Source organism: Raphanus sativus, chromosome 9, assembly GCF_000801105.2.
Source record: "Raphanus sativus cultivar WK10039 chromosome 9, ASM80110v3, whole genome shotgun sequence".
NCBI classification, from domain to species: Eukaryota; Viridiplantae; Streptophyta; class Magnoliopsida; order Brassicales; family Brassicaceae; genus Raphanus; species Raphanus sativus.
The window spans coordinates 25773376-25836086 of NC_079519.1; the positions used below are offsets into that span (position 1 = coordinate 25773376).

A 62711-nucleotide genomic window follows, 5' to 3' on the forward strand; every position below is an offset into this window, starting at 1 on the left:
GGGATTATAAAACTATTTATAAAGTTTGTAAACTGATATATACAGGTTTATAGACTAATTTATTAAGGTTTATAAACTAATTTATAAATTATAGATACTTATAGCACTTCATGATGATTTTATAAACATTTATTAATGATTTTACACTTATAAGCCATTTTATAAATATTTATAAATGATTTAGAAACACTTATAAAATAATTTTAAACTATTATACGTAATTTATAAATCTTTATAAATAACTTATTAATCCTTAATAGTCTTGCACATAATTATGTACTCTTATAAATGAGTTTGTATAAATAAATTCAAACTCCAGATTATTTAAAAAGTTTTATAAAATTATTTATAAGCACTTACAAAATTATTTATAAGCACTTATACATTTTATAAACTCTTACATTTACAAGCTTTTATAAAATGATGTATCAAAAGGGAGTTGATGCTGAAGCCGAAAAAAGCCCGAGCAAAAGGTAATTAGCTCAATTTATAACGACTTATAATATGATTTAACTGTTATTTTAAGTGACATAATACACCTATAAACTCTGTAAAGCATTATAAAAGAATGAAATGATGCAAGAAATAATAAAAGGTTCAAAAGCTATGAGATTGTAACTGTTATAACATCATATAAAATGATCAAAATCAAAGACAAGTTTTTATATGGCTCTTTGTAGCTGATATCTTCATGAATCATACTAAGAAAAGATCCCAGTTGAATATCAAATATGAAATCCCACTGAAGGGTTCCATTCTCCACATACAGAACAAACTTCAATCATCATAACCTGAGTATAAGAAATATAGGGATCAAGGAAGGGATAAAAAAAATTCAACACAGGAAAAACTCAAAACAAGAAGGATCACCAAAAGACATATCAAAAAACGATAATACATAAGCACTACGTTCTTCACTGATAAAAATTTACAAGGTTTTATAAATCTGAGATTCGAAACTTCATCGAGAAAAACTACGTCTCCTTCCCCAGAAACTTATCGATTTTGAGAAACAAAGCTAAGAGACGAAAAACTATCCGTTATACCTTTGTTTATGCGTTCGTGGGGAGGGATCTTCTTCTTCTGTTCGTTTGAGCTTGTACTTTTCATCAAATCTCGTCGGACGTCAGCGTCTTCAATCTAGCCGGAGAAATCATCGAATCTAACCGGAGAAATCGCCGGAGCCGTCGAATCTCGCCGGAGAAATCGTCAGGATCGTTGATTCGCCAGAGAGAATCGTCGGAATCTCAAAATCTCAAGTTTAATGTTTATGTTCTCCAAATCTCAAGGCTAAGGGTATAATGGTATTTTGACCATTAAAAAATTGGTGGTATAGTTGGTTAGTGTATAATTGAAAAGTGGTATAATAAAAATGGTATTAGTGGCAATTTCCCAAATATTATTTGCTAAATACTTTCATATGGAGCTTTTGGTAGAGTACTCGGAGTTAAAATATATAAAACTTAAAAATAATTATATATGATTAACTTATTTTTATTTAATAATATAAAAAAATATTTTTACAATCAAAAAATAAATATATATTTTTAAAAATAAAATTTGCTATTAAATATTTTAGTTTTTATAAAATAACAATATTTTACATTTAAAAGTATAATATATATATATATATATATATATATATATATATATATATATATAATTACACATATCATTCATTATTTTTAATGAAAAACATAACATAATACATATTATATTATAAAATAAACATATCTATACTATTTAGAAATAAATAAATTATATGTCATATATTAATTTTATGATAATATTTATATATGAATCATTTACTATTCTACCAATAAATAAATAATGATAATTTATAAATAAATTATATATAATCAATTTTTTATTTAATTATATCAAAAATTATTTTTATATCCAAAAATAAACTTTATATTTTTAAAATAAATTTTACATTTATTTTTTAAATAATAATATTTCAGATTTAAAATTTATTTAAATTTCTGTAATTTAATAAAATTCATTATTTTTAATAACAATTATATTATTAATATTATAATATAATATATATTATTTGAAAATAAATATATTATATACTAACTTTTATGATAATTTTTAAAATTGTATACTACTATTGTTCTACCAATAAAAATTTAATAAGATCATACAGCTTGCGCATCATACAATTTCTACAACATACCAATTGAAACAGTTAGCTACGTCGTTCAAATTTTCTATGCAAATAAATTGAACATTATATAGTATTAGTTCCTAACAAGAAGAAATCCAAAGCTCCATTAAACCATCCTAATAATTGAAGCTGTGAACAAAAAGAAAACAGTTGAATAGCAAAGCAGAGATTCTAACACCACTATTGCATCTTATTGCCAGAACTTCAAAGAAATTTTTTCTACATTACAACGAAAGCAATACAAAAAAAGAATTCAATAGTAGGATTCCTACTGCAGGAAGCATAATAAAACAACCATATTCAGAGTGAGAGAGAGCCAGAGAGGCCTGTGCCAAGTAATATTAGAACCTTAGACATCTCATTGCCGATTCCGGTTGAAGCTGGAATAATCAATTGTTATGTTCTGTGACGCTCCACCACCTTCGTCATTCCAGCAAACTAAGATCGTCGGTTAGTCTTTAATCTGTCTTGTCACGTGGACAACGGCGATAAGACTTTTGATTGTTTTTTTTTTTTCTTTTCTTTTGAACTTAGACTTTTGATTGTTATGGGTCAATTTTTTCCCGGAAGAGTATCCTACTACTTGGTGATGATGGGGCTTGGGTTATGCCCGACACTGTTTTGATATTCAAAGTTTGTTTATTAAACAGATGTGAGATGCCTATGCTTATGTGTTGATAACAAAACATATAGTATTAATAAAATGATTTGATTGGATATTGGAGTTTTTTCAGTTATTAACATGTCAGTTTCTCATGTCTCTATAAATCGGATGTGTCAACACTAAGAGAGCCACTTACTTTATTATCGTGTTGATTTAGATAGAGTAGTTGATACTCAGCTTGGCTAGACTAAGTGCTTGTCTGTACATGTCATATACTGATCAAGTATCGAATATAAGGAAGTAACAAGTAATTATGCCCATCCCAACTTATATGCGCAAGAGTCCCGTCTACATGGAATTATGGCCTAGTGGCCCAAATAATATGTACAATTTTTCTCAAGCCATGGATGGTCGACCGATTATGTATGTGGGTACCTTATACAGTTATACGAAGTCCAAACCTCCTCAGCGAAGCTCAGTATGTGGGCTTTGATCAAGTTTCTAAAGCTCTCTATGTATAACCCAATCATTCAATCAAAAGACTAATGACTCTACATTCATACCAGATGGTAACATACTGACATTTGTTTGTTTCGAACAGATGTTTGACCCATATATAGTTCTTGTAACACATGTGTGGTTTGACTTGTTAGAGTAAATCACCATTTTCAAACTAAACTACGTCTTTAGACATATCATTTTGACCTAATTACGTGTGGTTTGTATATTAATGATTCGAAACGCAAAGTGCCAGACTAAAAGAAATCATGTCATATGTACCAACAGTTCATAAATAACTAGTAAATTAAAATTGATTTCAGATTCAAATGATGGGATGGAAGAAATAAAGGCACTTGGGAGTGCGGAAACAAAGGATAAGAAGAAAAGCTAGTCCATTGAAAGTTGGAGAGCAAATGGACAAAAGAATATTATGATTATTCTTCTCACATAAACCTTTGAGAAAAATATATGCGTTTTGTGAAGAGAAATACTTGGGTTCACCCCTAGAGTGAACCCAACCAATAGGATTTCGTTATTTCATATTTAGTATCTTTAAAAAAAGGAAACAAAATATTGTCAAGTTTTATTATGTTTTTAAAATAAAAAATAAATAGAAAATAATAGTAGTTAAAAAATATTTTATATTTAAAATACCATCAGCAAAACACTAAACCCTAAACTCTAAACCGTAAATCATAACCTTAAATCCATGGTAAACCCTTGGATAAATCCTAAATCTTTGGATTTTTAAAAAATATATATTTTTAACACAATCAGCAAAACACTAAATCCTAAACCCTAAATACTAAACCCTAAACATTTGAATAAATCATAAACCGTAGGATTTAGAATTTATCCAAGCATTTTGGATTTACCAAGGGTTTAGGGTTTACCCAGGGGTTTAGGGTTTAGGATTTAGGGTTTAGGGTTTAGTGTTTGGATGACGGTATTAAAAATATATTTTTCTAAAATGTATTTTTGTTTGCAATTAATATTAATTTTTATTTTTTAGTTTAAAAATATTAATATAATTTGACAATATTTTGTTTCCTTTTTTAAAAGATACTGAATATAAAATAACAAAATTCTATTGGTTGGGTGAACCTAAAGGTTCACTCTAGGGGTGAACCCAAGAATTTCTCTTTTGTGAAATTGTCATCATGATAAAAAGAAATGATAATAAAATAATTTTTATTGTACAATAAAAAGAAAACTTGCCAATAATTTAGCAAAAGTTGAAAGCGAGAAGTGGGCACAAAAGTGTACATCTTTGGTTACAATCAAAGAATCCAACACAAAATCAAAGTTCTCAAGATGCTCTATATAGCATATATAAACCTCCCTTTCTGTAAGAGCCAATAGTTTATTACAAGATAAATCAAACATATTATTCCATTTGCTTTTGCGTACAATTTTTTCTCCTTTTGGGTCCATTGATACAATCTCTTTGAAGCTCCAACTTACAATGAGGCTAAGATCTACAGTAAATTATAAACTTTTCTAGCCGAGTCACTTCAATCTATTTCAATCTCAGAATCTTTGTTTTAAGCATCAAAATCAATGACTTCGATCATGATTTCTTTTTAAGAAATTCTAATACCATCTTCTTGTTTTTCTACAGGCTAATTTAGATGGTTGCTAAGCTTCCTAAGGACAGCTGTTACTTGTTACTTGTAAGAAAACATGATTATATAGGTCAATTAAACATACATTATTTGGAGTAATTTAGACGGCTTGATGACCAACTCAATCTTACGTTATAAACTGAGTTATCTGCAGAGGTTATTTGGAATCTGCAGTAGCCAATACTTATACAAGTTACGAAACACATGAAATTTAAATCAGCTAAATGTATCATATATTGCTCGTCAAATATATAAACAAACCTGTTTTCATTTTACATGCTTTTTTATGGAACTAGTATTAGTTTTGGGTAAAATATATAGTAGCTCGACAAATATATAATAGGTCGAACATTAATTTTTGCAAAACTATACTCCCTCAGTTTCCAATTGTAATTAGTTTTGTTTAAAAGCAAATATTTAGAAAGTTGTTACTTTTTAAAAAGATATTATTTAATCAATTAATTTAACCAATTATAAAAAACTTAACACTATTTTAATGGTCACACAATATTCAATAAATGAAAAAAAATATATTGAAATATGTAAACTATTTATATTATATTGTGAAACAGATTTTTTTGCCTAAAACTACCTACAATTGAAAACAGAGGAAGTATAATATAGTCTCCACAGACAATATGTCCCCTAGGCTTTACCGATGCAGGTTTAAGAGTTAGGATTGTATTGAATAAACTTTAAAAATTTATAGTTAACACAACCCACGTACGTTTGCCATATATCAATATGCTGAAGAAGCAAATCAAGAAAGAAAAAACTATTTAGAAAAAAGAAGACGGAAGTAGTCTTTACGTTCCTAGAATGCACTGAAAGCCATAAGGTTTGGCCGTTTGGCAACCGTTTCATTACTAACACTTTCGCAAATGTTTGCATATGTTATTTATGTATCACGAGACACGTCTAAAGGTTGATGAAGTTGACAAAGTCACCGAGCATTTTAGTTATATTTTACTGTATCATTGTCGTTTTCATGAGCTTTAACTGAAATTCGATGTTCTGAAGCATTTGGGTATTTTTGGACTGAACAACTTCTGAAGCTTGTATCTTTCAAAACTCAAACAATCCTAATACAAAAAAATATATCATGTGAATATGAGATTCGATTGAGAAGATCCACCAAAATGTATCTTCTTTTCTTTGATGTATAATTGGACAAGAAATAAGATTTTATGACTAACAAACATGGGCAAAATATACACTATTTTGACTACAAAGAGATGCGAGAAAGTGGTGGGTACATAAGCAGATGCACAGGCATGGCTAGTGGCCACCTAATATTTTAAGAAGATTACACATGCATCATATACCTCAACTGAATTACAATATATATGAACAAATTTATAAGAAGAATAAAATTAGGTTCTAGTGGTGCCATTCTGTATAACAATGATAGCTGTACATAATAACTTACACACCACCATGTGTTCATAAATCATGTTAGGTCCTGGTATATTTGCTTTGAATCACCCGAATCTTTCCTTACGCATGAATATTGAAGACCAGATGATCACATGTTTATAGAAAAGGTTTACCTGAAAGCTATAACAGTTTTAGTTAAGATGGGTTACTATTTTTATTCAAATACATTTTTCATTTATTCTTAGAGCAAGTCACTCGTTTTGAAAATCCTTTAGCAAAAAAATAAAAATAAAACAGTCACTCGTTTACTTGAAGTGCATAAAACCGAGGAAGCTGAAACTGAACTCCATAGCGACAACAGACAAACGATCATTTTACAGACATAGGATATGCACGTGATGAACCCAAAAACAGAACTTGAGAAGACCATAAACAACCATAGGTCGAACCAGCTACAGACGTAGAAAATAATTTAACATGTAGCATAATATATATAATATGTATTAAAATATTAAATATTACTCCCTACGTTTCATATTATATGTCGTTCTAACCTTATGCACACAGATTAAGAAAACATTTAATTTTACATATTTCCAAAATAAAAATATTATTACCAATACACCAAACCATGTATCAACCAATAGAAAAATAGAAAAAAGAATATTGTTAATAAATTTTGCATTGAAAACCAAAAACGACACTTATTTTGAATCAAAAAAATTCCTCTAGAACGACATATAATTTGAAACGGAGGGAGTATATTTTAAGTAATATTACAAAATTATATATAGCACATAATAGTTTTATTATAAAAACATTTATTCATTTTAGGTGTTATTTTGGAAAAGTAATATTAGAAAAAGTAAAGAAAAGAAAACAAGTATAGAAAGAAAAAGGAAATAATTATAGGTAGCAAAATAAATGAAAAATGTGATTAAAAGTTTCTCTTTGCATGCGTGTGGTTAGTCGTTATTATCTCTTCGGTGGCTTTGGTCTTGCAATTCTTTTTTGTCGTATCAGTTTGTGGTTCGGCCCAGGAGAGTGCCATATGCTATTTTTTTTGGGGCAACAGTGCCATATGCTATATAATATAAAGGGAAATTAGGCCATATGACCATGAAAAAAACGTAATTCGCGAACTAGTCATATTACCTAACAGTCATATACACTCCGTTAACTATACATAATAATACCGTAATGCCCCGCCAAACAACTGGCGCAACCTGCTCGAACAAAAATAAAACAAGAAATTATTAACCTCACAAAATTAACTCGTGGCTTGACCATCTTCACATATTCCTTTTTTGCCTTTTTGATAACTTTTTCGAAGACGAAAGGTCTCCATCACCGACCTCCTCCACAGCGTCTTCTTCCCCGGATTTCGATAGCTTTCCATCTCTGTCGTACTCCTATTCCATTCATTTGCATTTCTCCTACTATGCCATCATTGGACATCGGAGGGTGTTACGGTTTCAGAGGCGTTAAAGTGAAATCCGCTTTCTCTCCAACTTCTTCAAGTCGAATCTACTCAGATCTTCTTACCTATGGTAACTTCCCGGTGTTTTCCTTCCCTTCTGTCCACCTTCTTCACTCGTGTGGTTATTTTCTTTTGTTTTGCTGTCGCGGTGTTAGGATACTCCACTCGCCAAATCTCTACCATTTTTTCACTTGCATACCATCGTTTCCGGTACTAAATTAGGTCCATACGCTCGGATTTTGTCAATTTGATTTAGGGTTTTGCTTTTCTCACGTGCTCTGGGGGTTACTAAAATTTGAATTTTGTTTATAGCTTAGATCCATATGATGTAGTATAAGAATTGAGTGATTTCTATATGTAATATCTCTTACTATGCTTCCTTTATGTATGCCATAGTTTATATCTCTAATATCCATTACCTTCTAACTGGAATAGTTGTAAGTGTATTAGATCTATTCTATTTTAGATAGAATAGTAGAACATGATTTTCCCCTTCGTATTTGGTGCATATCATTTTCATCTTAGTTATTGGATTGTTAATTTGAGTAATGGTTATTGGCTTGCTCTTTGTGTTTAGACGGGCATGCATTTCAACTCTGCTTTTTGTGCGTGATCTCAATGTTTACACTTTCTGTTCGGATGGTAGTATAATTATTATTGTGCCACGGATGTAGTATACCATGGAATAGTTTAATTATTATGCATGCAATACTAATTCTCTGATAGTATATATGAATGCATGGCTTTACTATTATGTTCAGATTGGCATGGTACTTTTTAAGGTGATGAATCATTTTATTTTGTGGTTAGTCTGCTTACCTCACTTCCCTATTCTATCCTGAGTGGAATAGATTAATGGTGGTTTGTCTCGCGTACCCCATTATTCCATTCTAGTGACTGTGGAATAGATTATTTGGTTGTGTCGACTATTCTATCTGCGCTTCATATATTTCGATATGAAATAAAATTGCTTCTTCTTTGCTAACTGTGTTACTCTACTACCTTCTTGTTGCAGGTCTGACATGGACGATTTAGGCATTCCATGTAGAATGTTTGAGACCAGCTTTGAACCCACCGGAGGAAAAAGGTTAATAAATACTTCAACGTCCGTTGGATTGAGGTGATCAAAAGTGCATTAGAGGATGATAACTACTCCAACTTGACGCATTTAGAATGTATATTAATGGGTGATGTAATGTAGAGATAGTTGGGCTCAACATCACTGTATTGTTCACATATTATGTGCACTAACCTATGTTTGCGTAGTATATTATTCCTTATATATAGTAGTAATGTATCTGTACTCTCATATTTGGTTGCCTATTCTATATGGATCATGAATATTGTAAATACCTGTTGCCTGTTTCCGACTGGTGGGTTTATTTTTCTGGCATATGTGGGTTGCCAATGGATTAGGGTTTACATTCCCCAAACTTGGGTTTAGTGTTCACAATCAACTGCTATCTTACCCATCCCCACTAGATTTGTAAGTGCAACCCATAACGTGTAATCACTACAAGAAAACATCGGTATTCTGAGGGACATACCGAGGGAAAATGAGTTCCTCGGAATTTTCTGACGAAAAATCGAGGAAATACCGAGGAAACCAAGAAATGTGGTTTCCTCGGTATTTCCTCGAAAAATTTCGAGGAAATTGCGAGGAAGACACATTTCCTCGAAAAATTTCGAGGAAATTGCGAGGAAGACAGATTTCCTCGGTATTTTTCGAGGGAATACCGAGGGACAATAGGGTTTCCTCGAAATTTCCTCGGAATGTCCCTTCACGGTTGAGGGGTTTGATTTAAAACCCCTTGTTCGTCGAAATACCCTCGAAATATTTCGAGGAAATTTCGACGAAACAAATGATTTTCGGTATTTCCTCGAAATTCCCTCACAATATTCCGAGGGAATTTCGAGGAATAAGGGGTTTTAAACCGAAAACAACGTTTTGCGGATTGAATAACACGTATATAACCTTTATTAAGTGTCTTAGGCAGATTATGAAGTCAAACTTTAGGGTTTTAAACCGAAAATAATGTTTTGCGGATTGAACGGAAACCACAAAACATAAGAGAAACACTTATACATTTTAATAAACGTTAAAAGGAATACTTACAATTATTTTTGTAATTGTGTTATTTCATTGTTTATGATCATCTATACAAAGAAATCTCATTAGTATGAATTACATTTGTATAAGAAATGACATAGAAAAAAAAATCGATGTTTTCAAAACCCCAAACCCTGTTTCCTCGAAATTTCCTCACAATATTGTGAGGAAATTTCGAGGAACCAGCTTTCAAACTCTATTTCCTCGAAATTCCCTCACAATATTCCGAGGGAATTTCGAGGAATAAGGGGTTTTAAACCGAAAACAACGTTTTGCGGATTGAATAACACGTATATAACCTTCATTAAGTGTCTTAGGCAAATTATGAAGTCAAACTTTAGGGTTTTAAACTGAAAATAATGTTTTGCGGATTGAACGGAAACCACACAACATAAGAGAAACACTTATACATTTTAATAAACGTTAAAAGGAATACTTACAATTATTTTTGTAATTGTGTTATTTCATTGTTTATGATCATCTATACAAAGAAATCTCATTAGTATGAATTACATTTGTATAAGAAATGACATAGAAGAAAAAAATCGATATTTTCAAAACCCCAAACCCTGTTTCCTCGAAATTTCCTTACAATATTGTGAGGAAATTTCGAGGAACCTGCTTTCCTCGGAATATTTTTCATTAACCGGCAACCCTAGCCGCCAAACATTTCGCGAAAATTAGATTAGAAAATTTCGAGGAAATTTCGAGGAACCTTATTAAATTTTGTGAGGAAATTCCGACGGACAGTGTCCGTCGGACGTCTCATAAATTAGGTTTTACGTTCTTCTCTTCCCCATTTCTCTCTGCCTCTCCTCTCTTCCTCTCCTCTCTTGTGCGGCCTCCTTCCTCTCCTCTCTTCCTCTGCGCGGCAAATCCCCTCTCTTCCTCTCCTCTCCTCTCTTCCTATTATGTAAGTTCATCTCTCTTCTCTTCCTCTCTTCATAGATCGATTCTTTGGATGTTAGATCTCGAAATTTAGGTTGTTAGGAAGGAAATTCTAGGATTGAATGGATAGCTTAGGATTTTCAAGTTTGGATTGTTGTTTGGATTGTTTTTATATATTTTTTTAGTTCTTTTGTGTTTTGGGTAAAATTCAAAACGTTTTTCATGTTTTAAAACGTTTTTGATTTTTTAAAACGTTTTTTGATTTTTAAAAATGTGTATATGATTTTTTAAAACGTTTTTTGTTTTTTTTTAAAACGTTTTTTTTATTTTTAAAATGTGTATATGATTTTTAAAACGTTTTTGAATTTTTAAAACGTTTTTCTTATTTTTAAAACTTTTTTTTATATATTAAAACTATTTTTGTACTTATTAAACTATTTTTTATATATTAAAACTATTTTTGTAATTATTAAACTATTTTATATATATTAAAACTTTTTTGTAATTATGAAATTGTTGTTTTATTTTTTTTTCGATTTATTTTGCGTTTTGGTTAAAATTCAAAACGTTTTTGTGTTTTAAAACGTTTTTTGATTTTTTAAAACGTTTTTTGATTTTTAAAATGTGTATATGATTTTTTAAAACGTTTTTTGTAATTACTAAACTATTGTTTATATATTTAAACTCTTTTTATATATTTAAATTATTTTTGTAATTATTAAACTATTTTTATATATATTAAAACGTTTTTTAAAGTTTACAGTAATAATAAAACGTTTTTTATAAATTTTAAAAATATTTAAAAACCTTTTTCTATATTTATAAACGATTTGTATTTTTTTATAAATATAAACATATATATATATATATATATATATATATATATATATATATATATATATATATATATATATATGTATAAATCATGTATACTAAAAACTATATATAGTAATTATTAAACTATTTTTTTATATATTTATATATTTTGATTAAAAACTATTTTGGATTTTTAAAATTTTTATTTATTAAAACTAATTTTTAATATATTTTAATTTGTACAATTTTGAATAATATTATCTAATATATTTTCAATTTCAATTTTTATTTTATATTTTATATTTTCGAATTTCATTAAAAAAATTAATATTTTTTTTTATTTATTTTTTTGAAAATTCCGAGGAAAGGGTTCCCTCAGAATATTTCGACGACCACATCCGTAGGAAAATTTTGAGGACTTTTGTGACGAACCCTCGTCCTCACAATTTCCTCGGAATTAATGTTCCTCGAAATTCCGTCAGAAAATTTTGAGGAAATTTCGAGGGAAAATGAAATTTCGAGGAGTTTTTTTCGAGGACCTTTTTCCTCGGTATATCGTCGGAATACGGTTATTCCGACGACATACTGAGGAAAAAGTCCCTCAATATCTGCGTGTTTTCTTGTAGTGAATCTTCATACTCTATCAAATGGAATAGTATTGTATTTATACTCTCGTATCTGGTTTCATATTCTATATGGCTCATGAGTATTGTAAATATTTGTTACCCGTTTCCGGCCGGTGGGTTTATTTTCCGCCGGATGTGGGTTGCCAATGGATTAGAGTTTACAATCCCTGAATTTGAGTTTAGTGTTCACAATCAACTGCTCTCTTATCCATCCCCACTAGATTTGTATTCCATTTTGATTCATTCTTGGCCATACTATATTCTTACAATAGTACTAGAAATGACAACAAGAAAAAGTTTTACAATAACATTAAAATACACCAACAATGCAGCATGAAGATGGAAAGGTTTCTGAATAACTATGTAAGTGTCGGATTCTTTATACGGTTAAGGTGTTACTTTCGTTTGGTCAATTTCTCTTTGGTGAAATAGGTCAACAACCCGCATTACTATACTATTCTATATGTTTAGAAGGCTATTCCATATGTATGATGATGTGTGTTATTACCTCACTCATGTATTTTCGAAAGTGGGTTAGATTTCTAAATGATTTAGGTTGCAATGGGTGAGGGTTTATAATTCCATGACTTAGGTATAGTGTAACTGTCTACTGTTATATTACAATCTCCATGAGCATACCCTGATTTTTGGCTCCTATATGCTATGTAAATCAAATGTTCTGCATAGTATGAAATATCCCCAAGTAACATAGTATGAATTCTTATATACAGATACAAAGGTTTAATTTATGAATGATATTGGTTGCCATGGATGAGGGTTTATATTTCCAACTTGGGTTTAGTGTTCTCCAACTTCTTCAAGTTGAATTCACGAATGTAGCTATTGTTTCTATTTGGAAGCAGGGTTTAATGATCAAATGCACGAGTTTATTTCTGGAATATTTGGTTTGCATTTGGGTAGAGTATTATGTAATATACTATTATATTGAAACTATTCTATGTGTTTTATGTTGCATGGAAACCTAGACAATCAATATAGAATATAAATATCAGTACCGAGAATGGATCGTCAAGGCGCCGTTATGTTACCATATTTTCTCATACACTTACAACTGTTATCCACTCATGTCGATGCATACACTTATATCATATGTAGTGAAAGCGTTGTGACACGCGTTCCTTAAATTAGTTAACTAATTTCTATGTCACACAAAACCACCACGTCATTGATTTATAAGTTTGGTACCAGCAACCTTTTTCGTTAAGGGACAGAACCGGGTGAAAGGAGGTGAAAATGTCAACGAATGAATTATGTCAACATCATAGTTAGTTAGTTAATTTCACTATCAAAAATGGCTATCTCGCCAATAAACCCATATATAAATCTCTTGTGACGTGAACAAGGATATACAGTTGTGTAACTCTAATTGTTCAAAAGATTAAGTTGTGCCATGTCATCTCCATATAGTACCGCGAAAATCCTGAATGAAAATCACAATCAAAAATATATAAACGAAAATATAAAGACTGAAAATGTTTAAAAAATCATAAAAATAGACGAATTCACGGAATTGAGATTTGATCTCTTTCTTTAACTCAATAAATTGCATATAATGTGTGCCAGTTTTTTATACGATTTTTGAATCCAAAAATACAAACACGATGAAACCGTTTTGCAACACCCGAAACAGAATCTACGAACCAACTACTACGATATATACTTTCGACACACTTACTTTAAAGAAGATCTAAAGAGTATTTTTTCTAGTGAGAAAGATGATTCAATGTGTGAGTTATGAGATTATACCTTTTTGTGAAGAAGTGAAAGTTGTATTTTCGAGTTAGTTTAATTTGGTAATCAAGTAAACTTGGTCACCAAATTGGCTAATCTTGGTCATAAAGATGGCTTAGCTTGGTTGTCAAGTTTGCTAACTTGGTTAGCAAGTTTTCCCCTAATGTTTAAGTCTTTTTTCGTCATGAGTCCAAAACCAATAAGTGAATCAATTTACTAACCCCATCAGGCTTATAAAATGACTCCAAAATCTTCATATCTTTTGACATAAAATTAAAATTTTACTCACCCCATTAGACTTATAAATTTTTTCTATTCACAAATCCGATTTCATACTCCACCCATGGAACTTATATTAATTGGTTCCAACACTCGGAGTTCCTTACCTCGAGAGAGTAAGGGCAGAAGATCGAATCTTGAAACAAAAACACAAAAGACCAACATCTCCAACATATGGACATTCTTGTACCCAAACTGTAACATCTACAAACAAGAGAATGGACCTCATCTCAAGAGAAGATTGGGAGATCAAAACCACTGCTTCGTCTTGAAACCTCATTCCACACCACATAGACAAGGAGAAGGAAAGTAGATACCTCCACATCACTTACTATCCAATAGATAAACCCCACACCTTGACGAACACGAACCACCTACGGGTCAAGATAATGAGAAGAAGCATGAGCACCCAAGTTCAATAACTACGACAAATGAGTAGAAATTAGGAGTAAGTAAAGAACCATGCCTGGAATACATAGCCCTGTCATATAATGACCTGTTGACATACACCGCAAGAATTATGAGGAAAACAAGAAAACATAGCCCACATAATCGGACTACAACTAGGTGCACCAAACACAAGACTGATGAGTGCCTTTTACTTTGATTTTTGATGCAGAACAAGTGTTTCGTTGTGCATTTTATTTTCTTGGGTCTTTTGTGTGTTTTAGTGTTTTGGGTCATTTGGAGGAAAATAAGTGATGAAACGAGATTAGCTTAAAAGAACCCCGACTGAAAGATGAAGGACATATTTATCGATCTGTGACAAAGATGATCAATCTGTAACACATTATTAAAAATTGCTCGATCCAAAAATTTATTTGCCATCAGATCGCCACCAAATCAACCAAGATCCTCGTTCTATTGATCAACCGATCTAAGGAAATAATGAAGAAGAGTCACCGAAAGCAACAAAATGATCGTTGGGTGACACCCATACAACTTATTGATATCCAAATTATATAATTTATATGAATAAATTATATAAAATTTTAATATATAAATTAAAGATATAATTTTTCTCTTTTAAAATCATGAATTAAAATCTAGTTAATAATAAAAAAATTGTTTATTTGGATCACTTCTACTTGCTTGTTTTTCACTTCGCAACGACTTGGGTTTTTGTTTATTCGGTGCGCTAATCAACTCTTTATAATCAAGTAGAAAGATTCATTGGAATGTAGCAGAAAGTCTGCAGAAGTTCCTTTCAAAAAAGAAAAAAAAAGTCTGCAGAAGTTTATATTATCTACTTCAATATGTTTTATTGTTATAATCTCTTGGTTTTATATGTACTATATTTCCATTTGCTATGAAACTAGACACCTTAGTCATCTTTCTGGTTGACTTGGAAATAAAGAACACGGAAGAGCATTCTATCATGAGTCGATTACATCGTAGGACACAATATGTCTTTCTCTTTCATTCAAAGACACATATCACATGTGAGGCACTTTTTTTTGGCAGTATCTGTGTGCTTTGACATTGATACCCTTAAAGAGAGTCTCGGTTAATTTACGAAATAAAAAAGAAAACCGGTTGAGTTTTATATTTGTTTCATAGGATACTCTGATTAGTTAGGTTTATTGATTCACGAGCTTTAGTGTTGACTCTTGACCATTGGATGTGGATTTTCTACTCTCAATCCAAAGGCCGAAATTAAACTTGAGAATTAAGTCTGTTTGATAAGTTCGTCCACAAATCTTTTTTATTTCTACTCTGTCGTCCACAATTCTTTTTTACTTCTATTCCATCCACAAATCACTCTTAGTCTATTCATCCACAAAACATTTTTGCATTTGTTCCATCCACATACACTTTTCCAAATCTGATGCATTTTGATAAGGACGTCCACAATTTTTTTTACTCCTACTCTGTTTATTAAATTGTGAAATGAACGCGACTGTAAATGAGAATGTGAGTCAAATTTGTGGAAGGTTTGAGACTTGAGATGAATATGTATTTTTTGTGGATGCTCTTTTTGTGGACAGGATCTTGGAAGCAAGATTACCAGTTCTATGCACACAAAAATGTGGACTGTTGGCGCATACTCATTAACAATTCTAGTAGTCAATTAGGCTTCACATACATAAGCCAAGATTTTAAAAATTGTGAAATAAAACTAAATATGACCGAAGAAGATGAAATTAAGGCACTGCCCAGAAACTAAGATGATTACCAGGTGTAGGAACAGCAAAGTACAACAATTGTGTACGGCTCCTAAAATAAGGAGGAACATAGGTGGTTCGGTATGCTCTCTCTGATTCAGAAACATCAGTGCTTGTCGAACTCATATTCACAACTGATCCTCCAGTGTCTTGTTCTTCGAGATAAAACCACTGAAGATGGTAATAAACTTGAGTTAGGACACTTTTCAGAAATAAATTGAGAGAAGCTCTGCAGGTAAGTAATAAGAAAGAGTCATCACATCCATAAATAGATCAGAAAACGAAGTAATTGCAAATCCATTGTAAAGAAACTGTCTTTAAAAAAAGCGATTTTAATATCAAGTAAGATCAGAAGAGCAGAGACGAGGATTGTGATGAATCAAAGAGAAAAAGAAGAAAAAACAGAGGATATGAGAGACCTGTAGAAGTAAGCATGCTTCGAATGGTCTGGAGAAAGCATGGCAGCTTCTTTATCGATGATGAACTCGAAATTCTCCATGCTTATCAACTTCACAGTTTCTCTCATCTTCGATTTAGTCAGGACTAGGGTTCGATTTCTTCATCCTCTGGGCAAGGAACGAGATGGATTTAGTCGCAATTAGGGATTAAGGAACTGGGAGAGTGATTTAATTGTATGGTAAAAAGTTTTAATTGTCTTGCACAGAGACAAGAAAAGAACGAAGTTCTTCATCGTCTTGGACAACGAGGAAAGATGAGGATGAATTAGGAGAGTTGACCACAATTGATTTGGTTTATTTTTGGTTAGAGGGTATGGATGACTTTTACAAACAAAAAAGTATGCTACAAGTGCATTGTGACCTTATGTGTAATTGAAAAGTGATAAAGTGTGTCTGGATGTAAATTTTTCTTCTATCATGTGTTTGATTACATTTTTGAAATGTATTATTTTCCATTTGGCCAACAATGACATGTTACCTACCTAAGTAAATGATTTACTATTTCACCAAATAATTTACTACCAGCCAGTTAAAAGTCGAAAGACTTTTCTATTTACCAAAAGATGGACCAAACCCCATTATCCTCTCGAATCCTAGATCTGATCATGGAACATTGGTCTTTTTATTCTATTTAATTTTTTGTCAGCCTTTTATTCTATTTAATATTTAAGGCATTTATAACTCTACGATTTTTGACCAAATCCCAAATTAACAAATCTTCAGATATTCCAAATCTCCAAATTGACTATCTTGTTCTCATGCACGTATATAAATATTTTTAAAAATTAATATTATAGTAATTGATTAAATTTTACTTTAAATTTATATATTTTATAATTTACGTGTAATTTATATTAATAATATTATATTTTGAATTAGACATGCTATTTTTATATGTAATATATAATCAATTTATTTATCCCTTGAGTGTATTATATTGTATATATTTCTCTAAATTCAACCATAATACTTTTTGTTTTAAATATATTAAAATTTTGATTAATTTTATTATTTTGCATTTATGGTGGTTGTTCTCTTAAATATATAAATATATTTTAGTAAGATATGCATATATATAATATATATATATATATATTTGAGAATCAAATAGACAAAATAAACTAAAGTGTAGACTGATTAAAATTACATACAGGAAAATAAAGATAATATTTTGAATATATATATATACTAGAGAAGAAATGAACTGTAAAATTTCATTAATATTTTTATTTTTTATTTTAATATGTTTTGAGGCATCCCATTATTTATATGTACAAAATAAATAAAATATTACTATAGAATAAATGTTCTATTTTATTATTTATATTAATTTTCCTTTTCTATGAAATCACATTAAATGTAAATATTAATAATTTTTTAACATTTGTAATTTTTTCCTCCTTAATTTATATGTTATTGGAAAAAATAGAAAAGTAAATTAAATTAAAATATACTTAACAGAAACTAGTAAATAAAAAACAATGGTAATTAAATATAATATTTTTAATTTATTAAAGGTACCTCTGTAATTAATCATCAAAAGCATTAACGTAACGTGACATGTAAGAAACTGACTTTTTAAATAATACTATAGGGATGTGATTTCAAAAATACAAATAGAAACCAAAATTTAAAATTTTATTAAAATTTAATCAAACAAAAAAAGAAATAATTTGTTTTAATAATGGCAGTTAATATTTTTTTAATTCATTAATATTTTCTTTGTAGTTAACCATCATGAGAATTAATATGAAAGCGACCCATGGAAAACTGACTTCATAAATATAGAAATATATTGAGGAATACACTTTATTAATATTATTGTTAGAAACATTATTAATATTTTTAGAACGTTTAGAATCTTTTCGTAAGTATCTTATATAGACAGGCTACAAAACTTGATATATTGTGATATCTCATTCAGTAAAGTTTTATGAACATTTTCTAAAATCTTAAGGCCATACATTTTTATGAACGTTTCTGTATTTTGGTTTATGAACGTTTATTATTGTTTTACAAACAAACTTAAGAAATCATACGTACTGTATTTTTAAAAATGGGGATAAAACAATTAATGTTCTTTGTATTTTAGAACGTTTATAATCTGATTTTTAAAATAGAAATAAAAACATTTATGGTCTTTGTATTTTTAGAACGTTTATAAGCTGATTTAGAACGTTTTGTAATCATTTCGTAAGTATCTTATATAGACAGGCTATAATACTTGATATTTTGTGATATATAATACAGTAAATGTTTATGAACATCTTGTAAAATCTCAAGGCCATATTTTTTTATGAACGTTCTTATAATTTGGTTTATGAATGTTAATTATTTTTTTACAAACAACCTTATGAAATCATACATACTGTATTTTTAAAAATAGGAATAAAACTATTAGTGGTCTTTGTAAAACATTATAGTGATATTTTTGAGATTGATCGATTATATATATATAGAGGTGGTCGTTCGGATACACGTTCGGATTCAGATCGGGTATTTCGAATTTTCGGGTGTTTCAGATTTTTGGGTATTTCGTATAGAAGCCGTTCGGGTACTTTTGTATTTTGGGTCGGGTTTAGGTATTTTTAGTTTGGGTTCAATTATTTTGGGTCGGGTTCAGATATTTAAATTTTGAAAAAAATAATTTCATTTTTTATGTTTCTTGTATTTAAAAATTTAGGTATCTTTAATTGGTTGTTTTTTTATTTTTAATAGGTTGAATAATTAATATATTTGGAGCTAACATTTCAAAAATAAATAGACACTAGTTTGATTTTTTTTTTTAGAATTTGGATCTAACATTTGTTAATATATGAAACAAAAAGTTTGACATGTATTTTAAGTGAGTATCAGAATATTTTTTTCGTAATTATATGTATATTATATGATCAATATTATATTTTAAATAAAATGAGAGATTTAAACTAAAAATATAAAGGTATGTATACATGTTCAGTTATCTTTGGATATCCATTCGGTTTCAAATATTACCCTTTTGGGATTCGGATATCCAATCTTTCCTAAATCAATACTCGTTCGGGTATTTTACTATTTCGGTTCAGATTTCGGCTCGGATTTTTCGGATCGGATTCGGATACGGATACGGGTTCGGGTATCGGATAAACTTGCCACCCCTATATATTATACTTTGTGTTGCTTCTGCATTTTGTATAACAACCAAATCTCAATTGTTTAGAACCAAATTAATGATCTTTCGGAAAAAAAAAGTCTTTATTTTAAAAAATATAGTTGATTATTTCTACCATCAGAATGTTTCGTATCCAATTTTTTTTAAGTATTTAAACCAAGTAAAACTTAGATGTTACAAAAAGATCAATAAATAAAATATAGGATTCCACAAGCAAGTGACATTACTTGTATACAGTCTAATATTGATCGGGTTTTGTTGTATGCATTGGTCATATGATAAACATTAGTTTAAACTCGTTAATGGGAACGCTATTCGTAAAGATATTATGAAGGGGTTTTTAGGTTAAGTAGAAAATTATTATAATTAAAGTTTAAAGGTTATATGATTGAAGAAGTCTAATATTATATGATATAGTCTGGACTTGAGAGGAATATGAACAACAATGATGATATTTAGGATAAATTCACAAATTCAGAAAAATGGAGAACGATGGAATTCACAAAAGTTTATTATTTTACGTGGTTCTTAGAGTATGGAATTTGTTATTTCAATCCATTGAACTTGGACTTTAAAATATCTTGTTATGGTTTTTCCAACATGACCTGTAAAATAATAATCACTCACGAGATACTTTACTATAATAACTTGAAATACATAAATATACGCATGACATAATTGGTGCACATGTCATCCTATTATTGGACTCTTATTGTTCTAAAATTAAATGTATTGTATATATATGTGCCTATGTGGGTTACATATACATGTGCAGAACCAAAAAGAAAAACTGAAGGATAAACATATCATATGTTATGTGGTCTCTTTCATGAAACCGAAATATGGGACAGAAAAGCTTAGATTTTCTAATATTTTATGTCTTAACGATGTCTCTTCATCTCAATGACCCATCTTCATTTAGACTTAGTTTGCCCCATCTTTCTCTCTTTGGGCAACCTTTAAACGCACATACATATACGTACGTATGTATATCTCATCATCTGTATTATAATTCTATGTTATCTTCTGAATCAGAGAAGACTCGGTCGCCCAAAAATGATATGACAATAAACAATGCAAAAGTTAAAATCACATAAAAGTCACAAACTTTGTATCCACATAATAAAATGGTGCATAGCAGTTTAACTAAATACCTAGGCACCACCAATTAGGGCTGAAAAAAACTCGGATATGAAAATGTGAACCATAATTTAAACCTGTTCCAATTCTACAAAATATCTGAAGGGATCTGTTTTGCAGTAGTTCATATATCATGGATTATAAATAAAATCCATCCGAACCCAAATATGTAACCCAAAAATCCGAATGAGTACGTGAATCCAATCTGAACTCTAGAGGAGTTAGACCTATCAGAATATATAAATATACGAACAGATCCTATACTTCTAAACCTAAACATCCCAAAGGATTACTATGTTTTAACTAATTTATTTTTACCAATTTTATCTTTTACTAGTTGCGCTCAAGTGGATTCACACATCACGAGATTCCATGGATTTGGATTCGCTGTCTTAAAAGTCACAGAAGCTGTAGTTAGTAGTTAGTACCACGGATCCACATAGCCTTTTTCTTCTTTTTTTCTTCACGTCTGTGAGACTATTAATCGTGGACCGTACAGATGGCAAGATATGATTGGATGCATCTGTCTGTCACCTTCGTAAATGACAGATCCTTAAAAGCTTAGTAGTAAAAAAAAGAGAGAGACAGATTCTTCTTCTGCTTCGTAACGAGTAACGGTCCCGTTATGTTACAGACTACAGAGGTGACGTCCCCACACTAAACCCTAGGCACCACGATCAATGACAGTTGACGCTTGTTTCGAATTAACTGTAGTCTGTAACCGTCTTTAGATTCTCCAACGGTAAAAATTAAGTGTTTTTAGTCATAAAATACTAAAATGAGAAATTTTTTTCTAAGAAAGATGAGATTTTTTTTTTTTGGATTTACTTGGGGTTTCCCAGATCATAGAAAAATTCGGACTAATCTCCAAAAAGTGGTAGAGCCCATGATTTCAAATCTTTAATTGCTATTTACATATTGTGATATGATTGACATCTTTTGAACTCTATGGATTCATTAATTACTAGTCAATAAATAGATTCATTCCTTTTATTGTTGTAGCCTGTAGATAAAATTCTTTGTTTTTTTTATGAATGTGTTTTTCATAATATTATTTTCTATATTTGTGCCTGTAGATAGTTTCAAATGGCAAAAATATAGTTTCAAATATTTTAACTGTTAATTGAAATTTATTTTTTATTAACTGAAATTTCTTCAAATGAAAAAATTGATGTATAAAAAGATTGTTTTCAGATATTTTTAAACTATTTGAGTATGTTCTTAAGCACTATATATATATATAGTTGTTTGGTACTTTTACGGTTTAGTGATTTACATATGTTATTGCAAGTGTTTATGTGCGCTTTGTCATTTCATATATATATTAAGAAAATACATATAAATGAAATAAAATTGGTATTTTCAATCATTGATCTATTTTAGTGAATTTTATTAATTTGGCTAGGGATACAATATAAATTTCCTATAAATAAAATTAATCGATTTTGCTATTGTGCATGATCATTAAATGGTTCATAGTGTATACAAAGCGAAAAGCTTAATCCTTTCGCCTTGGCCAGTATTTGTATAACTATCCTACACATGAAGTAGAAAACGACAACTCTATTTATAAATTTATTTTTAAAAAAGGATTTTTAACATTAAAACTTCCGACTAAGTTTGTTTTGAGTAAAAACCACCTAAATTAAGTATTTAACACAAACCCCTCAAAGTAACCAGTATGACCGGTAAATCTTTATTTTATGGGTTTTTACACTAACTAAGTATAGTTAAGGGGTTTTATCATTAAAAATCTAATAAAAAAATTAAAATAAGTAACTTAAATTTTAAAAATTAGCTTTTTTTGTAAATAGACGAGTCTGATTTTTTTAAAATCAACATTTATATATGTATAATCAAAAAATTTAAATAATAAGCAAATATAATAGAAAATAACAAAACGAAGATTAGAGTCCAAACAAAATTTAATCCCTCAAAAGAACTCGAGAGAGATTTCATGGGACCTATCTTTACTTGAGAGTGGTTTGCTTGGCATTTAAATTACAATTGTGGGTTTTAATTCCCATTAAATATGATTTTAAAATGAATTTATTTGAAATGCTATTTTTGAAAATGTTATAAGTTACTAATGTTTTAGATAATTATTTCATCGCTAGTGCCGGTCAAAAGAACCACTATTACTAGTAAATCTTTAGATAATTCTAATTTTATTTGTTTTTTTATATTTTCAGTTTATACATATATAATTTTTATTTTAAAACAAATCAAACTCATTTTTATCATCGATTAACTCATCAATTTGCATATGTTTTTTAAATAGTAATTTTGAAAGATTAAGTTACTAATTTAGATAAGTTATTATATTTTATATTTTCACATTTTTTGTTTTTTGATTTTTAGATTTTTAATGGTAATACTTTTCAACTATATTTTGTTAATGTAAAACCCCCTAAACTAAATATTTACTAGTAATTGTGGTAATTTTGACCGGTATTGTAGATATGGGATTTAATTTATTAAGTAAATTTAGTTTATGGATTTTTCTATTAAATACTTAGTTTAGGGGTTTGACCAAAAAAACTTAATTGAGAGGGTTTCACCTTAAAAATCCTTAAAACAAGTACAATCGTTGTTTCCAGTTTTATTTCTACCAAAGTGCCACCAAGAATATAAAATCATTTCAAATTTTGACAAGCAAAGTAGTCACTGCTTAGGCATGCGTGTTTGGTTAATTGGGTTTATCCGGTTCGTTTAGTTTAAAATTTTTTTGGTTAGTTCAGTTCAGTTTTTGGTTAGTCCAGTTTAACCTAAATTTTACCAAATTAATTCGAAATAAAATTCTGTTTGAATTTCGGTTAGTTTGTTTTTTCAAATCTTACCGAATATAACTCAAAATTTTAATTTAGTTTAACAAAAATAAGATAAATTCAAAAAAATTGATTACATTTAGGTAGTCGAATTAAATTTTTTGATATGGGTTGGTTATAATTTACTTTCGAAGAAAAAAATGAAATAATAATTCATTGTCAAATTGAAGCGAAAACCAAATTTCAAATTTGTTGAATCGAAATGAAACTGAATAAAAACCAAATTTTTGGTTTCACCGGTGCAGAAAAATCCCAGAGTTCTGCTGATCTTTAGTTAAATTATTTAATAGTTTTTACTTTTCAGGAATAAAAAAAAAAGAATTAATGAAAATATAAATATAAACTAGAGCTTGACCCGCTCGCCCGAGCGGGTATTTATTTTTAATTTGTAAGTTAATTTTTGTTTTATATAAATGATATTCATATATTTATAAGTTAAACATATATGTTGTGGTTGATCCGTGAGATCTCACGGATATTTACTTTTACGTTTTTATAAGTATTTTTGTATAAATGTTATAATATATGTAATGAATCAGTTGAAATAGTTGAGGTCTATGTTTCCTATATTTAGTTGTCTGCATAAATCAATAGTATTGATGATATTACTGTGAATATAATATTTTTTGTTTAGCTAGATTATAGAATGTATTATCTAAATGCTAAATCTATCGTATATGGTTTCATTTAGAATATTGATAGCATAGAGTTGTCAGAAAAAGATAGCATAGATTATTGAAAATAGTTTAGTCCAAATATATAGAAAGATTATGATTTAACTAACAAATGATTGAGTTTTTAATAAATATGGAATATTTTTAAATATTTTTGTCATAAAAACTGATTATGTTTGTTATTTATGATTTTAAATAAATAGCAAAATTTTGTAACAATAAAATTATTAGTTATGATTTTGAAAAATGCGTGGAGGGATATTTTTATAATATGGGTAACCTAAAATTTGAGTTGTATATCTATTTAATGCTTTAAACACATATAAAGAATAATAAATTTGATAAACATTTTTAAAATGCAAAACATATATTTGTGAAAAAAGAAGAGTTACGTGGGTGGACATTTGGTGTTAATTTTTATAAGGGTGTAAACCAATTAATCATGAGGTTTGGTAAATACTGTCGAAAAAATAGTTTCCTGAAGTTAAGTTGGATCAGTGAACAATTCTATTATTTTGGTATAAATGTGTTAATTGGTTTGGTAAATACTCTCGAGAATAATAATTTCCTATATTAGCTTTTTTGGTATAAATGTGTTAATTGGTTTCCTATATTAACTCCATGAAAATTAATGACTCAACAGTTTAGTTTTATTTTGATTTTTTATTAAAAGAAATAATCTAATGGCATAGGTATGTAATTATTGAAAAAAATTAGGGTTATTTCTAACTTGTACTTCAGTTTTAATAGGTTAGATACGTAGGGAGGTGCATTATTGAGGGACCAACATGATCACAAGTCAATACCGTAATGTTGATGAATATATAATGTTGGAACTTGTTCCGTAAAAAAATATTACTCACAAGTCAAACATGTGAATCGTTCCAGCAATTGCTGACCTTGCCATGAGGCACACTGGAAGAGCTATTGCTTCATCAACATCCTTTAAAGCCACACAATAATGAATTAAGAACTAAGAACATATGACTACACAAGAGGTCATTAGATTAACCGGAAAGGTTTCTGATCATTGTGTCAAAGATTCCCAGTTCGAATGACCGCTGGAACGGAATTAATTTAACATGCCGTGTTTTTGGGTTTAGAAGAAATTACAGGTTTTTGCCCCGAATCTCCTGATATTCCAAAAAAATTGTAACTAGACCCATGTCATCTAAATAATTTTCATACAACCCATAGTGTCCATCCGTCTGTACAACTAGTTTTTTTTTTTTACAAAAAAAAGATGGAAACTTACGTTTATATAATTAAAACATGATAACTTGTTGAAAATAACATTTATGTCATGTGTTATTTACACAAAACATCAATGGAATGTTATATTTTATCAAAGGTATAACGGACAAATACTTTTATTTGACTAGATTGAAAATACACGGAGAAAATAATTTTGAAGGTTTTGATGGTCTTATGGGGGCGATAAATACAAGGGGAAGTTTATCACCACTGCATTCGGAGATCGAAGCACTCAGTTGGACTATAGAATGTATGAGGAATTTAAGGCAGTTTCACCTCACGTTTGCGATAAACTATTCTCAATTGATAAAAATGGTTTCAGAACCAGAAGAATGACCTGCATTTGAAAGTTACTTGGAAGATATTAGAATACTGAAAGGAAGTTTTAATCACTTAAAGATCATTCATATACCCCGGACGCAGAATACAAAGACAGACAGCCTCGTACGTAGAGCCATGCAACAATCGTTTCATGTCGTTCATATGGATGCAGAATTACCAATTTGTATGCAAAGTCTTAGTTGAGTCTGTTTTTGTTGATGTCAAAAAAAAATCACACGGATCTTATTGACCCAGTCTTTTTTTAACCCATAAACATAAAACTTTTAGATCCAGAATAAAACAAATTATTTGACCTGTCCTCTCTTTTGATTGAGTTACGAACATAATGGTGATTGCAAGAGAAAACACGTTAGCATGGATGAAAAGTTTTTAGGGTTTTTTTGGTGGAGATGTGTTATGATGCAAATGCTTATTGAGCATGGTTGATTTACGGCGCAACTGGTTTCTTCGTTACCATCCGTAAATGTAACTTTTGCGATTAGTAGTGGTTAATATCGTTTCAATACAATCACACAAACCGATATAAATCGCTTCAAACTGTTCTGAATATCTTAAAATCAAAAGCTGGTTTTAGCTAATTTTTGTGGTTGCGGGTAGATAAATAAATATAAAATAATTTTTTAAAAATATTTAAAATTTAAAATTTAAAATGGAAATATTATAAATAAAAATATACACATTTTATATATTCATTTAAATTTACAAACAATATTATAATTTGTTTTATAAAAAGTTTTAATATAAATCTTCAAAGAAATATTAAAATTATAACTTTCAACTAATTAAAAAATTAAATAAATAAATATAATATTATTATTAATCATATTATATTTATAAATATTATATTTTATCACAATAGTATGTTTTTATATATTATAATATGTTTATATTGGTGATTTATTATTAAACCGCTACAATATTTCATAATCAACTTGTCATAAACACCACGCAAACACAACAATTTTCAAATGTTGTGCCAGACATAAAAAAATGTTAAATAACACTTAAAACCGCAACCATCCGCATCCACAAATTTTCACATCCTAACCGCAACCAGTGCATTTGAACCAGTCAGATCCTTAATGTTTTATAGTTTATGTTTATTTCCATGAAAAACCTTATTTTTGGGAATGCTATTGTTCATTTGTGATTACATGAAACTTTTATTATTGGATCGTTTCAGTGGACTTGAAAAGTTACATATTTTCAAAGGTTCAAAATATGGGTTTCGAAATTCAGATTTAAGTTCGACACTTTGTTTTTTTTTAATTGCAAATAGTGATGAGATTCTCTTGATTTGATTATATAAGCATTGAGATTTGGTATTTACAAGTGTGTAAGTTTTGTTATTTTTTCAAAGGGGCACTTAAGGGATCAAACATTTGGCTGAGTGTGATAATTAATAATGTAACTAAAAAAACATCAATTGCTAATGATGAAGAAGAAGAAAGGCTCTGAAACGATGCTTAATTGTCCATGTGTGATCTGTTTTAGTCTCCAAAATTGTCAAGCTTGCTACTTGAACCAAAACTGTTGGTTTGGAAGATGATTTCACCAATTGTAAGTGTTATAATAAAACAAAATTAAATTTAAAGTTGAAAATGAAACTTTTTTCAAGTACACATATAAGTGCTATAATAAAATAAAATATGAAAATTTTCATTAAAGTATACATATACGTGTTATAATAAAAAAATTCAAAAAAATTAAAGTTGAAAATGAAACCAAATTTAGTTTGTTATATCACTACTGAATTTCTTATATGTATTTTGGTGTTTTACTTTTAGGATTCCCATTTTTGATCTTGAATATTGATCGACTGCCTTTTGAACTAAATCATGATTAAAAAGTATGTTAACATATTGTAAAATAAAATAGTACTTTATTTATTAAAACTTAAACATAACAAATATTTAACTTAAACCAGAAAATAGTATGACTGATAAATTAATAAGATAAAACATCACAAGATTGATTAACTTATACATAATTATTTTTCAAACATATCAAACTTAGTTGAATGTATAATTTAATTTAAATTATATTTTCAGTATATCATTTGATATAAATACTACATAAATAACTAAAACATGGGTCATAATCTAGTTCTTTTTTAAAAAAATATAGTATCATGAAAGGTACCAATAAAGAAATCTAGGAATTTTCTATATCTTGTTATTTAATTATCTTTATATCTAATCATTTGAGTACCAAAGAGAAGAGTGCACAAATTTAACTAAATGTCTGAATTCTTCTGGTAATCATAAATATACAAATCTATATTTTATTTTTCTATCAAAATTTGTTTTCGAATTATAAATACTAAGGTGATGATTGCTTGGATGGTTGTTAGAATTTTTTATTTTTTGACCTTTGGTTTTTGGTTTTAGATTTTGATTTTTAATGTTTAGATTTTGATTTTCCAATAGATTTTAGTTTTTGAAAAATACGAATGGTGATTTTTATTTTAACTTTTGGTTTTTGTTTTTTTTCTCTCTAAATTATGAAAATATTTATTTCAAATTTATGATTTTGCTGCAATTTTTGTTTTTTGATTTTATATATGTAATATAATTAACTTGTCAAAAGAAAAAAAAAGAACTCGTAGTCAATAGGGGAAAATAATTCCATAAAATATGGATTTTAGAAAAAAAATAAAAATCTATTATTCAAAACATCAAAATCAGGATTCTAAAACATGTAAATTTAAATTCAAAAACATCAAAATTCATTATTCAAAAACAAAAATATAAATTTTAGAAAAACAAAAAGTAGATTTCTGAATTTTGATATTTTTCTTTAGATTAATGTGTTGTCTAAAATTTGATTAATAATTATCTTAGTTTTTCTCTGTTATTTTTTTAAATTTTAACTTATAAGTTAATATAATCTTAATGACAAATTTAAAAGAATGTTCTTAATATAAATTATTTTTGTATTATATATGTTAAACAAAAAATAAAATTTATTAAATTTTATCGCCCAACAATCATAACGTTGGGTAATAAAATACTTTTAGGATAAAAGTATATCACATGAAATGAGAATTAATAATAAAATTTATTTAAATAATGTATAGTTAGAGTAATCAACAATATGACTAAACATAACAAATAGTTATACATAGGTCCAATAACCTTTTTATAGTAAATTTAAAAATTTATGTTTTGATAATATATAGTTTTGGGATTTCTCTCAATTTTTTTGATTAACTGATATCCCAAATTTATGAAAGGGTTTAGACTAATAATAAAAGGAGGTGCAGCCCATAAAATATATTTTCGCGTTTTGGATATTCAAATCATAAAATCAATGAATCATATCTATGTGGGTGTATATGAATAATATAACTTAATTTTGTATATAAGATAGATCAAATCTCAAATGTATTGACATCCCAAACTCATCCCCTTGCTAAGTTGCTATCCAGGTTTCAGATGATTTGTCTTTTAATTTTACAGCTTTAAATTTTAAAGTTTCTTTTTAAAGAAATAGTGTAAAATGTAAATTACATCCTCGTTCGATTCCGAAAAATCAAAACAAGTAATCAATTTTGGGAAATTTTGAATCTAAACCACAAAAAAGAAACACAAGATAATATCTGACTCTAATTATTCAAACCAGATATAAAATGTCAAATACGTTTTCCAAGTGAGAAGGGATCCAATAATGAATCATGAACCATTGATGAACACGAAACCATAATCAACGGTGTAAAGAGCTCAAAAAATAATAAAATAAAATAAAATAAAACAAAAGAAGTTAATATTAGAAAGTCTGGTAGGGGACCCACATGAGCGCAAAAACGATGACGGACCCTGTCGTTTCAAGTCGTTTTTAAAAGGAGAAGGAAGACGTTCAGCTTTTGCAACAGAAGCTCGCTTCACCTACACATACAGTTATTTCTCTCTCCTCTTCCCTCTGGGTGGTGTGTGATCGAGTGGTGAAACGACAGAGGGAGACGCCGTTTTAGACATCTCTTTGAACGAAAGAGAGAGGGAGAGAGATGTCAGGTCTCGAGGATATCAAGAACGAGACTGTTGATCTGGTATGACTCTGTTTCCTATCTTCCTCGGTTGTTTTGTGATTTATCATGCACTCACAGTGTTCGACGATATGGTTGTCTGAGAGAATAGAGATATGTTTCGTTTCCCTTTTGCATGGTTGTTGTTAAGATCTCTCTTTCGTTGTCTGATGATTTTTATTCTTGAATCGGATACTGATTTTTCTTTTCCTAAATTTTTGGGAATTTTTTGAAACGATTTTAATTGCTAATTTTTGACGATCCTGGATTTTCAATATTTTAATTTTGTTATTAAAGATAAAAACTGGAGGATTTTTAGGGAAACAGATACTCCCTCTGTTTTATATTAAGTGTCATTTTGACTCATTTTTCTTGTTTCACAAAGAGTGTCATTCTACAATACCAATGCAATTTATACAACCTTTCAGCTCAAAATTAATTGCAAAATGCATCGATCTTAGAAATAAAACTATTTATCTAAAATACTATTGGTTAGATATGTGATATTAATTAAAACATAAATACATTTTAATGAGTTTCTTAATATGTGTGAAAAGTGTCTAAGTGACACTCTTTGTGAAACGGAGGGAGTAAAAGACATGAACTTTATTCGAGATTTAATTATACCCTAAAATAAAACATGTTCATCTAGAAAAAATAAAGTAGATCCACGCAAAACTATACACCTGTGAAGACAATAAAAAGGAAAGAAAGAAAAACAGAGACTTGCAATAAAGTCTTTTCACATACTATTAATTAAAAGGTTTATTTTATTTATATCATCCAGTCATAAAAATACAAATAGTTCTGAATGTTGTTGTATAATTTTTTTTTTTTTATGAAACTAGTTGTAGTAAGTATAATTTTGGTTCTTTAGGAGTTATAGGAATTGATGTACCCTTTCCGTAGTATGATTGTTTTAGCTATTTTGACTGTGAGCAAAACCTTATTCAACGAAAGCTACTTTGAATTGCCTCGTAGACTGTAAAAGTCGATTTCTCTTTTTTTTTTTTTTTGAGTTTTATTGTCGATGATTCGATGACTGAAATACCCTTTAACCGGACCTTGGCTTTCACGCCGGAAAGTAGCCACCTTTCGTGGAGGGAATCATGGGTCGCGTGTGTTACACGTCTCTAAACACGTGCATTGTTAGTATTAGTAGTCGGCGTGGTGGTGGTGGTCCCCTGTTTCCTCCACTGCCAGATTCTATTTATACCTTTCATTGTTGGTAACTTGAGTCAACTCCACTTTTCCGTGTCGCCGAGTTAGACCGTCTCGAGATTTGTGTAATGAAACTATTTAAGTTTTGACTTTCTTTTTTTTTACCCTTTTATGTTTTGTTTGAAGATGTTACACTAATCCCTTGTGTTGTGTGATGAATTACTGATCGAAACTTGGTTGGATTCTCAGGAGAAAATTCCTATCGAGGAAGTTTTCCAGCAGCTAAAATGTACGAGGGAAGGGTTGACGACGCAGGAAGGGGAGGACAGGATTCAGATATTTGGCCCCAACAAGCTCGAAGAGAAGAAGGTTTTGAGTTTGACTTTAAGGATTGTTGTTTGCTGATATTAGAAAGCTTTTGATTTTGTGAATGTCTGGGAACTAACGAGGTTGAATCTTGAAAATAAACAGGAAAGCAAAATTCTCAAGTTTTTGGGGTTCATGTGGAATCCGCTTTCATGGGTTATGGAAGCTGCGGCCATCATGGCCATTGCTTTGGCTAACGGTGATGGCAGACCTCCGGATTGGCAAGATTTTGTTGGTATCATCTGTCTGCTTGTTATCAACTCCACAATCAGTTTCATTGAAGAAAACAATGCCGGAAATGCTGCAGCTGCTCTCATGGCTGGTCTTGCTCCTAAAACCAAGGTAATGTGCTGTACAATTGAGCTGTGACGTTATTATTATTGTACATTAATTTTTTGAACTTGTTTTTCTTTTGTTGGGATGTTTCTGTTTCTCAGGTGCTTAGGGATGGAAAATGGAGTGAACAAGAAGCTGCTATTCTTGTCCCAGGTGATATTGTTAGCATTAAACTTGGAGACATTATCCCAGCCGATGCCCGTCTTCTTGAAGGTGATCCTTTGAAGGTTGATCAGTCTGCTCTAACTGGAGAGTCCCTTCCTGTGACCAAGCACCCGGGTCAAGAAGTTTTCTCTGGTTCAACTTGTAAACAAGGAGAAATCGAAGCTGTTGTTATAGCTACAGGTGTTCACACCTTCTTTGGGAAAGCTGCTCACCTTGTCGACAGCACTAACCAAGTTGGTCATTTCCAGAAAGTTCTCACATCCATTGGAAACTTCTGTATCTGTTCAATTGCTATTGGTATCGTGATTGAAATAATCGTCATGTACCCTATTCAAAGAAGGAAGTACAGAGATGGTATTGACAACCTGTTGGTCCTCTTGATCGGTGGTATCCCCATCGCTATGCCAACGGTCTTGTCCGTGACTATGGCCATCGGATCTCACAGGTTGTCTCAGCAAGGTGCCATTACCAAACGTATGACTGCCATAGAAGAAATGGCGGGAATGGATGTGCTGTGCAGTGACAAAACGGGGACACTAACACTCAATAAACTGAGTGTGGATAAGAACTTGGTTGAAGTTTTCTGCAAGGGCGTAGAGAAAGACCAAGTCCTGTTATTTGCAGCCATGGCTTCTAGGATTGAGAACCAGGATGCTATTGATGCAGCCATGGTTGGAATGCTTGCGGATCCAAAAGAGGTATTACCTCTTTCTCTGTTTGAATTACTTCTGTAGTTTAGTGAGCATTTGAGAAAACAATTTGTTATGTTTCACTTGGATAGGCACGAGCTGGAATTAGGGAGGTTCACTTCCTTCCATTCAACCCTGTTGACAAGAGAACGGCTTTGACTTACATCGATTCGGATGGTAACTGGCACAGAGTCAGCAAAGGTGCTCCCGAGCAGGTAATGATTCCTCTGAAAATATTACTATATTCTTTCATTTGGTCTACTAATTCGTTTTCCCACACAGATCCTCGACCTTGCCAATGCGAGGCCTGACCTTAGGAAAAAGGTTTTCGGTTGCATGGACAAGTACGCTGAGCGCGGTCTTAGGTCACTGGCTGTTGCTCGTCAGGTACTTATTTACCAGTGATCTTATGTTTTTCAGACTTTGTTCTGCCTTTTTTATTTTTTTTTGCATGGAAACAAATGTTCAGATCTTTGTTCTTATTCCTTTTTTAGGTGGTCCCCGAGAAAACAAAAGAAAGTCCAGGTGCACCATGGGAGTTTGTTGGCTTGCTGCCTCTTTTTGACCCTCCAAGACACGACAGTGCTGAAACCATTCGTAGGGCTTTGAATCTTGGTGTTAACGTCAAGATGATCACTGGTAACTATACTTATATTTCTTAAAATCCATGGCTATTTAGATGTTTTCCCCTAACTTGCGCTCTAACTAACGTTGCCAGGTGACCAACTTGCTATTGGTAAGGAAACCGGTCGAAGGCTTGGAATGGGAACCAATATGTATCCATCTGCGGCGCTTCTCGGTACTGACAAGGACTCGAACATTGCATCCATTCCTGTTGAGGAGTTGATCGAGAAGGCCGATGGGTTTGCTGGCGTCTTTCCAGGTTATAATTTGCTTTTTTGATCTTGAAACTAATCATGCGTTTGTTTTAAAAATATTGATCCAAGGTTCGTATGTTTCTTATTGCAGAACACAAATATGAGATTGTGAAAAAGCTGCAAGAGAGGAAACACATTGTTGGAATGACTGGTGATGGTGTCAACGATGCTCCTGCTTTGAAGAAAGCTGACATTGGTATTGCTGTGGCCGATGCTACAGATGCTGCTCGTGGTGCTTCGGATATCGTTCTCACTGAACCTGGATTGAGTGTTATCATCAGTGCAGTGCTCACTAGTAGAGCTATCTTCCAGAGAATGAAGAACTATACCGTGCGCATTCTCTTAGTCATATTCTTATATTATGCCCACGACTTGTGTTTCTTGGCAGAAACTAATAACTCTTTTTTTTTCCGTGATTATTACAGATTTATGCAGTTTCAATCACAATCCGTATTGTGGCAAGTATCTTATCTCTTGTGTAGCATGATTTTTTATTTATTTTTATTTTTACTTTTGTGTACTGACCATATTGCGTTACAATTTACAGTTTGGTTTCATGCTTATTGCTCTGATATGGGAATTTGACTTCTCAGCTTTCATGGTTCTGATTATTGCCATCCTTAATGACGGTGAGCAAATGGCTTTACTTTACTATATAGCTTCCAAATACTTTATATGCATGATCTTATTTATGTATATGTCTATCTTGTAGGTACTATCATGACAATCTCAAAGGACAGAGTAAAGCCATCTCCCACACCTGATAGCTGGAAGCTCAAAGAAATTTTCGCCACTGGAATTGTGTTGGGAGGCTACCAAGCTGTTATGAGTGTGATTTTCTTCTGGGCGATTCATAAGACTGACTTTTTCACGGTAATCATCATCTCATCATCTCTCTTTTGTTTCTTTATTGGTAAAGGCGCTTCAGGGAGGACTATATATATATATTGCCTATGAAACTAAAATTCACATTTGATTTGCAGGACAAGTTTGGTGTGAGGTCAATCAGGAACAACAACGATGAGCTAATGGGTGCTGTATACCTACAAGTTAGTATCATCAGTCAAGCGCTTATCTTCGTAACGAGGTCAAGGAGCTGGTCTTTCGTTGAACGTCCTGGGGCGCTTCTGATGATTGCATTCGTTATTGCACAACTTGTAAGAACATCAAACACTATCTTTTCAGGAATACACTTTGAAGAAAAGAAAGCCATTGAATGACTCTTCTTCCCAAAATGCAGGTTGCGACTTTGATTGCAGTGTATGCGGACTGGACATTTGCAAAGGTGAAGGGTATCGGTTGGGGATGGGCTGGTGTTATTTGGATTTACAGTATTGTAACATACTTCCCACAAGACCTTTTGAAGTTTGCCATTCGATACATCTTGAGTGGAAAGGCTTGGACCAGCATGTTTGACAACAGGGTACGCACAAATAAAACTCTCTCTTTACATCCTGATGGTAAATCTTGTGCTAATTGCTTCTGCTGTTACATTAAACAGACTGCTTTCACGACCAAGAAAGATTACGGTATTGGAGAAAGAGAAGCTCAATGGGCACAAGCTCAGAGGACACTGCACGGTCTGCAGCCAAAAGAAGAGGTCAACATCTTCCCAGAGAAAGGAGGTTACAGAGAACTGTCTGAGATTGCCGAGCAAGCCAAGAGAAGGGCCGAGATAGCTAGGTAAGTAGTTTGATTAATCATTCTCAACGGATGAAACTGGAGTTTGCTTTGATTCTGATTAGTGAATGCTTTTGTTGTGACAGGCTTAGGGAGCTTCACACACTGAAGGGACATGTTGAATCAGTTGCAAAGCTTAAGGGCTTGGACATTGATACAGCAGGACATCACTACACCGTGTAGTTACAAGTTGAACAACACAGACTGTACCAAAACCAACAACCCATCATGACTCCGCTTTTAAAAACAAAATTTCTTCACAAGTCTTTTTTTTTTCTTTTTAAGATCGTAGTAGAGGGAAGAGAACTCTTTGTGTATTGCCATAACTCTACCCAAATAACTCTTTTCATCGTAGTCATTGTTCTTAAACTTCTACTTCGAGCTTTGCAAAATTCGCCTTTGAAGAAACAAGGCTCTTGCCTTTGTATTTTGGTACTTTGGCTACACCTTTTTTCTAATGGCCTAATCTGAGCTTAATCTGAACTTGTTAGAAATCTAATCTATTAATTTAGAATCTTCTTTGAAATTTACCATAACATATTTTAAATTTAGACCTACTGAACATGTCTTACTAGCGTTAAAAAAAAAACATGCCTTACTAAATATATATATAGTAAGACCAATCTATTTACTAACTTAATTTGACCATATAAAATTTATATCTATACATTTAAATTTAATGTGCATCATAATAATTTAACTTTATGTTGTATTGCTGACATATACACAATTAAATTAAATGTCGACCTATGAGTTCTTACAGAATTATACCAAACTTAATAATCTAACTTTGCCATGTATTTCTCTTGCATATATATATCTGTACAATTAAATTAAACGTTTACCTATGAATCGGTACAGAATTATATCAAACTTAATAATCTATCTCTCTTTAAAAAAACACTTAATAATCTACCATAGATTTTTCTTGCATACCGACAATCTATAAATGAGATTAACGATAAAACAAAGCAACTAAATCTAAAAAAAAAAAAAAAGCAACTAAATCTCTTCACATATAGTTACCATCGCTAGGTATATTTTATCGAACAGATCTAAATTTAAGAGTTTTTTCGAACATGACATATCATATCATTTTAGCTTTCGGTGTTCGTAACATGAATCCCATATCACATTGAATCATCATAATTTTGAGATTCAATTACCTCGGGCTAGGTTTGGAGTTGATTATTGTTATTATTCCATCTGGTTCATGTTAAATGTTGTTTTATACTTCTGTACACAGATTAAAAAATTATTTAATTTTGTATGTTTTTAATATAAAAATATCATTATCCATATATATACTCATATTTTAACTAACTAACTAACAGAAAAATAAATAGGAGAATAAAATTAATAAATTCTACATTGAAATACTAAAACGACATTTATTTTGCAACAAAAAAATTTCTCTACAATGACACTTAGTACGAAATGAAGGGAGTATGAACTTGTGATTTCAAGCTTTTCAGTGTTTTTTTTTGTTAGAGAAAAATCTTTTCTTTTGTATGTAGCAGCAGGTGTAGAAGACGACATGTGAAAATAGTATTAATTAAACATTGGTTAACTTGGTTTCTTTTGTCTCCGGTTCTGTTTCAAATGGAAACTAAAACATTAATTGGTTAGTCAATTTCGTATCAGTATATGTCACGGGTTCTGGTTGGTATAATAAATTTAAGACATTTCTCAATGTAAAATGTAACATCTAATTCATAAATTTGATATAATTGTGATTCATATATTATTTTTTCCTAAAATTTATGTTCGTGTAAAGAAATACTGAATGAGTATTCACTTTTCAAGCTATAAAAATTAATTTCTTATATTATAATAACCACATTTTAATACCTTATGCTTAGAGAATATATGTTTGGTAGATAGTTCATGGACCTCTACGTTGGATTTCAATAGATGTGGGTGAAAGTGAAACCATAGACGGACTAAATTTATGGGGATAAGAAATCAGAGACGAAAATAATCCCCATCACATACAGAATTTGGAACATTATTCTGGACAATGGAAAATATGATGCAACGTTCAACAAGTCAACATTTTAGGATGGACTGCAAAGATTTGATAGCAATGTTAGAAGAAGCTAAGACATGGCCGAATTTATCGACAAAATTGGAAGAGTTACAAGATCTGAAGTGAACATTCTAATATTTTAGGATATACTATGCTCTTTGGAGACAAAATGAAAGTGCTGATTCCTTAACTAAAACCGCTCAATTTTTTTATACGATTTTTTTTTTGTTAATTGTTCCGTTCGAGTCTAGTTATTTAAATCACGTCAAGTTTGAATAATAGAATAGCATTTGATGTTAAATATAAAATATATATATATATATATATATATATACAATAAAATTCATAGATACACTATATCAAATCCTAAACAAAGAATATTACTTAATACCCCCATAAATTTGAAATCGAAAAATATATTTAACAATTAGTCATTAATCATCAATAAAATTTATAGTTTTTGAACTTCTTCACTGGACAAAAAGATTTTGATTTCTTAGAAACTAATAAAATATATTTCTATTAGTGATTCATAATAGCAAATTTGTAAAGACTTATATAAAGATCGGTCTTGTGTATAATTTCTTAATGTTCGGAAAAATATAGGTTTAGATTCATTTTTTTAGTATGCATTCATGAATTAAATGTGGTAAATTTTTATTTGGGCCACATAACATATGAGATCATATATAAACAATCAGATATAATGAATACAAAAGTGTATATAATTTCTGTAAGGATATAGTGAAATACAAATATATATATACATATGTACTAAATATTAGTTAAAATTATTTTTAAATATATACATTGTTTTATTAGTTAGTTACATATGTATTATTATAATTTAATCACATATAAAAATCTACAAACTACTTAATTTTGCATTTAATAATTTTACATAAATATTATTAACTAATATAATACAAGGCAGTCAGAAAATAAACTCAAAACAAGTTATAATATACACAAAATTTTATTTAATCATCTATATAGTTTAAATAATATAATTTATCACATAAATTTAAAATTGTGTAAAATATAATGTAAAGTAATATAAAACCATTTGTATTGGTAATCTCTTTAAAATTTATAACTATAACTCCATATAAAAATATGTTGTAAATCAAAAGAAAGAGAGAATTAGTTGTTCATATTATTTCATAGGTAACGATACATATATATAGAGATACAAATATGAGTTTATGTATCTAATAGACATCCACGTAATAGTTCATAAAAATACAATATATATCAGTTACATCTAATATTTAACTCATTTCATCATCTATCACAAAAGTTACGACTCTTATTATATAATCTTTAACTATTATCTAATATGCCATTATCTAACTTTGCATCTAATCTTTAACTCATTTCATCTAATCTCTTGCCTCACAAAGTTACATCTCTTTACATCAAAATACATAATACAATTATACATATTTTGTATATTAGATTAGCTAAAATCATATATTTAATTAAATATACATAAAGTTTAATAAAAAAGCCGACACACTAATATATAAGATATTCATTCAAATTTTTACAAATCTGTATCTAATAAAGATCTACCTACAATCATATAAACAGAATATTCTAATCGCATTTGGATCGATTTGATCAAATATAATCAGTCTAATATTTAGTTAACTGTATATTATATACATTAATATTGAAAATTTTATATCTAATAGTTCTGAAAACCAATTTAGTTATATTTTCCTTAGATCTTTTTTTGTCAAACCAATTCTATTAGATTTGAAAAATACATAATATATTTTCAAAATTATGTCCATCAATCCTCAAAAAACATTATTATACCTAATGGTTAGCATCTAACACTATAAATAATCGTCCATCCCCTAATTCATTCTCTACTTTATAATTCCGAATCAAATCATTAAAATAACTACATATAAAATGTTATACATTATAAACTAATACCATATGCAACATATGTTATAACATAAATCGGTTCTAGACATGGAAAAAAATACATTATTTAGATGTCAATATATATATAACAAAAATATAAAAAACGAATTTGAAAATCATATATAACCTTAATGAAGATTTTGAAAAGAATATATGCACACAACGTGGATCCGCATCTAGTTAATATTTACTATTACTATCTCATTTCCGTACATGTTTGTTTATAAATTCATATTATATCTAATATATGAGCAATATTTTATTTTATTTATTCACAAATTAAAAGAATATATATATATATATATATATATATATATATATTTTGCTTATGTACAAAGATAAAAGACGTCTATCAAGATGTTTTCAAAAAAGATGTCTATCATGTGAGATACATTGCGATTGTAGTGGGGTTTATGAAAAGTCAAGTGTGACTTCAAGACACGTGCAAAGATATTGATGATGACTTGAGATCACACCACTTGCTCTTTGTAATCTGATAAGAAACTCTGTTGTGTCATTCCTTGAATTTAATTCACTTTCTCTATTAGCCTTGAAGTGTCATTTGTACTCATTGAGAACTGAGGAGCCTTTATTTTACTGTGTCTGGTGCACTAAGGGTATTTTTTTTTTTCAAGTTCTTTTATTAACTATAACAAGAAAATAAGAAAATATACTCATCAATAATTAGAAGTATTCCAGGAAATTGATCTGTGTCAATTATGATGATGTATTATGAAACAAAAACTATTATATAGTTCACAAATGAAAATGAAGTTAAATGTATTCAGGAATATCAAAAAGTCAGTCGGTGTTACATAATCAATTTTATTTTTGGTTTATTTTGTCTCAAAAATATCAACAACATAAAATTAAATAAACTTTCTTGAGGAAATGGAAAGAAGACAAAACAAAGGATTTGGGTTACACATGCTTTTTTTGTATATATCATAACCCACAACAATTTTCACATCAACAATATGTGTGAACATATGATGATATGAGCAAATAAATATATAACTTCTCGTGGACCATACTTTCAAACTTTATTCACATATTCAACTTAGTTATATCATATATCTAAGCATAATAATATATATATCCCGATCGAGCTTCTAAATTTCACATTATCCAAATTGAACTTTCAATATGTCAAAAAAGGAGACAAACCCCCACACTAACGTTATAAAATAAGAAAAAGGTGAATTATATGTTCTTTTCTTGAGAAACCTATAACTTAAAATAAGTGCCCTTGCATGTAATCAACTCACATTAAGTTATATGTATTTTTCTTGAAAAAAGTAAAGGAAAAAAAGTTTAGCTTTAACGAACTATATGTAAAATTTTGACATACAAAATGTTATCCGTAATCATAAGTTAGATAAGAGGATACACCATAATAATCATATGTTCATTTATGGAGTCGAGATAAAATAGCTAACTTTCTTTGTTTAATGTAAAGGACAACGCATATGAAACATTTATTTATATAATAATAATCAAGAAATGTTATCTTGAACAAGTGATTTTAGAACAATCATCTGCAACTCAAGGCATACAATGTAGCTTCCGACCTCGCTCAATATCTCCTCCATATTCATCTCTTCTCCTCCTGGAACAAGCTTTTGCAATTCCTCCAGTTTCTTCTTTATCTCTGCTCCTTCTGTGCCATCTTGTTTACAGATAGATGTTTCTAAAATCTTGGGAGAGTAACTAGGATCTTCATGAGGGGGAGATAATAGCTTGTGTTGCAAGAAACGGCTCCACGCAAATTCTCGAGCAGACAAAGCCAAAGCCATGTCTACTTCATGTTTCACGGTTTGCTCAAATGTTTTGCTGTTGATTTGCGAAGATGGTTTGTTCATGTTGATCTTGCTGAGAGCTGGGACCAAGTGATTAACGTATCTTCTGGCAAAGACTGCCTTCGGGTTCTTCTTTTCTTGGAGAGAAAAAACCCGTTTTCTCTTGTTTATAATTTGCCTCTCCATATAAGCATTTGTTTGCTTCGTATGAAGTCTACAAAAAAAAATACATACATATATATATATAGCAAATCTCAGAACATGGAGAGAGCAGGGGAGAGGGAGAGGGAGAGGGAGAGATCCTACGATTGTGTATAATGATATGGTTTGATGTTGTGCAGTAATGCCTATATATATTGGTAAAGCTCATGTGATGTTCAACACAATCACACTTTATGAAGTTAATTCTTTGGATATAAATGACTTAATATGTTTAAGAATTATACTACTATATATGTAAAATAGATATATAAAAGAAAATTTCATTAAGATTTAATTTTATGTCGGCAAGTACTCTAGTTACGAGTGCTATTTTCATATGATTTGTGAAACTATGAGTTAAATCATGTTGTAAAGTAGACGCCTTTGTCTTTACTCTTTAGACACTATCGTATAAGTTTTAACAGAAAAAATTATTAAGGTTAATAACCAAGTTTGGACACAATATGTAAAGATATTTTAGTAACTTGTTGTGACTATTTTTTTAGTATAACTTAAAGACAAACTCTCACGTAGTTCAAGGATGGTAATCAAAATTAATCATAAGATTACAATTGTATTTACTAAAAAGAATGCAATTAGGTTAAACTAATAATGGGCGAAGGAAGAAAACACACACACATGGAGTCACATGGAAGAGCTCTAAATTTGGATGCATCATACCTACCCTAAAAGAGAGGTGGCTTGAGTTCCCTCTTTACCATGTGACTACATTGCCAGAATATGAAGACATCAACATTCAAAACCCCACCTCCTATTAATACATTCACATGTCCCTCTCTCTCTCTTTCTGTACAAACACATACATCCACACATACTTGTATAGTTGTATGTTGTCTGAGTCTTTGAATGTATGCATGTGTGCATGTGTTTGTGTGTCTTTGATTTTACCATTTGTTCTCTCTTTGTCCCTTACCTCCAGTTAATTTACTCCCCTTGATAATTTTCTTTGGCTTGTAATTGTACTGGTTAAGAGCACCTTGGAATTATCAATTTCACTACCCACATCTTTTCACTTTCTTGCAGTTTAAAAGACAAGAACGAGAATTTAACTTAGTTCGTATTACTGATGTTACAAATTATGTTTATTGATACAGTTTTTGTTTTGTTTTGTTTGGCAATAAATATGATTTATTAGTTCGGGGTGGGGCATGGGATGGTACACGTTAGGGTTAAACATGTTTCTCATTTTTTTTTTGGTTTTGAATACGTGCAGTTAATACTTAATACTCAATAGCTAGATTTCTTGGAAAACGTGTAACTCTCTCCGTACATATGTCTAAGCGAATATTTATTCTGTTTCATAATAAGTGTCATTTTAATATGTTTTTTTATTATACAAAAAATATCATTTTACAATTCTAATATAAATTATACTTTTAGCTGAAAAATAACAGTTTTACAAAAACAATTATTTATTTCAAATACTATTGATGAAAGAAGTGTAATTAATAACAACTTACATATATTTCCGTCACTTTCTTAATCTTTATAAAAAATGTTAAAGTGACACTTATTCAGAAACAGAGGGAGTATATGTGTATGTCATTAGGTATCCTAGTTGTGCACATTCAAATATATTTGTAACCAATATAGTAGCTGTAGGGGTGGATTATATATCCACAAATTTTGATTCGATTCGACTCGTTATTCATTTTGATTCGAATCAAAAAATTCAGATATCCGTAACTCAACGAAGCAAAGCAAATACTAATGCGCAATATCCATGAGAAACGAAGCAAATCACAGATAATAATATATTTAGCAACAGGTATTCTATCTGTTATATGCATATATACATATATTTACAGAATTATTTTTTATTTACTAAATTTATTATAAGTTATATGGATATTATATTTTATATAGTTTTTGCAGTATTTTTATTTACTAAATTCATTATATTAGTTATTATATTTTTTTAAAAGTAAATAAACTTTATTTTTCTAATAAAATATAATTAGGAAAAATTGTCAAAACGAGACAAAAATTAACACGATTGTCCCTTTGGTATAATATCATCATTAAGTAGTCTCATTAGTATTTTTTTTTATAATCTCAAAACTAACTCTTGATTAATCAAATAAATACATTTTAAAAATATTTAAATATTAAAAACGAATTATGAATTAAATTTTATATATATATATATATATATATTAGTCGAACTTTTAGAATATATTAATAAAGATGATATATTTAACGTTTTGTATATTAATATAAAAAATTTGATATAAACAATTGAATTCAAAGTAATTATAAAATAAATACACTAATAAAAGAAATGAATATATTAGTAAAAATTTAATTAACATAAAGAGTACACAAAAATAAAATATTATTTTTTATAAATTGTACATTTAAATTTACAAACAAATATTTCCAAATATTGACTATAAAGTTTTAGTCGATATTCAACAATTTTTAGTGTATATTAACCATTTTATAAATTATTTAAATATCTTAATTTTTTTAAAATATTTAATTTTTTATCATCTGTGATAAATTATTTTATACTTTAAATAGTTATAATAAGTAACACTTATATACTAACATTTTACGATACTTATATACTTAAATTTAATTATTAATTTTAAAATATAATGTTAATTAAATAAAATATTCTCATACATAGCATGTACAATAACATTTTTATATTCCCCGTGATATACACAATTGAATTTCAAATAATTCTATAAATAAATATATTAATAAAAATAAATATACATATATAAAATTTTCGATATATGTTTGTAAACATATCAAAAAATCAAAAATATTTTTATGTAATGTTTTAGGCAAGTAAAAAGATTACAAATATCTTAAGAATATTTTTATGACCAAATATACACGTTTTAGGAAGTTGGAGTATTTCAAATATTTTTAGAATATTTTCTTAACAGAAATTTTCTAAAATTTTGCAAAAGTCAGGTTTCTTATGAGTAGAAGACATTTTTTATATTGCGTAGAACGAATACAAAAATTCCATAAGCATATTCTACCTCATGTAACCGTTAGAGTTATGTTTAGATTTCATATTCCGGAGTTGTAGAATACATAATAAAAGTCGAAGCTGCATTCGACAGAAAAGTAACTATTTTTATTATTAGTAGAATTTACATTCACCCTCTTTAGAATTTTAAGTAAAAATAAATTGTTCGTTTAAAAAAAAGAGTAGACGAACTTGTTTAATATAGAATTCACTTTCTAATAACCCATTTTCCGTAGAGATGAATTCCTACTTTTAGTAAAATGTAATTTTAAAATCTAATTTATCAAGTTTTCAATAAAAAAGTATCAGTTTGTGTATATGGGCGTTTTATCAATTGTTTCTAGTTTTAAAAAAAAAATAATAATTATAAAACTATTTATTTCATTAACCATACTGTATTTTTATTCCGTTTTGATAATTTTTTTAATATTATTATTTTTTATTATTTTAGATTTTTATTTATTTTAATTATTTTTGTACATATTAAATCGGATATCTAGTCAAAATTTAAAATTTTATGGATATTCGGAATACTGTATATCTAAATGACAGCTGATCAAATCGAACCGAATAATCGATCGTTCGGATAAAACGGATCGAATTACGAATATTTCGCAGTCTCATTTGTGCCCACCACTAATAATAGATATAATAAACGTTTGTCGGTTTGAATAATGAGAAATCAAAGGACGCTGTCAGAGAATCTGTGATAGTAAGTGACATGTTATGATTTGCTGATTTTATACTCGCCTCACAATTTTATCACTGGAAAATATTTCTGAATAAACAAAATCAGGAAAAAGGGGACCCAAAAGATATGGTTTTAAGTTATGGAGGAACATGTGGATTGAAATAAGTGCATTGTTCGTATTCTTAATTTGGATGTATTTCCACTAATGCCACCACGTGCAGAACACTTTACAACTTTGATTCCTAAAGCCTTCACTTTTTTTTTTCCATCTGAAAGATTTTCATTAGATCGTAGTCACATACAACTTTCCGATACAGGGATCACCCAAAAAATTATACAACACTATGCACCCTACCATTCTCAAAAACATGAGAAGACCAACAAGGGTGACCTAAGATTGGAACCTACTAACTGCTAGAGCACTCTTTGCTATAAGGCGGGCGCCTCTATTTGCGCCATCAGATTCAGATTCCACCAGCAAAATAAAAAAATTCCAAGAAAGACACCTAAAGCTTTCATTGTTTTTTTTTGCCGTCTAATATATTTTTATTAACGGGTCTAAGCCCAAGTGGAAACAACACATATACACTAAAACATTAAGTCCATAACGAAGGGCAAACAAAAGAAAACATTGGGCTTTTAGCTTAGCCCACAACGCAGAAACCGCGTCAGATGTCCACGCGTTTCAGAAAGATCATGAAACGCCCACGTGTTGAAAACCCACCCCTTCACAGGACACGCGTCACATAGTTACCACACCGTGACTCTCACCCCAAGACCACCGCCGGAGACGAAAACAGAACACGCGTTTCGCCGGAACACACCGGAGTCAAAAACACCGCACCCATCGTCGCCAAACGTCGAGAACTCCTCCACCATCCCCACACAGATCGACGAAATCACCTAAAGCCTTCATTTATTTCCTCTGTGTAACATATTATTCATAATTTGTAAAAACATATATGTTTTTAAGATTTGTTTTTGGAAAAAGGTAGTCTAACCATGATATGTTTATAGATAAATTGTTCGGATTAAGTGTACCCTTCTGATAGTTATTAATCACAAAATTGATGTAGGGAAATGTTACATTCAATTTGTTGTACGCTTCTATCTCTTATATATTATTTTAGGAGCATTAGAAATAAATAACTTTTAATTCATGTGTGATTTACATTAATGTCATTTTCTGTGTGTCATTACGACATGCTCTCTCAAGACCTATATTCAAAAACTCTTAGTTTATTAGAATAATTACACTACGTACTGTCATTGGTCATTACATTATAACTTTATTCCTTATTAACTAACCAAAAATACAATGTCTACGATTAATGGTTTGTTTTTATTATTTTCCATATATTATTATACGGATTATTAATCATGATGCATTTGATTTACTCACATATGATTTCATACGTATTTAAAATACAAGACATGAATGCTATGTTGATATGTTTTAATGTAAAATCATTATCAAAGCTAATGGCTCGATATCATCAAATGATCTAGATCATTATTTTCCATGTAATATTTTCATGTATTATTAATAATATAGCATTCAATATATTACATAAAACATGTACATAATGTGGTGATGTCTACCTAATACACATACATGGGCTATTTTTCATGTAATATTTTTGTCATATAATTTATATTTTTCCATATAATATTTTTCATATTTTTTTTTCATATACGTTAAGAACTTAATATGGTGGGATCACAGGAGAATATTATGGTTTTTCATTATTATAAGAAGCTGATTCAAATTATATGAAAAAAATATCTTTGTACGTTAAGTTGGGCATTTATTCGCTTGATGTATGTTCATAGAGATCAAAAACGAATTCTCAATCACGATTTTTTTGCGTGTCAAACCCCACATTATTTTCGTAACCTTTCAACGTTAATTATGTCATTTATAAGTTTAATAATTATGCATTTGATTCGTTTATTTTAAATAAAAGATCTTCAATCCTCCGTCAATCACGCAAAACTGGTAGTTTTTAATTGTATTTTCCTTAATTTATCACAAATTAGGAATGTAAATACGCTTTTTATGGTATTAGAGATTCAAAGTAGACGTCGACTCATACAAAAATATAGAAACTTAACGATTATATCAAGTCAAATTTAGAAAGTACGTGTGATCATCACTGATTGCACTTTAAAATTAATTTGCGAATACATGTTACTCGGTTTGTTTCCTTTAATATTACAAACAAATCGTGTAAACGTAGGAACAAGAAAATTAATATATGAAGATTCTGATTTCGAATAAGAAATATTATTGTGGCTATTAATTGCGTCGAGTTTAGTTTTAAACCTAGGTGCCTTGCTCATATAAATACACGCCCTTACAGATACATCTCCTCACCATGGTCTTCTTCTAAAAACTACTTTACCACTACATCCAAGCAATCACAACACTCATGACATTGTTTAACTCAGTTGCTGATTTGAATCGTATATATAGTCACATTTTCCATATATATTAATATTCTATCAGTATGAATCGTATATATAGTCACATTTGTCATATTTTTTGAAATATTATAATAAAAGAAACTGTGATGAACCCAATGGTATTCCAGAAATGAGGATGCATGTGGTGACTAACATTGATGGTTTTCCAAATTTATTTTGAACCCAATGATGTTTCAAAAATTGATACTTTCAGAAAAAGATATATCATTCGTTTAGTGAATTTGGTAAATAAATGTTCTAAAGACACTTTTTCACATCATTTGTGGTTTTATCAGTTTTTTTTGTTTCTGTATAATTTGTTTCTTTCGTGTTTTTTATTATCTATATTTCTTTTAATATTATAATCATAATTTTTATTAATAAAAATTATATTGTTTATGTTTTGTTTTATCTTAAATTAATAATAAATTTGTACCGGTCTTTGCATACTCTTATATATGTTTTTCCTTTGATCAAAAAACAAATATAAATTTTAACTTTTTAATATCTATAGATTAAAAGTAAATCTGATGTTTAAATCACTCACTCCGCGCAGGGCGCGGAGATCACCTAGTTTACCATTATTTCTTTCACAACTTTAAGTAGTTTCTAAAAACTTATTCTTTTTTCCATTATAAATCCATCTTATTTTAGAGTACCAGTTGGATTTTATACCCAAAAAATGACTAGAGGTCGTAAAGATCAAGACTTTGATCTTACAAACGGTTTCATTTCAATGAAATACTTGATGGAGATGATCACCCATGTTATCAAGATTTTGCTTTAAGTACTCCAGAAATGCGTGAGTTTGCAAGTTTACAGACTTGTCAAATCATGGACGCAAGTTTACTTGATGCAATAAGAAATCCGAAGGACTCATTTATGGTTAATGACTGATGGCTTCAAACTCGTACACATGTATATGTTGTCTTTTAACCAGATGGCTATTCATATCACTTAAGGTGCATATTCTATCTGAATCAAGAGGAAGTCAGGAAATGAAAACATTTCAAATTCACAAACTATGTTACTCAAATGCAAGAGTTTTAATGTCTGATGGAAGACTTCTAGAAGGATACAAATGTAATGTTTAACTCTACATCTACTCCTATTCCGCTTTTCTAAGAAGCTGAAAACTTTAAAGCCATTAATCAAAAAGTTGAGAAAGGACAAATTACGGGATTGTCAAAGCGAAAAAAGATGCATATCAAGACTTGTTTGATAGGCAAGAAATCACTTTAACAGCCCCATCAGCTGTGAAAATGAAATTAGAAGCAGAGGAACAAATCAAATGGGAAAGATTTTCAAGTTTTGAAGAGGAGTTTATGAAAAAAAGATCTAAATTACATTGTTTGAAGGTAAGGGATCAAAGCAACAAGGCTTTCTACAACGCAGCAAGACAGCGTGAGAGGAGGAACGTAGTTTGTGAAGTGGAGAGTTATTCAAAAAATATTGTCATAACTCAGGAGAAAATAAAGGTGGAAATAGAGAATTTTTTCTGGGATTTTGTTTTATACTCCCATAGACATGCAACATCCATCCATTGATAGTCTTCAACAAATTATATCCTTTAGGTGCTCTGAGACAGATTAATCAGCGAGATACGAGATTGTGACCCAAGCAGTTATGAGGAATAAAGAAAGATATGGAAAGAAGATTTCTAAAAAAATTATGCGCCATGGTGTATAAGGAGGGTAGCAACCTAAGAAAGAAGGTGCATTTTCTGAGAAAAGATATCAAGATATTGGAGTTTTTAGTTAGAAAGTGACAACAAGAGAACCGTAAGAATAACAACTAGGATTATGGTCCTCGCGTTTTGGGTAGTTAAGAATTGATCAGTCGTGATACATAAAGTGTGTGTAGTCGTAGAAGTCTGATGAAATAAGACCGTAGGGTTTGTTTAAGCGACTATTAATAAAAGTATTGATGAAAAAAGTTTTGGTATTCAAGTTTTGCATAGTATCCTTATTTTTGGTTTTATATTTTTGATGTAGATTTCATCGTTAATTTCTATTGAAATCGTTTTTTTGTCAGATAATATTTTTAATGGGTTAGATGTGCTTTCAAGGAGTTCTTTTAAATTTTTAATGGGTTAGATGTGAAATCTTTTCTGGTATTTTTCATTGATAGACTATATTGAATAAAAGAAGTTTCTGAGAAAAATGATTGTTTTTCGGGTATTCGTTTTCATTTATTTTTATATAAACATTTTGGAAACAATTCTATACTGGTATATATTACTATATATGAGGTATTGCAGATTAATTTTTAAAACAAAAAAAAATATTATGGTAAATTTTTTTTTCTTTCAATAGAATGTTTCAAACTTTCACATGTATTAGTATTTTCTTCTGTATATAGGTTTTAAATTATTATTTCATTATTGAAATCGTAAATATATATAAAGATTGGTAAAATATTGTTTTATTGTCATTTTCATAGAGATTTTAACATTTTACATATTTATAAAGATTATTAATAAAGACTACTTTTAGCTTCATAGATTCATATATCGAGTAAATAATTAAAAATATTTTTTCTTTAATTTTTAAATAAATTATATAGTTTAAAGTTTGTTTTCATTGGATTAAGATAGTATAGATTAATAATTGTTAGATGGTGATGATTTTGTTATTTATTTATTTTTTAAATTATATAGGAGAACCAAGTTAGAAGATCTTCGCAACAATAAATATCAAAGCTTGATCTCCGGGTTTAAAAATAAATGATTCGAATATTCCTCACTTTGTTAAACACATGAAAATAATTTCATTTTTTAAAGTAGATATTGCTTTAAAAAACAAGTCTCATAGAGTGAATATGCATAATATTGGAGACAAGTCTTACAAGAGATCTTCAGCATGGCGTAAGGAATACTGTAAGGAATGAATCTCATAGGGCGGCTCAGGATGATGCAGTCAGACATGAATTCTTATAAAGCAGGTAGAATGGCCAGCTGTAATATTGTCTATGTAATGTTTCTCATTGTTTCTAATAGCATAATAAACCCGACAAAAAAAAAAAATAGATATTGCTTTGATTTTATAATAACAGAATACCACTTAATCTTTAAATTATTTGAATTTAAATATAATAGAAAGTATGTATTCTGATAGCTTAATGACGTAAAACAATTGACAAACTTCATCTTCTCCAAATGCATCAATGTGTTCATTAAAATACTAACATATTTCCCGAGCTTACAATCAAATTATCTTTAGTAAAGAAAGGACAAATAAATGCATGTAATTGTACACGACGATCATTTAAATATTGTCTCAAGCTATCATTGATTGTCGATCAATACTACGAAAACACTATTATGGTATCTAATAACATGTGAAGACGTCCGTGACTGTACAAAGTTACACTATTAATTCATTTGTTCATTACAATCAGAAACTGGCTTTCGAGTGACAGAGATGTATGTCTTTGACTGAATAACACAAGTATTCACACTGTCTAACAAAAGTACTCATGATCTTTTAATATGTTTTGTAGAATGAGGTTTACACGTCAAAGGATCTTACAGTTTCTTTTTGCTACTCAAAAAAATCTGTGAAGATGATATAGACAAAATGTTTACAACCGTGCAGGTTTTATTTTCATTTTTATATGTATATATATTTATTTAGATCATTAATAATGTATAGTTTGCATGTTGTAAATAATCAACTGTTTAAACCGTCGTATGTATATTTTGCTTTTTATTATATATTTATCTTATTGTATTTGCATTTAGTTATTAAACATATTAATATGTGGATGAAAAACATATTTGACAATTATTTTTTATTTAATTGATATTAAATTTTTATCCGTTTTTCAAAGCTAGATTTCTTTTTAGCAGTATTTTCTATGTTTATTTATTTTACACAATATATTATTATATCTACAAAAGTGAAATACATGTTAATTTTTATACATGTAGTATATAGTCTGCTAATGTTAAGTCGCTCTGTCATATTATATTTTTAACATAAATATTTTCTATTTATGAAAATAAAATTTAAAATTTTATCAATTTAAAATCATTTTATCATATTAAGTTCAATATGATAAAAAATTAACATGATTGATTGTGATTATATAATAGATAAAAATAAGATATCATATTTTATTTTTCATTTTATAAAAACAACTGAATATATTAATGTATGATAATATTTTAAAACTAATTACGGAATTAGTTAAAATATTTACATATAATTTTGAAAATTAAGATCTTGTTAAGATCTTTTTAAAAGATTTTTCGAAATTTAATATATATATATATGTATATTTAAATTTTAAATAAAAAGATATCAAAAGATATTATGATTAAAATAGTTCAAAGATTAATAATGATTAAAAATATAGTGTGACCAAGTCTAGTAGATAGTCCATTTTTTTAAAAAATTACACATGAATTATAAGTCATGACTTCTGTTTTAATATAATAGATACTTTATGGGGCTAATTTACCAAATAACCAAAAAAAAGTAGAAATTAGATTTGTAAAGAAAAGATAGTTACTCCATTTGGGAAGTGATGGACCTCCTCCGGCGTTCAATCTCTGAACCTCGATGACATATCATCAACTTGGGAAGCGATGGACCTCCTCCGGCATTCAATCTCTCTCCCACCGACGGGATTAGGACCGGGAACCCTTGCAGTGTGGATCTATTGGAATCTGTGGATCTCCAGAAACCTCTTGATCTTCCAAAAGCGAACATTCACGCCTATAGAGACCCTTCTCAAGGCGATCGTCGAAGCTCGGGAATGGACAACATCCCAAACCCCTCAACCTACTTCATCTCACCCTCCTCGCATCAACCAGGATCCTCCTCCAAACCCAAATCGACCTTGCATGTACACAGATGCTGCTTGGAACTCATCGACAAAGTGTGCAGGGCTGGCTTGGATCATTGATGATACGAGATCATTTTCCACCTACTCAACGACCTCCACCTTCGTGGCGTCGCCCCTCATTGCAGAAACTTTGGCGTTGCGAGACGCCATGATCTCTGCGCTTCAGCATGGATTTAACGCTCTCCTGATCCTATCGGACTCTGATACACTAAAAATGAATTCTTGCTACTGCCAAGTTAACAGTTGCAATTGTAGTACTTGAGATTCAAATCCAGAGGACCAGTCTACACTCTAGTTCTATGAGTTTCGAAATAAAGCTAAGATGAAGATACAATTTGGGTTGAAAGAGACGATAGTAAACAAGCAAAATAAAACACGAGATTGATTCAATTAAACAAGAGCTAGCCTAGGGTATTTCATTGGGTGTTGAATTGGAGCCAAACAATTATTCAAGCGCGATGAAGTGCCTTCTAGAACTCGGATCACTCAGCTGGAACACTCCACTGTCATGGCAGTGATCTCTTTGCAGATCGATCTCACCACCTAACTGTCGTTGGGATGAGGATCGATTGCAAACTTTAGAGAACAGGTCCGATCAGTTCACTTACCACCCTAATATCTACTTTCGCTGATTAGGGATACTAAACTCATTCAATACATCCCAAGTTATCATCCTAAGCGGTTAACTAGGCGATGAACTAGTGATCTAACATCAAGTGATCAGGTTAATGAAAGCAGTAAGAACAGTATGAATGAAGAACAGTTATGGATCGCTTATCTATGTTTAGCTCATGAATCAACACCCTAAAAACCCTAGGCGAGCAAGGCTACTACTCGATCATGATGCAAATAGACAAATACATAAATCCTGAATAAAATTGCATAAGAACAGAGTATGAAACAAAAGGGTTCATATGATCTTCTCTATGAGAGGATGGATTTCTTCTCCCTTACAAGTTGCAGATCGCAAATACTCAGTGTTCTCTTGTAAAAACTAGCGTAAGAAAAAAGTAAAAAGATAGATGGTGTTTTTATATGGAGGCGCCAATCAGAAGAAAAGAGATTAGGGCAACAGGGCTTTAATTCCCGAAATAGGAGTTTCATATTCGTCTGGAACAATCTTCGGATCACTCCGTTTGCTTGTTCCGCTTAAGAGAGAACAGTCTCGGGACTGTTCTCTTGAGTGTTCTCCGCAGGAATGCTCCAAAAGGACTTCTTTTCATCAGACACCTTCTCTTCTTTCTTCTACTAACTCCAGACCTGTAAAAGGTCAAAAAGGACTAGACTGACACGAATTAGTGACTTGAAACAAATGAAAACATGTATACAATGATGTGAAAACACCATATATCAATCCCCCAGACTTAGATCCTTGTTTGTCCTCGAACAAGACAAGTACCAAGAACAGGGAGAAAGGTTTGAAAGCGTGGGAACTCGCTTATTCTCAGTAACCATACTCTTACCACGAATCTCTGAACCATACAAGCTGTAGATTAGGACCACACACACTTACTGAGAACCCCCTGAAAAGGCAACACTTTCGAGACAAAACCCCTTATGTTCAATTAAGATCAGCGTGAGCTTCTTGTCACAGGCTCTACTCAGAGAGACGGGCTAGGTATAGAACAGGCTAACTTTTATGGTGGAGTTCAAGAGTGTTTAGGGTTTACCAAGAGCGGGTGCAGGATATCGCACAAAATGGTCGTGAGAGGACGGCTCCATTGAGGTCCACAGGTCTTACTCATCTCTGCTAATCGGACTGCTCTCCGATAGATCGATCATAGGACTGCTCTGCGTGATTCAACTTCCCCTTCAGAATACTTCACTGAAACCACCATTACTTTCTCAACTTCCCCAGTGGCATGCATCATAGATTCTTCTCCTTCTCGTCACCAGTAAATCAAAGCAAAAACAAAGAACTTTTATATATATATATATATATATATATATATATATATTTATATATATTTTTATATATATACTGAAATACAAAATGCTGGGGTGACGAGCAAGGAGGTAACAAGTGATGTACATGATGCCACTGGTGATTCATTCTGGTCTGTTCTAGCTACTTACTTCTTCGTTGTTCTCTATGGTATCGGAACAGGCACCTCGGTTGTTCTGCCTGCTTCCACTGTGTGAGCATTGATGAGTAAGAACTGCGTCGATCCTTTCCTCTCCGACCTTTTTGCACATATCTGCACATAAAGCACTAGAAAAGCAAATGCATGAGGGTGGAATAAAAGGTCAGGGTTCAAGGTGGGAACTAGCTAAAGATGAGCTAGCCACTCAGGAACAGCAAGAGGGATAAAAATCGGATAAGAAGTCCTGAGTGTAGTTCTCATTCTACCCTGATCTAGTGCCCATGACAAGAAGAATTAAAGTCCAGATTAGGTTCAGATAAAGTGGAGTTAAGTCTGCCCAGTGTAACCTGATCGGTATAGAACTTCTGGAGTGTCAAATGAGATAAGTCAGGGTGTTCCAGATCCATGTGTGGGTCTTTCATCACTGCTAAGGTCACTGAATAAGAAGTTTAAAGCACGAGGTGGTTAAAGAGCATCACAAAATAAGGTCCTGATTCCCACAATAGTTTTGATTGACTCGATCCTAAAGACTGACTCAATAAAAACACAAGGACTGACTCAAAAAGCACACAAGCGAATATAGTACAATCGCTCCCCCAGACATAGTTCACACCATCCCTGGTTGTGAAATAAATCAGAGGAAGCTGAAACACACCAAACAGAAACAAATAACATGAAAAATAAATAGTTCAGATGGATAAGACAAGGGATAGAAATAGTCCTTTCGGACTCAGTCTGAATTGCCGCTACCGGAGTGACCAGCTGTCCTCCTGTTCCTCGGCAGTCTCTTTGCTCCAGTGATGTTCCTGCCTGTTCCTTGCCTGGGCGCCTTGTTCTTTGTGGCGTACGCTCCTCCTGGGCTCCTATGTAGCCGCCTGTGATCGCCCTGAGTATCCTCTTCATGAGGCTTTTGTTCTTCTTCTGGGACTCAACCATCCAGCGTCTGTAGGCGTGATCATCAGTCACATCGGTGAAGTCCTCCAAGTCATACTCGACATCAGCCGGTGGAGTCACATGCTCCACATCATCCATGTCTTCATCATCGTGCTGAACCGGCGCCTTCAGTCATCGCAGAGGTGCTCTTCATCGAGTGAGAACACAATGTTCTCCAGGGATAAGAAGTCTGTGAATCCAGGCATAGGGAGCTTGCAAACAGAGGGTTCCCTTCTTTATCCTGGAACTTGTAGGTGGTCTCGTCGCGCAGGATGTGGCATGCGATCAGGTAAGGAGTATCGATGTACTCCATCTCAGAGACGACCGTGTAAGAGCTGAGGTTGACGTTGAAGCGCTGGAACAAGGGTGTGAGCAGACTGCCGCAACGATCCTTCTTATCATCAGTCCGAATCAGTGTGTCTCTGCGGTCAGCGAACATGGAGATGAGATGAAACCCCGAGTTGGTCTTGACCTCCTGGATCGGGGTGATTTCTCTCTGCGCATCTCGTCCTCAAGTCCCGTGTAGAGAACCTGGAGCTCTCCATTCGTGATCTTGGAGGGTACTCCTTCGCGAACAGGACGTTGGACACAATCTTGGCGATGATTCGGATAGCAGGGTTCCGGATCTGTGACTGGTAGGCTTTGCGAGAGGTGAACTTGCCGGCTGCGATGAGATCCCAAAAGGTGTCTGCCGGCTTGAACTTCTTTTCCACTGAAACTCCCCTTGGCGTGTCTGCAATCTCGAGTAGCGTGTTCAGATCGTTGAGAGAGATGGTGCAGAACTTGCCATCAGCCATGAAGGAGAAGGAGCAGTTCTCGTATGTAGGCGCATTGGGGTTCTGGTAAGTGATCTTGCACGTCGCGAGCACTTGCCTGACCAAGTCGGTAGAGAACCTGGGCCTGATAACAGAGAGGCATGAATCCCATAGCTGCATCGTGTCGAACACCTCAGTGTCAAGGCCTGGATTGCCTAGTGTTGGCTGGTGCACGAATCGCGTGGGCAAGATCTCTGCTAGAGGAGCCGGTTGTATATCGCTGCTGACTCCTTGTCTCATCCCTCAACGTTGAAGTCAAGGAGCATCGGATCATTGAGATCGATGGGCTCGCCCTCTTTCTTGTTCGGCCATGGGTAACCAGGTGGAGCACTCGTGGCTGGAGAAGCTGTGCTCTTGGTGGCTCTTGCGTTCCGCATCTTTGGAGGCATCTGCAAGACCAAAACAATATCCTAATATCAGCACAGTTCGTTGGTTGTTCTAGAAACGATGGAACAATCCAATCTTCTTGTTCTACCCAAGTCCATCGATTACTAGACAACCTACACAAGCCTCAATCTCAACAGTGCAAATCGCAAAGGCCAAGAATCACAAGCAACAATCGGTTCCCTTCCATTCAAAATCAATCATGAATTCAATCCTCAGTAGCAAGTATACTACCAAGAGCTACAATATAGGATGAAATCGCAAAGCACAAGGAAAAAGAGGATCCAAGAAATCACTCCCAAATCGCGATTTGCATGCGCAAAGAGGGGGAGAGTTCTTGTCTGATTACCTTGATTGGAGAGGTGATTCCTGGGAACAATCGGCGGAACAACCGCTGGAGTGCTCTCCTGGAGTGATCTCGAATTTTCTTGATTTTTCAACCTGCAAGTTAGTTCCTAAAAAGATAAAGACAAAAGAAAACAATATTTACACTCACCAGTGGGTTACCTCCCACCAAGCGCTTGTTTTCTGTCACTAGCTTGACTTCAATGGGCCGATTAGGCTTGAGGGGGATCGCTTAAGGGTATCTCTACACCTTCAGCGATTGTTGTGCCAGCAAGATATGGCTTTAGACGCTGACCATTGACAACAAATTCTCCACCTCTTGTGTCCAGCAACACAACAGCTCCATAAGGGTGAACCTCCTTAATGGTGAAAGGTCCAGACCACCTGGACTTAAGCTTTCCAGGGAACAGCTTAATCCGTGAATTGAAGGGTAAGACCTGATCGTTCGGAGCAAAGCTTTGCTGATGATCCGTTTGTCATGGAACACCTTGGTCTTTTCCTTGTAGATCTTAGAGCTCTCATAGGCCAGATGCCTGATCTCCTCCAACTCGTGGATCTGAATGGTTCGCCTCTCCTTGGCGGGTTTGATGTCGAAGTTGAGTAGTTTGACAGTCCAAGCCGCCTTGTACTCTAGCTCAACAGGTAAGTGGCACGCCTTGCCATAGACCAGATGATAGGAGTGGTCCCTAAAGGGGTCTTGTAGGCTGTTCTGTACGCCCAGAGAGCATCGTCAAGCTTAAGGGACCAGTCCTTGCGGGTGGTGTTGACAGTCTTCTGCAGGATGTTCTTGATCTCTCTGTTGGAAACTTCCACTTGACCACTCGTTTGAGGATGATAGGCGGTTGCAACCTTGTGTTTGACATCATTCTTGCTCAGCAATCCTTGAACAACTTGTTGATAAAGTGAGTTCCACCATCGCTTATAACCACTCTAGGCACTCCAAATCTTGGAAAGATGATGGAGGTGAACATCTTGGTTACAACTCGCGCATCATTGGTTGGACTAGCAATCGCTTCTACCCACTTGACATTCCACAGCAACTAGGATGTACTCGTTCTTGTGAGACTGGGAAGGGTCCCGTGAAATCGATCCCCCAGCAATCGAACACTTCAACTTCCAAGATGTAATTCTGAGGCATCTCGTCTCTTGCTTATACTCCCCATCCTGGCATGAATTGCATCGAGATATGAAAGCGTGAGCATCTCTGAACATAGTGGGCCACACAGAAACCGGCTTGGAGGATCTTGGAAAACTGTCAAGTGACCAGCATAAGAGGAACCGTGGCAGTGGTGAGGATCCCTGGAATATCAGCCTCTGGAACGCATCTCCTGAAGATTTCATCCTTGCCTTGTCGATAGAGATATCTCATCCCAGAAGTAGTGCCTTGCTCTCCCTTAGAAATTTCCCTCTTCTCATTCCCAGTGAACCTCAAAGGCTCTTTCTCAGCTGCCAAGAAGTTGGCAATCTCAGCAAACCATGGAAGGTTCGGGTACTCCTTCTGGATCACTGCAACGAATGCTCCTTCTACGCGGGAACAGTCCTTGATGACATGTGACGACTGCTCCATGTTGCGCAGACCAATCGCATTGACGTACTCCATCGGTTGTTCTTCATCAAGAACTGTCTCATCTGACACTTTCATCCTGGAGAGATGATCTGCTACTCCATTATCAACCCCCTTCTTGTCTCTTATCTCCAGATCAAACTCTTGGAGCAAGAGAATCCATCTTAAGAGCCGCGGTTTAGCATCCTTCTTCGTGAGTAGGTACTTAAGAGCCGCGTGGTCTGTGTGCACAATCACCTTTGATCCAACCAGATAGGATCTGAACTTCTCAAAGCGAACACGATGGCAAGGAGCTCCTTCTCTGTGGTTGCGTATCGGCACTGAGATTCATCTAAGGTTCTGCTTGCATAGTAGATCACGTGAAGCTTCTTGTCTTTACGCTGTCCAAGGACTGCTCCCACTGCAAAATCACTTGCATCTGTCATGATCTCAAAAGGAAGATCTCAGTCTGGAGGTTGGACAACTGGTGCACTGACTAGAGCTCCCTTGATCGTGTGAATTGCGGCTAGGCAGTCACTGTCAAAAGCAAACTGAGCTTCCTTGCAGAGCAACCGAGTGAGTGGTCTCGCGATCTTAGAGAAGTCCTTGATGAACCTCCTATAGAAACCATCGTGTCCCAAGAAACTTCTGATTCCCTTCACTGTAGTTGGTGGTTGCAGACTCATCATGACTTCGATCTTTGCCTTGTCCACCTCAATGTCTTTCTCTGATATCTTGTGTCCCAGAACAATCCCATCTCTGACCATGAAGTGGCATTTCTCCCAGTTCAGCACCAGATGCTTCTCCTCGCATCGCTTCAGCACCCTGCACAAGTTTGACAAACAGACATGAAAGGAGCTTCCATAGACGCTGAAATTGTCCATGAAACCTCCATTATGTCTTCGATCAGATCAGTAAAAATTGACATCATGCATCTTTGGAAGTCGCTGGAGCATTGCACAAGCCGATCGGCATCCTCCTGTATGCATATGTTCCATAAAGGCATGTGAACGTCATCTTCTCCTGATCATCTGGGTGGATGGGAATCTGAAAGAAACCTGAATAACCATCTAAAAAGCAATAGTAAGGGTGGTTAGCCAATCTCTCAAGCATTTGATCAATAAAAGGGAGTGGGAAGTGATCCTTACGAGTCGCAGCATTCAACTTACGAAAATCAATGCACATGCGATGACCAGTAACTGTTCTAGTGGGGATCAATTCATTCTTTTCATGGTTATCACAGTGATCCCACCTTTCTTAGGTACTACATGCACAGGACTAACCCACTTACTATCAGAGATAGCATAAATCACACCTGCTTCTAGAAGTTTCATTATCTCTTTCTTTACAACATCTTTTAGATTTGGGTTTAACCTCCTCTGATGTTCTACAGAAGTCATCGATTCATCTTCCAGGTGTATTCTATGCATGCACAGATCAGGTGAAATGCCAGGTATGTCAGCTAGAGAATAACCCAAAGCCTTACGATATTTTCTCAGCTCACACAAAAGCAGAGCAGTCTCTGCATTGTTCAGGTCAGCATTCACAATGACAGGATATGTGAGTTGGGTCCAAGAAATGCATACCTGAGTTCCTTTGGGAAGGATTTGAGCTCTACCTTTGGAGCTTTCAGCTCGCTCCATGAGTCATGGATCTGAGCTGCCGGAACAGACGGGTTCTGAGGCGCGTTGTTCCAGCCGATATGCTGGACTCACTGTTCTCCCCCAGACTTAGATTTGCCACCATTCTCTCAATACTCCTGGCTGAATCCAGGAATTTGGCATAGGCATCAGCATCAACACTCTCTAAGCTCTGCTCGGCTTCAGCTCTGACTAAGGCGAGTTCTAGTGGATCCTCGGTGAGAATCTCCTCGATCATTCCTCATGCGGCTTAGCGGATCACCATCTTCTTGGACAGAAAGTTTGTCCATCCAGCATCGGCTTCTTGAGCATCTGCTCCATCTCAAACTTCATCACAATATCTCCAAGATGGAGATCAATCTTCCTTGTCGGACATCGATGATAGCTCCAACAGTGCAGAGGAATGGTCTGCCTAGGATCAGGGATCATTTGAATCTTCCTCGACTTCCAGAACAACGAAATCGGCAGGAACAAGTGTGTTCCCAACAAGAACTTGAAGATCTTCGAGGATTCCAACTGGAGACTTCACAGATCGATCAGCAAACACTAGGGACATCCTGGTAGGCTTGAAGTTCGTGTATCCAAGGCGCTTAGCCACTGTATATGGCATGAGGTTTATGCTTGACCCTAGATCGACCAGTGAGCATGAGAAAACTGTTCTCCCAATCTGAACCGAGAGGACAAATTTTCCCGGATCACCCAACTTCTTGATCCTTCTGTTCTGGAGCACCGCACTGCACTCCTTAGAGACAATCATGAACTCGCTGTCATCAGATATTTTCCCAGAGATCAGTTCCTTAACGAAGCTACGCATGGATGGTATCATCAGGATCGCACTCATTAGAGGGAGCTTGACAGTTAGGTCTTCCAGCATCTTCCTGCACTTCATCTCTTCCTTATCCTTGCGTGTAGCCTTAGCTGGGACAGGGTAAGGTACTTTTGGTACATATTGACAAGCAGAGAAGGTGCTGCAGTCGGTGGAAACAACCCCAGCGGGTCGCTCTGCTTCAGTCGGAACAGTCTCAGTAGGTTGTTCTGCCTCTTCCTCATCTGTGGGTACAGCTTTAGGTGGCTGATCCGACTCTTCTGCTTCCCTTTCTCAGCCGATGTGAATCTCTGGGTCTAGACAGGCAGTTGCTTTCCACTCCTTAGACCCACCGCATTGCACTCCTTGGGGTTCTTGGTCTGTTTTTCCAGGGAGGGCCTTGCTGTCTCTTCACACTCTAAGCAGATCTGAGCAATCTGAATATCCATCTGTCTCATATGGCTTGAGACATTGTCATACTTGACACTCAGGTCATTTGAACATATGATTCATTCCTGATGTTGATGTCGTTTGTTGACCTGGTTTCAGTGCTTTCCCTTGGATCTGCTGTCCTTGGAGCAGCTTGACTCATCATGTTCGGCGAGGCTCTTCATGTCATCATGCGGAGCAGTCTGAGCCGGTTGTGCAGCCTGCTGATTAACCGGCTGTTTCTGGCTGTAGAATTGGCATTCTGAGCTGGGTTGAGGACAAAGGTTCTTCCATGATTGCCATAAGGCCTTTGGTATCCACTGTTCTGACCCTGATTTCCTTGACTTTATCGTCTGGTTTAGGGGCATTGAACAGGTGGGGATGTTCCTCACGTTAGGGTTCGGGTGATAGTTCTTGAACTGCCATCCTTGCCCATTCACATAGCTCACTTCATGCTGATCCTCAGCTGACTGATCTGCCTCTGATGTGCCTTCCGCGGTAGCTTTATCCTGAGGGGATTCTTCCATGATGAAAACCTGGTTCTGGTTACTCTTAATCAGCTGATCGCTTGGCAGAGAGCTCGTCAATCTTGCTGTTATCAATGCTCTTCACCTTCTGAGTACGATCAGTCTCGCGGTTATTATCAGCTGAGCTTGAGGCCATGTTCTCAATCAACTCGAAGGCACCTTGAGTGGACTGGGTCATGAAATATCCCTTACTGGCTGAGTTCAAAGCGTTCCTGTACTGCCAGCCTACTCCATCGTAGAACACCCCAGCAAATAGTCTTCTCAAAACCGTGGTGCGGGCACTCTGCGGGTAGACGTTGAATCGTCCCAAGCGTCGCAGAACGGCTCGTCCACCAATTGTTTTGAAGTCACGATCTTCTGTCTCAGAGCTTCCGTCTTGATTTAGTGTAGAAGTGGCTTAAGAAGGCCTCTCGAACTTGTTCAGGTGGTGAGTGATCCCATGGGTAGTGAATCAAGCCAGCAAGCAGCTTTCCATCAAGAGAGAAAGGGAACAGAGTACACTTGATGTAATCGGGTGGTACTCCATTCGCATTAGTGAAATACACATCTTCTCAAGTGCTCGATGTGGTCCATCGTATCTCAGCAGGAAGTCCATTGAAGATCTTCCTTTGCACTAGACTTATCAAGGCTGGCTTGATCTCGAAGTCTTGCCTAGTGCACGGTGGAGGGTTATGGCAGA

At 32.3% G+C, this 62711-nt stretch overlaps 2 protein-coding genes and 1 long non-coding RNA gene across 3 annotated transcripts; 2 read left to right on the forward strand and 1 right to left on the reverse strand.

Annotated features, from left to right (window-relative positions):
- Positions 1-4657: 4657 nt before the first annotated feature.
- Positions 4658-5002, forward strand: LOC130499569 (uncharacterized). The gene is made up of 2 exons (XR_008938444.1): positions 4658-4761; positions 4900-5002. It is a non-coding gene; the product is annotated as an uncharacterized LOC130499569 (long non-coding RNA).
- A 25099-nt stretch (positions 5003-30101) lies between these two features.
- On the forward strand, positions 30102-35977 carry LOC108827699 (ATPase 1, plasma membrane-type). Its single transcript, XM_018601170.2, has 16 exons — positions 30102-30291; positions 31678-31797; positions 31900-32136; positions 32232-32993; positions 33077-33199; positions 33267-33371; positions 33479-33623; positions 33703-33867; positions 33954-34192; positions 34288-34320; positions 34410-34491; positions 34575-34735; positions 34846-35019; positions 35103-35285; positions 35364-35545; positions 35629-35977. The coding sequence occupies exons 1-16, from the start codon at positions 30250-30252 to the stop codon at positions 35723-35725; spliced, it is 2850 nt and encodes a 949-aa protein (XP_018456672.1). The 5' UTR covers positions 30102-30249; the 3' UTR covers positions 35726-35977.
- Positions 35978-40935: 4958 nt separating this feature from the next.
- LOC108826050 (transcription factor bHLH146) lies at positions 40936-41640 on the reverse strand. The gene has a single exon (XM_018599424.2). The coding sequence runs from the start codon at positions 41492-41494 to the stop codon at positions 41006-41008; it is 489 nt and encodes a 162-aa protein (XP_018454926.2). The 5' UTR covers positions 41495-41640; the 3' UTR covers positions 40936-41005.
- Positions 41641-62711: the final 21071 nt, after the last annotated feature.

Excerpts from the sequence above, each read along its gene's own strand:
- LOC108827699 (XM_018601170.2), top strand. The coding sequence starts at position 30,250 with ATGTCAGGTCTCGAGGATATCAAGAACGAGACTGTTGATCTG. Across the intron at positions 33,200-33,266 it reads GCAAAGGTGCTCCCGAGCAG|ATCCTCGACCTTGCCAATGC; the intron begins GTAATGATTCCT and ends TTTCCCACACAG. Across the intron at positions 34,321-34,409 it reads CAATCACAATCCGTATTGTG|TTTGGTTTCATGCTTATTGC; the intron begins GCAAGTATCTTA and ends TACAATTTACAG.
- LOC108826050 (XM_018599424.2), bottom strand. The coding sequence starts at position 41,494 with ATGGAGAGGCAAATTATAAACAAGAGAAAACGGGTTTTTTCTCTCCAA.